The sequence below is a fragment of the Lithobates pipiens genome, unplaced genomic scaffold (assembly GCF_037356315.1).
Source record: "Lithobates pipiens isolate NorthernLeopardFrog02 unplaced genomic scaffold, aLitPip1_a1.2 Scaffold_22, whole genome shotgun sequence".
Lineage (NCBI taxonomy): Eukaryota > Metazoa > Chordata > Amphibia > Anura > Ranidae > Lithobates > Lithobates pipiens.
This window is the reverse complement of record NW_027507784.1, coordinates 64,674,223-64,746,311: the sequence shown is the minus strand read 5'-3', so window position 1 is coordinate 64,746,311 and position 72,089 is coordinate 64,674,223. Positions and strand designations below refer to the sequence as shown.

Sequence of the window (72,089 nt, the reverse complement as noted above, 5' to 3'; positions counted from 1 at the left end):
CTCTCAAGGCCCCCTTTATCCAGACAGTGTTCCTGCTGTGCCACCCATCACACAGGAAGAGGATGAGGAGGAGGAAGAGGAGGAGGAGGATGATTGTGTCAGCATGTAGGTGGAGGCTGGCACTCAGCATCAGCAGCAGCAGTCTTGTAGGGATGATTTACAGTCCCAAGAAACACGTGGACTTGTACGTGGCTGGGAGGAGGTAGCTGCGGATCATGTTGTCCTTAGTGACCCAGAGGACTCCGGACCGAATGCCTCAGCTAACCTACGCTGCATGGCCTCCCTGATCCTGCAAAGCCTGCGGAAGGATCCTCGTATTCTTCGGATCAAGGAGAGGGACCATTACTGGCTGGCCACTCTCCTTGATCCACGGTACAAGGGTAAGGTTGCCGACCTTATCTTGCCATCGCAGAGGGAGCAGAGGATGAGACATCTCCGGGAGGCCTTGCAGAAAGGTCTGTGCAATGCGTTCCCAGAGACTGGGAGGTTACAAACTCCTGGTCCTGGACAACGTGTTGCTGAGGCATCGGTCAGAAGGAGCGGTGGAGAAGGTGGCCGTCTGACTGATGCTTTCAGACAATTTTTTAGCCCGCAGCCCCAAGGTATGATCGGTTCCAGCAACCATCGCCAGCGTCTGATTTACATGGTGCAGGAATACCTAGGGGCAAGGTCAGACTTGGACACCTTTCCCACCGAAAATCCTCTGGCTTACTGGGTCTTGAGGATGGATCACTGGCCAGAGCTTGCACAGTATGCAATTGAGCTACTGGCCTGTCCTGCATCCAGCGTTCTTTCGGAACGCACCTTCAGTGCTGCTGGTGGCTTTGTTACCGATCACAGGGTGCGCCTGTCCACCGAATCAGTTGATCGACTGACCTTCATCAAGATGAATCCGTCTTGGATCACCCACAGCTACCAAGTACCTGAAGCTGATGTAACCGAATAATTTTTTTTAAAATATCACATCCCTTCAAGACTGCCTATGCTGATGCTGAGTGACTGTCCTGTTATGTTGATTGTCTATCCTCTTCCTCCTCCGCTGATATGTTGGAAGAACATTTCTGGTTCTGGGTGATGCCATCAGCACAATTTTTCTGCCCCTGTTTAACAGGGGCGTTTAAGTACAATTTTCGATGCAATGCTTTGCAGCAGGGCTAATTCCTGCAATAAAACTAGAGTATATGGGAGAGGTTGCAGTGTCATGGCACCAGCACCAGTGCCTAAGGCCCAATTTTTCTGCCCCTGTTTAACAGGGACATGTAATTACAATTCTTGATATAATATTTCACAGAAGGGCCCGTTCCTGTGCCCACCCAGAGTAACTGTGAGGACTTGTAGTGTTGTGGCACCAGCACCACAACCACCAAAGGTCAATTTTTCTACCACTGTTCAACAATGGCATGTAATTACAATTCTTGATATAATCGTTCACAGCAGGGCGCTCCAGCGCCCCCCAAGAGTCACTTTGAGGGCTTACAATGTTGTGGCAAAACCAACACCTTGTTCCGCCATTTCTGCAGAGCATATAGGGCAGGCCCCTACTTTCAAACATCCAACTTACAAACATCTCCTACTTGCAAACGGAAGGAGACAACAGCAAGTGAGATGAAAAAAGATGGACGACAAAACTAATTATACAGGGGTGATAACCCTTCCCTATGTTTTCCAAAAAGCTTAAAAATAGTTTTTTTGACTGGAGCTACACTTTAAAAATGTACCAGTTGAAAATTACAAACAGATTCAACTTAACACAACAAACCTACACAGTCCCTGTCTTGTTTGCACCGCCTGTATACTGCTGTTCTGAGTATATAGGCCCTGGGGGCCACACGCATTTCCTTTTTTTAATATGGGTACTGGGTTCCCCTTAATATGCGTACAAGACCCAAAGGGGCTGGTAATGGGCAGGGAGGGCTACCCATGCCATTGTTCTCAATGATTATCAACCAATGATATTGCAGGAACCAGATATAACATTAAAACCGCAAGCAGTTATAAATGATGTTATTTCCGTTTAATGTCATTTTGTGCAGGGACTGTTCTAAACACATGAAACACGTGGCACTTCACAGGCATACTACAGACACCCCCCAGGCACCATATTTAAAGGAATATTTCACTTTTTTTTCACTTTAATCGTCATTAAAATCAGTGCTCCCGCCAAAACGGACATTTTTAAAAACATTTTAGGCATTGACCCATGTCCCCTGGGGCAGGAGCCAGGTCCCCAAACCCTTTTTAGGACACTATCTTGCATATTAGCCGTTAAAATTAGCACTTTTAATTTCGAACGTTCGAGTCCCATAGACTTCAATGGGGTTCTAAAGTTCGTACGAATTTGGGGTCTGTTCGAAAGTTCTGGTGCGAACCGAACCGGGGGGTGTTCGGCTCATCCCTAGTGGGCACATATTCATTATAGACTGTCCATATACTTGTGACTGGTGTATCATTAACCTCGCATCTCAGCCATTGTCTGGGGAAAAGCTGAGTCAACATTGGGTTCTTACTAGGGAGGCGATTTCACCCTTTGAAACAATGGGGTTATTTACCCTAGCATTTCCTTTAATCAAAGGCTTTGTTATCTGGATCTTAAAACACAAATCTGACCATTGTCAGCTGGTTTTGTGTAAAGCCGCGTACACACGACCAGACTTTCCAGCAGAAAAGGTCAGACGGTCTTCTCGACGGAGTTCCAATAGACTTCCGACCGAACGGACTTGCCCACACACGAACGGGTCAAAGTCTGTTTGTTTTAAACGTGATGACATACAACGGGACTAGAAAGGGAAGTTCAATAGCCAGTAGCCAATAGCTGCCCTTGCGTCGTATTTGGTCCGTTGGACCAGCATATAGACAAACGGTTTTCCCGATAGAAATTGATTCCAGACAGATTTGAAACGTTCTATTTCTAAGTCCATTGAATTTTTGAAGGAAAAAGTCAGATGAAGCCCACACGCGATCGTAATATTCGACGGAATGATTCCATCTGACCTTTTCTGCCTGAAAGTTCGGTCGTGTGTACGCAGCATAAGGTGGCACCATTGTTCTGGTTACTCGGTTTCAAACATGAGTTTTGGATCTTGACCTTAGCTTTTCTCTGGATAGGATAATTTAATCAGCCTTTTCTGTTTGGGGGGGGGGGGGGGGTAATGCTCTCCTGGAGTGACGACTCCTTAACAGAAAAGGCTACATGAATTATGAAAGTTTTGATGTATCTCAGCCATGACAATGTGTTACTAAGAATACTGTCATGGTCAATACAAAAAAAGTACAGTTGCCTTCTCTGCGTCATCTGTAACCATCCTCCCTTCATTGTATTTTATGTGGGCAATGTGCTCTGATTTTGTTTTTTTACCATTAATAAATCTAAAGAATTCCTTGGGATTTTTTTTTTTATTCTCCTCTGGTATGTGTCTCTCAGTCTTTTTTTTAGCTGCTTTTTTGTTGTTACACCTCTTATTGCATTCCTTGTAGTGTTGGAATGCTGATAATGTCCCCTCCACTATATATTTTTTAAAGGCCATTTTTTTTTCTCTCCAACAAGAAATTTTATGTTACGGTTTAGCCATCCAGGTTTAACCTTCGCTCTTCTAAATTTATTTCCCATTGGAATGCACTGTGTGATACCTTTGTTTTGTATGCTCCTAAAACATTCACATTTTTCCTCCGTATTTAATATTTCTAGGATTAGGACCCAACTGATGTCTTGTAGTATTGAGCACAGTTCAGAAAAGTTGTCTCTTTTGAAATTTAGAGTTATTGTGCTATCCTCAAGCCTCCTTTTTCTATAATTTACGCTAAATATGATCATCCTGTTTACACTAGGCAATATACCCATTTTGGACACATGACCTATACCGGGGAACCCATCAGTTCACAAATCTACTCCTCAATTACAGTATCGCTAAAGGCAAAACTTTTTTTTTTAGTTTTGACTAGAGTATAAAAGGATTAGAACATCTGGTAGGTTTTTATTGCTGTCTATGCCCTTGTTAGGGAGATTCACACTCTGACAGATTTACAGATATCACGAAAAGTGAAAGAAAATCCCAAATGATGTCCCCACTCCCCAGAACAGGAAAACAGGGGAAATCTTCCAACATTAGCTGGACACTAGGGATTTACTCACTTGGGGGGGGGGGGGGGACTCCCCCCCTTCCTGTTTTGGCTATGGGACAGCAAGTGAAGGAATCTTTACAATGGTATACAGATGGCAACAAAAAAAAAACCTGACGGAGTTAGTTTTGTCTTTAGTTCTACTTTAAAATGCATGTACACTAGGGCCCATAGGTGTGCGCAGCCTATTGCATTAGGGCGTGCACCCCAAAGCTCAACCACACATGCATATTTTATATAGACACACACTCTTCTAAATAAATGTAAACATTTTAAAATGTATTAAAACATGGACAGTGTCTCAGGGTGTTAGAAGGGCAGTGGACAGGGTCAGTAGAGCAGTAGATGTGTCAGTAAGGCAGAGATTGGTGTCAGTCAGTAGAGCAGTGGATGGTGTCAGTAGTTTGTTTTATTTTATATATATATATATATATATATATATATTAATTCAATCTTATTTTTATTGAGATATAGAAGCAAGATAGGAGGGGAAAAAAAAAAATACAGAATATTCCAACATATTCATTTTACATTGTTACATAAACATAAAAAAAGAAACCACAGAGAAATCCACTCTTCTACAGTGGTGTCGAACTGTCACAAGGTTAAAGTGTTTGTTTTGAGCTTCGATTTAGGTAGTATGGTAAGAGAGCCTGTAGTCCTACCATGATTAGTCTAAGTTAAAGTGGGTGTGTGTGCACCACTATCCTCTCAGCGGGTGTTGCCCACTCATTACAGGTAGACTAGGGCTATTGTGTTCATTCTGGCAACGTTCACTCTGGGGGGGAAGCTCTGTATGTGCCACCATGCTGGTCTAATGAGACTAGAGGTCATAACTTAACCACTTGCCGACCGCCGCACGACGATATACGTCGGCAGAATGGCACGGGCAGGCATATGGGCGTATATATAAGTCCCTGCCTGCCCGCGGGTGGGGGGCCCGATCGCCCCCCCCCCCGGTGCCTGCGGCGGTCGGCATTCCTTCGAGAGCGATCCGGGATGAGGGGGCGGCCATTCATTCATGGCCACCCCCTCGCGATCGCTCTCGACGAATGGAAATCCTTCATGACATCACTTCCTCTCCTGTAATGTAAACACAGGAGAGGAAGTGATGTATTCTCTCCTCCGTGTCGGTATTTTTCGTTCCGGCACCGAGGAGAGAGGTTCGGTGAGTTGCACCAACACACCACACATACAGTAGAACATGCCAGGCACACTCACACCCCCCCTTTACCCCCCGATCACCCCCCCAATTACCCCTGCCCCCCCAGTCACAGTGACACCAATTGCTTTTATTTTTTATTTTTTTTGCATTGGTGTCATTTGTGACTGTAATAACTGTTAGGGCAGTTAGGGTTAGCCCCCTTTAGTTCTAAGGTACCCCCCTAACCCCCCAATAAAGGTTTAACCCCGTCGCCAGTGTCACTAAGGCTGGGTTCACATTGCAGCGGTTTGAGAACGGATGTGATTCGCACCGCACTGCAGTGCAAATCACATCCGATCTCTGTGCGATTCGAGTTCAGCCATACAGATAGTATGGCTGAATTCGTGTCGCACCCGCCGCACCCGCCGCAAACTCGCACGGGACCCTTTTTTTGGTCCGCAGCAGAATCGGATCGCATGGGTGTTCACATCATGCGATCCGAGTTTGCAGATCGCACTGCGATATGCGAACTGATCTGGGGGTGTCATTAACATTTCACTGACACTCCCAGCAGTTCGCATAGGGCAGTGTGAACTGCCGCCGGGAGGCATGCGATGCGGGAACCCGCCGCGGATTCGTGGCGTTCCCGCATCGCTCCAGTGTGAACCCAGCCTAATAAGCGATCATTTTTCTGATCGCTGTATTAGTGTCACAGGTGACGCTAGTTAGGCAGGTAGGTATTTAGGTTCGCCGCAACTTTTTATAGCGCCAGGGACCCCCATATACTACCGCATAAAGCCCCCTGATTGCCCCCTAGTTAACCCTTTCACCAGTGATCACCATATAACTGTTACAGGTGACGCTGGTTGGTTAGTTATTTTTTTATAGTTTCAGGGCACCCGCCATTTATTACCTAGTCTCACTAGTGTACCCCTAAATTTAGGGGTGTCTACTTTCCAAAATGGGGTCATTTGGGGGGGTTTGTGCCATCTTGGCATTTTATGGCCTTCAAAACTGTAACGCCCTTAGAAAGCCTGAAGGCGGTGCTTGGTTTTCGGGGCCCCGTACGCGGCTAGGCTCCCAAAAAGTCCCACATATGTGGTATCCCCGTACTCAGGAGAAGCAGCAGAATTTATTTTGGGGTGTCATTTCACATATGCCCATGGCATGCGTGAGCAATATATCATTTAGTGACAACTTTGTGAAAAAAAAAAAAAAAAAAAAGTTTGTAATTTTCCCGCAACTTGTGGCAAAATATAAAATATTCCATGGACTCAACATGCCTCTCAGCAAATAGCTTGGGGTGTCTACTTTCTAAAATGGGGTCATTTGTGGGGGTTTTGTGCCATCTTGGCATTTTATGGCCTTCAAAACTGTAATAGGTAGTGAGGAGTGAAGTCAAATATTTACGCCCTTAGAAAACCTGAAGGCGGTTCTTGGCTTTCGGGGCCCCGTACGCGGCTAGGCTCCCAAAAAATCCCACACATGTGGTATCTCCGTACTCAGGAGAAGCAGCAGAATTTATTTTGGGGTGTCATTTCACATATGCCCATAGCATGTGTGAGCAATATATCATTTAGTGACAACTTTGTGTAAAAAAAAAAAAAAAATTATTTTTTTGTCATTATTCAATCGCTTGAGGCAAAAAAATAAAATATTCGATGGGCTCAACATGCCACTTATCAATTTCCTTAGGGGGTCTACTTTCCAAAATGGGGTCATTTGGGGGGGGTTTTGTACTGCCCTGCCATTTTAGCACCTCAAGAACTGGGATAGGCAGTCGTAAACTAAAAGCTGCGTAAATTCCAGAAAACGTACCTTAGTTTGTAGATGTGACAACTTTTGCGCAAACCAATAAATATACAGTTATTGACTTTTTTTTTACCAAAGACATGTGGCTGAATACATTTTGGCCTAAATGTATGACTAAAATTGAATTTATTGGATTTTTCTAATAACAAAAAGTAGAAAATATCATTTTTTTTCAAAATTTGCGGTCTTTTTCCATTTATATCGCAAAAAATAAAAATCGCAGAGGCAATCAAATACCATCAAAAGAAAGCTCTATTTGTGGGAAGAAAAGGACGCAAATTTTGTTTGGGTACAACATTGCATGACCGCGCAATTACCAGTTAAAGCAGCGCAGTGCCAAATTGTAAAAAGACCTCTGGTCATTTACCAGCAAAATGGTCCGGTCTGAAAGTGGTTAAGTAATCGGGTATTACTGCAACTTGTATAGGGGAGGGAAGAAAGGGGGAAGAGAGTGAGGAAAGAGGGGTCAGGACAGTAAAGAGCTTAGGGATCAAAAGATATACATTCCACCCTGATCACACAGGTGTATTGGTAGAGTCCTCTGTGGCCCATGAGATAAACTCTGAGGAATATCGAAACATCGACCATGAGGTCCAGGTCTTAGAGAATTGTTCCTCCCTACCCGTTTCCTGCGACAACATTCTTTCCAAACTATTAATTCAGTCCACTTCAATTGCCCAATCCCCCAGGGAAGGCATGCTCGTTGACTTCCAATGTCTGGGCAACACCGTTCTAGCAGCCGCCAAAAAGTGACGCAGAACGTCTTTCTTGACTGACTTAAGCGGTCCCGGGAGCAGAGATAGCAGAGCCATCTCAGGAGAGGGTGCGATGGAGGTCGCCATGAGTTTGCAGTACAAGTCAAGGATCTTTTGCCAGAACTTCCTCACAGGGGGGCATGCCCACCAAATGTGAAGTAAGGTTCCCTTAGATGACAAGCAACGCCAGCAAATATCCGGAAGTGTCGGGTTGATTCGGTGCAAAGTCGAAGGGCATCTGTACCAGCGGGTCAACAGCTTGAACCCCTTTTCTTGAGAATTGGAGGCTATGGACATTTTGTGGGTCAGTATGAAGCACTTTTGCCAGTCTACAGTCGAGATGGAGTGGCCCAGGTCTTCCTCCCATGCCTGTGTGTATGGGGGAAGGTCAGGATTGTAAGCCACATGTAAGAGGGAATATAATTGAGAGACTACATGTGTAGGAGGGGTGGCCTGGAGCAGCATGCCCTCCAAGTCTGTTAAGTCAGCGAGTACATTAGGTAACGATGGGAAAGTGCGAATGAAGGAAATCACCTGTTGTCTCTGCAGCCAGTGCGTAGAGGCATGAGAAGATGGGTCAGAGGGAATGTCATGAGTCAGAGAGGGGTCTGAACGTAGGACTTGGGCAAATATATATATACATATTTTTACAAATTATTTAAAATTACTTTTTATATTTTTTTTTTACAATTTTAAGAGCCACGTTGGCAGGCTTTGGTAAAATATGAGGGGTCTAAACAGACCCCTAATGTCTCACTTTTGGCTCGGGCAGCATGGGGAATCTGCGCTGCACGGGGTGATTAGGGTGTGCCCAGACACATATGGCACACCCTGCACACACGCATATGCTAGGGCCAATCAGGGAGGATACCAACTGATCTCTCAGTATTTGTGATGAAGCTGAATTGCTTAAAGGAAACACAAACACATGAAAATTATAGAAACTCCAAGCAGATAGGGTTCCTGGTGGGAAAAGAACCTTTTCCTCTCAATGGTAGATTTGATTGGGAAATAAACCTTTATGGTGCCAGTGACTAATTTCTACTGCAGTGAAATCTCCTGTACATTTACTTTTTTTTCTATGGTTTTCTAAGTTTGTGTTACTGGGGATTGTTCTTCATGGCCTTTGTATCCATTCATATTATCTTGTCATATTGTGTTATTTTGATGCATTAAATAAATAAATATTTAAATAAAACATTTGACTTCATTGTTGAAGGTCACTGTACTGTCTGGAAATTGTAGATTTAGAAGACACATTAAATTGTTGCATCTAATTTTGGCATCTGCAGAACAGACCCTCTGATTTTGTATGGGTAAGTCCGAGTTCACACTATTACGATGCTGGAACCAGCGCAATCCCAGTGCCAGTTCCCACATTGCATCTCCCTCGCAGACAGTTCAGTGCCTTTAGCAAACCATATTTGTCAATACAAAGTTAATGACACCCCCAGATGGGATCGCAGTGCAAACTGTGAATTCAGACAGGAATGGGATCGCATGGGTGTGAACATCCATGCAATCCGATTCCAGTACGGGAAAAAAAAGGTTCCTGCACCTTTTCCGTGCAAATCCAATGAGCGTTCAGCCATACAATCTGTATGGCCGAATTCGCATTGCACAGACATCGCATGTGATCTGCACAGCAATGTGGTGAGAATCACATGCAATGTCTGTGTTCACAATACTGTGAACCCAAGCTACATGTAACATTTTCTGCACAGCTGGTATGGTACAAACTCAAACATTTTTCATCTAGAAAATAATGCAAACGTTTCCATTGTAGTTATTGGACACATTTTTATTAATCAAGGTTTTAAATGTTTCCATTCAAGCCAAAGAAAGACACACCACACATGCATTTACAAGATTTTTTGTTTATTATAGAAAAAATGTTAATGCAGTTAAATTTTTTTTTGATTTTTTTTTTACACTTCTAAATTCCATAAAACAAGTCCAGAGGAATTAGGATGCTGAAAGCATGCAGTCTGCATTTGCTTTGTTAAATGTTCCTTTTTTCACAAAAATAACACCAATGTTTTTTTTTTTTAAATCTCTGTAAGCCACTAAAGCAAGGGAGAGCAGAGCATGCAACACTGTACGTCTTTGCATAGTCATTTTTTGTTACCCAGCATGCCTTGTCAAATGCTACACATATCCATAGATAAAAGTAGAAAGGGTTAGTCAGCAAAACAAAAAGAAAAAAAAAGAAAAAAAAAATATACAAATTTTTTTTGACTGTTTTGGTTTCGTAAAGGCAAAATTAATTTCCACAGTCTAGCTTCAAATGGTCAGCTTTGGGTAAACATGTTTTACAACAAAGGTGTAAATACTTCAAACGTGTATTTGCTTTATACGTTACTTGCTACCACTTCAAGAATTATTTAAGATTATTTAGAGAATGTCAGTGTTATAATTGCTCAGCCATTCTTGAAATTCCTTTATCATAAACTCTTTTTAAAATACACATAAACCACTGTTCAAACACAATCTACATATGTGCTCTTACTAAAGTGTTCCCATCCCCAACACACAGTAAAGAAAGCCATTTTGTAAGCAAGACCACGGTTCTATATAGTGCAACTTTTTTGAGGAGCTAGTGATATCAGTGAGACTTGACATACAAATTAAAATGTATATTTTATATCTGAAAGCATTCATTTTATTGCTAAATTACACGTGTAACCTTTTTTAAAAAGGACTATTTGATTCAAATTAGGATTAAAATTTCCTTAGTCTTCCGTTAAAATTTGAGTTTTTCTTCTTTATGTCAATTTGGGGAACAGTTTGAAAATGCATGCACTATGGTTACAAATTCTCAAAAAAACTGTTAAATTGCTTATTTTTTCAAATCGAAAAAAACTAAAATAAGAAGCAGCTGACAAAATGGTCCATTTATTTACAGCTCCGATTAGATATTTTTTTTTTAATCTGGTTATTGAAAATTTGCACCAAAATGTGTTTGTTAGGTATGATGGGGGAGAGATTTCATGTCAAAAGTACTTATTTCATCAAAATGAAGACTCTGCATTTTAGTTGTTGAACTGCTTAATTTTTGCTTGAAAAGACAAAAAAAAAAAAATAAATAAATACTCCGCCATGCTTTTCCTTTATTATTTAGAGCATGGGTGTCCAAACTTTGGTTTATGAGCCACATTCAGCCCAAGATGGCTATGAATGTGGCCCAACACAAAATCATAAATTTACTTAAACATTTTGATTTTTTTTTTGTAAAAATACATTTGCACATGGCTGAAGAAAAAAAATTTACAGCATCTCTTTACTGGACTTTTAGAAGTTTTATCTTCCAAAAAGAAAAATCTCCCTCTCTTCAAAATCACGTCTTATTTATGTCATCAGTTTTCGTCAGCACCTATACTATTTTCAAGAATGAAGCACACAAAGGGCAAAATTAGAACCAAAATATCTCATGAGCACCTTGAGAATTCATTGAGAATTACTACTACATCCATCCAATCCGATATGGATGCATTAGTTTAGCAAAAACTGTGTGATAGCACATTCATTTTATGTTGTCCTCTTAAGTTTATCCAAAAAAATAAATAAATTACAGAAAAAATAAAAGTTTTATTACTCAGATAGGTACATTAATATCAGTGATCATTAATTTGTGGTCCGCCTGACTTTCAGCTCATCAGCTATCCTTATTGTTAGTGTATTTTACGTGTGGCCCAAGACAATTCCTCTTCTTCCAATGTGGCCCAAGAAGATCAAAAAGTTAGACACTCCCGATTTAGAGTTTGTTTTGGCTCTATTTAGGTTAATTTCGTTTATTTCATTTAGGCAAAAAAAGGGCACCATTTTTTTAGGTTAGTTTCTTTTTTATTTAATTTAGTGTTCTTTGTGTCATTTTCCTTTTTTTGTGTATATTTGATCATTATTTGAAAAAATTTCACTATATTTATGTAATTAACCTTATTTTCACTGTCTTTTTTTTTCCCCATGAAATTAAAATAATGAGGCTTCTAAGGGACCATATTTTGGCACCACAACAGATCCAGAAAAAATAGAAAAAACTTTAACTTATACCATAACCTTCAGATACAATTTAAAGCCCAATCCACTCCTACAAATCACCCAAAATAGCATCATTTTGACTTTAACCACTTCTGCCCCAGAAGGATTTACTCCCTTCCTGACCAAGCCCTTTTTTGCGATACAGCACTGCGTCGCTTTAACTGACAATTGCGCGGTCGTGCGACGTTGTACCCAAAGTTGACATCCTATTTTTCCCCACAAGTAGAGTTTTCTTTTGGTGATATTTGATCACCTCTGCAGTTTTTATTTTTTGGGTTAAAAAAAAACACACAAAGAAAAGAGCGACAATTTTGAAAAAAAAAGCAATATTTCTTAGTTTTTCCTATAATAAATATGCCCAAAAAAATATATAGGAAAAAAAACGAATTTCTTCCACAGTTTAGGCCAATATGTATACATATTTTTGGTAAAAATCACAATAAGCGATTTTAGTTATTTTAGTTTACTATATTTGCGCAAAAGTTATCGCATCTACAAAATAGGGGATATATTTATGGCATTTTTATTAATCATTTTTTTTTATTATTAATGGCGGCGACGATCTGCAATTTTTATCGTGACTGACATTGTGGCGGACAGATCGGACACTTTTGACACTATTTTGGGACCATTGACATTTATACAGCGATCAGTGTTATAAAAATGCACTGATTACTGTATAAATGACACTGGCAGGCAAGGTGTTTAACACTAGGGGGCGATTCAAGGGGTTAAACGTGTTCTAGGGAGTGATTCTAACTGTGGGGGGGGGCTCACTAGAACATGACAGATCACTGTGAGCAGTAGATGCCTGTCATGTTGCTAGGCAGAACAGGGAAATGCCTTGTTTACTTAGGCATCGCCCCATTCTGCCTCTGTGCCACCGGACATCGAGCCCACGGGAGCCACGGAGCACACTCCTGCAGCGTGCCCGCTAGCCACGGATGATGCAGCGAAGTACGGTTACAATGTTTTGTGCACCCGTGCCACTTTGCCGACATATCGGCGTGAGCCGGGCGGCAATGTTTCACCAAAATCTCCAGATATTAATTGAAATTTCTGGGGAATGAAGACTAAATTTCACTTCTAGTTTGCAGGTACCAGTAGTCACAGGAGTTCTCAATGATGTCACTAGTCCAGCCGATTCTGACTTATTACACAGAGTAAGACAGAGAGCAGTAAGGAGGACATGTAGTGCTGGGACCCAGAGCAACCAGTCAGATTTTAGTTTAAAATATTCAGATCAATAAAATATTAACTATGATTGCTAGAGGTAAATCTGCACATCATTTTTGACCTCATTGAATATATTTCATGCACATTCTGAGGAATTTAAACCTTCAAAATGACGTATTTGCCACAAAATGGAGACTTTTTATGTGTGTAGGTGACCAGTCCCCTATATTACAACCTTCATTTTTATTTTATTTTTTTACATCGAACTGCAATCCATATGCATGTTTCTTTGTATATGAAGAACTGCATGTTTCAGAAGCGACAAATGAAATGTACGCATCTATAAAATAAAAAAATTCACAAACTGCCATTAACTGTCACAAATGATCATTGCATGAAACGCTTAATGAAGACATCTTTAACCGGCTCTAACAATTTACAGATTTGATTTTTCAACTATTTTTCATTATTAAAAACACAGCTGCCATACCGGACAATCATAATATTTGATTTTGTAAACTAATCACCTTGTGCTAATTAATACAAATGTGCTTTATTCATTCTCTTTCAAATATTTCTTAGGATTTGTCAAAATATATATATATACTGTATATATTTATATATATTTATATTCTAGCTCTATACATTACATTATTTGGTCTATTCACCAGAAAAACAAATTCAGGTTTACATGTGCCCAAAGGATACTATTGCATGTGGTAAGTGCACGGTTAGAGATGGAGTCAGAAGTCAGCCAATCAGCAATCAGCTGTGCGAATGGTAGGCACTGCGGGCGGAGAAGAATGTAAGCTGGAAATCATAGAAAGCATCAATAGTCCCTCAACAACAAGAGGGCTCCAACGCTAAACCGGAGCATGCTGAGACTTGTAGTTTATCATTTACTGGAAGTTACATAGTTGGTGAGGTTGAAAAAAAAGACACAAGTCCATCAAGCCCAACCTAGGTCTGGATGATGCTCACTGCTTTAAATATTGTACAGAACCAACACATTAACCTTCAACCAAATGCATCCTTTCTGAAATACTCACACCCACCAGCCATGCATTTTTCTGCACAAAAATGTATTTCAAGTTGAAATGCCAAACAGCTCAGTGTGCATTTAAAAAAAAGGAGATGTAGCATCCTTGTGTGCTATGGTGCATTAAAGGGAACCCACTCAGGGCAAGGCAACAGGATGTATTTAATGCCCACCCTCCTCTAGCACCTCACCTTCTCCTCCCCCAAAAGTTCTGTCCATCCATCATGGGCAAAGAAAATACCCGGCATTACTGGGTATGGAGGAGCATGTGCCTCACTACCTTTCCCATCATGTTGAACAACTCAAGCTTTGCGATTGGCTCATTGCTGTCACATGGGGGTAGGGACAGAGCCATTAGTCTGTGTAAGCTCTGAATACAGTGACTCAATGATAACACAGGGTTGTCCATAGATCAGATCGGCAGGGGGAGGAAGAAAACAAATATGCGCTGCTGGGGAGTAGGACATTAAAATTAAAGCAGGTCCATTTAAGCTCTAGTCCGCTTAAAAAATTTAATTTAGCTATCAACTACCCCCTTCCCCCCTACAAACACACAAATATGTAGGCCAAGTTCCTCATGTTTACTAGGTGGGGTGTAATATGGCGTTATGCTTACCTTACACCTTGGTCCAAAAGTAACTGGTTCTCCACTCTTAGCTCCTGGAAAGTGGACAGGGCCCTCAAATCATGGGGTACAATGCAGGACCAGTAGTGGCTGCTGGTCTTGTAAGTATATGAAGACTGGGGTGAGATGGTAGAAGTGACCAGAGAAGAAGAGTGGCTTTGTGGGATCAGTCATCACCACTGCAATTGGCAAAACTGGAGAGTGCAAACTCTGGTCCAGCTCTGCATGGTAGCCAACCAGCTTCTAACTTCAGCTTGTCCAATTAAGCTTTGAAAAAGAAACCTGGAAGCCGATTGGTTTCTATGCAGAGCTGCACCAGATTTTGCACTCTCCAGTTTTAGTAAATCAACCCCAATGTGTTTTAAAAGGGACATACCCACTCCCCCTTAGAAATGTTGATGGTGCTTAAATGGACTCAGGTGAGCAGATATCAAAAAACGCTGTGATTTACAGCTTGGAACCCTTTCAGGAGGGCAAGTTGTGCAGTAAAAAAACAAAACATTTTTTTGGCCAACTTAAATTAGGCTTTAATAGTAAAAGCACAAAATCCAAGAAATTAAAAGAGAAGTATGGGAATACATTTTTAAAAATCATACTTACCTACCTGGATGCTGCATCTGTCCTCTGCCGGCTCTCACACTGAGAACAGAGCGATCAAAACACACTCGGTTCTCAGTGCTCCCCAAGCAGAGAGCCGGTGACCATCAGTCACCAGCTCTCTGCTCTGCCCCCCACCCGCCACACTCACTTGAGCACTGGGCTGTGGGAGTGGCCGGCTCATTCTCTCAGTATCTTGCTGACCAGATGAGCAGGGTCCCGGTCCAGGCATGTGAACAGATCCCGACCATTATGGTCATGATCTTGCCTGAGCCTGGACCAGCTCTATGATGTCAGCAGGCTTCAGCCCACTGTCTGGTGAAAAACGGGACACAGGAGAACAAACTGCACTCTTGCAGAACGAACTGCACTCCTGTGATCCATAGGAGAAGTACAGCCAAACAAGCTTTGGCTGTACTTCCTTTTTTAAGTATTTCTGTGCACTTGAGCAAATTAGGATCTGGATAGCCACACTCCAAAAAAAAATCCCTTTACTGAAGATTCAGTCCATACAAAAAAGGATAAAATGCAAGCTGCTAATGCATGTCACACAGCGTTCACTAGGAACCACGATCTGTCACGGTCTGTAGTTAGTCCCCTTCTCCTTCAGTTAGGATCACCTCCCTAGGGAACACTTAACCCCTTCACCGCCCCTAGTGTTAACCCCTTCACTGCCAGTGACATTTTTACAGTAATCAATGCATTTTTAAATCGCACGGATCACGGTATTAATGCCAATGGTTCCAAAAATGTCTTAAAATTGTCCAATGTGTCTGGAATAATGTCGCAGTCACAATAAAGAAAAAAAAAAAAATTGCAGATCGCCGCCATTACTAGTAAAAAAAACAAAAAAAAACAAAAATAAATAATAAAAATGCCATAAAACTATCCCCTATAACTTTTGGCGCAAGCAAATATACGCTTATTGCGATTTTTTTTACCAAAAATATGTAGAAGAATACAGATCGGCCTAAACTGAGAAAAAAAAATATTTTTATATATTTTTGGGGGATATTTATTATAGCAAAAAGTAAAAGACTATGCTTTTTTTCCCAAATTCTTGCTCTTTTTTTTTTATAGCGCAAAAAATAAAAACCGCAGGGGAGATCAAATACCACCAACAGATAGCCTATTTGTGGGAAATAAGGAAGTAAATTTTGTTTGGGTACGACGACGCGTGACTGCGCAATTGCCAGTTAAAGTGACAGTGCCGAATCGCAAAAAGTGCTCTGGTCAGGAAGGGGGTAAATTCTTCTGGGGCTGATACGGTTAAATGCACAAAAACATGAGAAAGCACATTCAAAGTACACCTGAATGCACAAAAACACGAATCAACATGAGCCATAATTGCGTGCTACCACATGCATCTAGGTCATTAATAAATGTTTTAAGTGTATACAGGTATGACAAGGCTCTTTGTGTTTGGGCAGATGTGGATGGGGCTTGCTGAGAATCGCAGTGATTTAACAGAATAAAGGGGAAGGCATTAGGGGTATGGGTGGATCAGGAACCATTTTTTCAAATTGAGCCAATTTGAGGTTTCAAAATAAACCCCTGCAAAAAAGTAAGAAGAGTTTCCTGCCCAATCAGCTTCTCCTTTTCATTCCCCCATACTGCACTGGTAACAGAATAATCCAATTGGATGGTATCCACTCAAAACCTGACATTTGATGTGTGCGTGAATTTGCGCATCACATGGTTTTCAATAAAAAGTAGAAAGGTTGACGTGACAAATAGATCACACGGCACAGAATTTCACAGTAACCAATAAAATCCCTTCTATAATCCTGACAAAACAAAAAACAAATATCTGATTGGCTGCTACAATCTACAGCACGTTTTCTTTGTGCAGTCACTGTAATACTTAAAAAAAACAAAACAAAAAAACAAAGCTTTGGCCCCATGTTGCAAAAAAAAAAAAACAACAAATAATAATACATTTATTGCTTCAAATCTGGGATTTTGCTCTACATCTAGAGCTTTCTAGACTGACAACAGATTTTGTTATCAAAATTATACAGATGCAAAGAACATTGAGGAAGCACAAAGAGGAGTCATCGACAGCAACCAATCCAATTCCATCTCTTAAGTTTGTAGTATGTTGTAATTTGATTAACGCTCTCTGCGCTTTGCACATCCTCATCCTTCCCTGCACTACTTTACTGAATAAACCCCATATTGTGTTGGTTTATAGCTGTTTCTTTATTGTAAGGTATACCTGTCATCAAGACATAGTACAAGAACCCATCCTGCAGACTGAAGAATGTACAGCCTATGAATTCATTGGGGACTAGAGGCCTGTATTATTATTAGTATTCAGGATTTATATAGCGACAACAATTTGCGCAGTGCTTTACAACATAAATTATGATTGAAATCGTTTACAAAAATCCATCTTCCTGCCTAAAGTAGATTTTACATTTTTTTGGTGTTTCAGGTTACCTTTCAAGGAGATTGAAAGGCAATAGTCAAAGAACAGAACGCAATGCAGGATACCTGCTTTCCATGCGTGTTTCCCAACAAAATTTGGGATCAGCAGCAGGTGTCAATATTAAAGGAGTTCCACCCAAAAATGGAACTTCCGCTTTAAGGGAAGGTGACACCTGACATGCCACATTTGGCATGCCATTTTTTTTGGGGGGGGGGGCGGAAGCCTTATTTTTATAGGGTTCCAGCTCCCACTTCCTCCCGGGGGGGTCAGCGGTGCCGGAAGTTCCCTCTCGGCAATCATCTGGGACACACCACTGGTCCGAGATGATTGCCCGGCTAGACACAGTTCGGCTCGCGCATGTGCAGTGCATGCCCAGCTGTGAAGCCAGAGCCAGGCACTCACAGTGACAATGCCCGCGCCGCAGAGAGGGGGAGACTAGCGGGGCTTCGTTCCCCCGAATCACTGGACCCTGGGACAGACACATGTGATTATTAAAAGTCAGCAGCTGCAGTATTAGTAGCTGCTGACTTAATTTGTTTTAGTCGCAACGCCGCTTTAACTTAACACCCCAAATTCAGTTTGTAAGCAATGTGCGTTTGCCTGCACTGGATCGCATGGCACAGAAGTACCAAGTGATGCTGATGCAGTGAGTTTCCAAAAGTGGTGCATGCACTAGTTTGGTGCGGTGTGATTTTAGCCTATTCAACATGAACAGGCCGAAATCACACTGCACAGAACTGCATGTGAATCGCGCTCTGCGTTTCCCGGTGTAAGTCTCTGTTCACATCTTTCAATTATTGGCAGAATTGTCACGATTTGCACATGATTCCAAGACCCTGCAGAATGAGCAATCCGCTTTTGGGTGCCATTTTATCTTTAATGGCACACCAAAATGCAATGCGATTCTGCTGCAATAGTCGTGTGGCGATGGCAGCATGTCAGACAAAGGAGGAGAATGAGCTGCTGTCAGGAGACAAATGCACATAGGACGTGCCATGAATTAAGCTGCCCTATGTGCAACACGTGAAATCGCATGCAAGCTACTCTTGTTCCCGCTACGCAAAAGTGTGAATGCATTGAACTAGCCCTAGCAGAAAAACAAAAAAGTGCATGCTGCAAAAAGGGTTTGATCTTGAGAACCATTGTGACATTACTGAAGCACAGAGCATGCATTGGTTGACTGCAGTCTCCAAAATATTGGTCCAGCGCACAAAATTATTTTTTTGCATAAAGAGAGTGGCATTTTGAGGCATACTCCACCTTTAGGACCACGTTTATACCCATATTTAGGGTGTAACATGAAACATGGGTGCATTCCCCACCCCCCATCCCTAAACTGACCCCCACTCACTTGAAACATGGGGTGCTTTTCCCTGCATCCCGTATTTTGTTAAATTTAGCATCATTCATATACAAGGAATGGGAAGACTTCAAGTCCCATCTGCCACTGCTGTTCACAGATCCCCAGGCACAAGTGTTCTTTGTTGACTTCCTCTAGCCACATGCTAGAAGGTCTGTACTCCCATATGGACCTGGGGTTAAACAATGCAGGAGCCTGAGCATTGCACTCACAAAGTACTGATTGCAGATGCAATGCTCTTAACAAATGCATTTTTTTTAAATTCCTTGTCTTTATTTTTATGCCTTTGAAATAGGATTTATTTTATTTCAAATATGTTACATTCTTATCATAAAAAAATTGCTTTTACATTTTTTATTTATTTTTTGCTTCGGTTTTTAAACCCCCAGTAAATATTAGTTTTATTATATGTAAGTGATGCTCACAAATGTGACCCTTTCCACTCTTGAACTAAACTTAAATAATATTGTATGTAGGATGCAACAAAATAGAAATTTGTAGTGTTCTATCAATTATAGCAGTCTGCCAAAAGGCTGATTGTTCTGTAAAATTACAAATAGACATGTGCAATTCGTTTAGTTCTGAATTTGTTTAACAAAATTCAGATAAATTCATAAATTCGGAAATAGCCAAATTAATGAAAACGCGTTTAACAAATGTTTTTGAATATTTGAAAATTCGTAAATTCCAAAATTCGTAAATCTGAAATGACTAATAACTTAATTACTACTAACTATTAAATTATAGGTATTGGAAATTCCTTTCAAATTTGGCTGTTAGTGAACGTAACATATACAAATTTATTGAAAGTTACGAATTATCCAAAATAACGAATGCCATATCTAAATAAATGGAACGTAACAAATAATAAAAACTTTTTTTTAGATGCGGCATTCGTTAAATCGGTCAATCTAGTGGCCATAATGCGGTATTTTACTACTGCCCATAATAAAAGAACATTTGTTCAAAAGAGAAAATAGCCACAACATTTGTTTTTTTCAATTAGCACAGAACAAATGTGCATGCAGATTTGCGAATGGCTATACAAATGTTTTCTAAAAAAAACACTGTTTTGTTGCGTTACGCATTCTGCTGTTTACAAATATTCAGCCCCATGCGATGAGTCAGCCTTTTTAAAATGAGTAATGCACTTATGAATGTCATCAATGCTAAGCTTACTCATACAATTGTAACTTTAAAGAGTAACTCCACTTTTTTGAGAAAAAATAAATCCCTTCTGAGTGATTTTTGTACATTGCAAGGATTTTAAAAACATTTGTTGCAGATTTAAGTGGGCACTAGGGTCGCCGGTTCGAATCCTAGCTAAGACACTAGAGGCCTGGAGTTTGCATGTTCCTTGTACCTGCGTGGGTTTTCTCCAGGTGATCCGGTTTCCTTATGTACTTCAAAGACACACTGGTAGGTTAATTGGCTCCTGTCTAAATATGCCATAGTGTGTGTATGTATGAATGTGAGTTAAGGACCTTAGATTGTAAGCTCCTTGAGGGCAGGGATTGATGTGAAAGTATAATATATATACAGCGCTATACAAGTACCTGTAATAAATAAATTCCTACCTTTTGGTATTCTGAAGAAATAGGTGAATAGGAGTAATTTTATAATTATCAATCAGCTGCTGTACCTGCAGGGCTCTAATGAGGAAAGTGGCAGGATCTGCATCCCTCAAGATGTGCTTTCCCTTTAGGAGTATCTCATAAAAAATTACAATTTTATTGCAGGGGATCTGACTTGTATCTTAGTATAGGACTTCTGAAAAAAATCAGTAAGTCAATCACACAAACAGGAAATGACATATTTTCTTTGTAAAGAACGCCTCCAAGTAGCCATATTGCATTTTACAGAAAATTACAGTGCTGCAGATTGAAAAGGAAAGGTCATTTTTAATAATATGCAATTACAATATGACTTATGTATGCTAAATTTTTTTTGTGTTTTTGCTGTTATTTGTTATTGAAAGTGGAGTTAACCTTTAAAAGCCAATTAAACCCTCTGTTTAAATCAGCTAAACACAACCTGCTTATTACTCATGTCTCGATTGCATATGATTTTGTAGTAATTATATTATCTGATATGTATAACTCTGGAAACAAATTTGATTCCTCGTTCTCTTGCTCTGCATTTTTGAAAATTTTCAATAAAAATAATCTGATTAAAAAAAAAAAAATAAATCAGCTGATTTACATATCAGTGGCACCAAACATGGATTCCAATGTGGCACCTGATTAGAGCCAGAGGCACTAATAGGCTTCAAAAAAAAAAAAAAAAAAAGGCTGAGCTCACCCAGTTGTGTTACCATAGCGAATTCATTTTCACTAGTAGCACACAAAAATTCCTCCCCGCCAAGCAGGACAAAGCGCCAGGCGATCCTATTGCATGCCTAGTGCTTTGGCGGAAGACACACTGCAGAGGAAGCTGGAAGAGGGGACACCGGAGAGGACACCACTGGGTAAGGGCTGGGTGGCAGGGGGTGAGGGATTGCTGTGCAATGTTGCCGGGGGGGGGGGGGGTTGTTTTTGTCTGCCATCACTGCTTTGTACACCCTTTGCTTTAATCAAATATATTTAGAAAATTAAACTGAAGGCTCGATTGGGCTTTAGGCCCCATGCACACTTGCAAGTGGAACTGTTAGCAATTACATGTGGAAGACCCAGCAGGGGCATTTGCAATTAGCTGTGAGATAAAGCCCCATTGAAAGCAAAATAGAAGACTGACAGCCCCTGCAGCTATTTGTGGCCACTCACATGCTCATGCAAAGAACATCTGCGATTGATCACCTGTCTGCGTCCAGGGCTAATAGTTCACATGTAATCGCCGATTAAGCGATTACATGTGAGCGCCCGCAAGTAGCTGTGGGAGCTGTCACACTGTTTTTCAATAGGGCTTCCACCTACAGTTATTTTTCAGGAACCCCTGCTGGGTCTTCCAAATCTAATCATGTGTGTGAATGGGACCTTAGGGCTCGTTCGCACAATGTCTACTAAACTGCATTGATCTGCATAGATCAAAGCAGAATCAAGGCAAGGGCACATAGAAAACGATTGTGTGTTCAGTTTACACCATAACGCAATCCTAAGCTGAGTTGCAAGTCTGCATTTTTACACAACAGAACGCAGCACTGCACCGCAGTGTGCCACAATGGTGCAATGATGCAACAGAGTTGAATAAAATTAATTTTGGAATATTTCAATGAAGGAAAAAAAAAAAAAAAAAGAAAAACTAAACAGAGCACACTAGTGCATTACCGGTATACATTCGCGCATGCTGGTGTGAACGAGCCCTTAAGCATGTTAACAAGTACAAGGTCAGCAGTAAAATAAAAATAAAATAAATAAATAAAAATCACATAATCTGCTCATCATAGAGAATACTGGTTATAATTTTCTACCTATAAACATCTGAAACCATCGTCACATTTGTGCATGGTGCAATATCCAGCAGCAGTTATCAATCTGATTTAAAGTGAACCTGTCATTAGGAGAAATATGGACTTGCTGACTTTGGAAAATGCAAGTGGGCCTGTTTTTATGCTGATCCAATCACTTCAATACGTTGTACGTCACTGACCAGGAACAATTTTGCAACAAATAAAGCCACTTGCCCTGGCTCAGAAAGTACCAAAGCCATTAAATGTGCATGCCAGTCAGGCAATTAGAATTTTCTGATGAAACAGACATATATGCCACCTCTCTATATTTCTGTCAACACAGGTTCCCTTTAATTTTCCAAGACATAAAAGGTGACTGTTGACTGGCTGCTATGGGTTGCCACAATTTGCCAACTGCCCTTTGCACCAAAAGTACAAAAGGGTAGTATTGTGTAGATACCAAAACAATGAATCGCCCTTATTGAGTCTGTGTGATACTAAGGGGGTTATTTACGAAAAGCAAATCCACTTTGCACTGCAAGTGCACTTGAAAGTGCAGTTGCGCTAATTCTAAGGGGTAGATCTGAAATGAGGAGAAGCTCTACTGATTTTATCATCCAATCATGTGCAAGCTAAAATGCTGTTTTTTATTTTCCATGCATGCCCCCCTCGGATCTACAGTAACTGCACTTCCAAGTGTACTTGCAGTGCAAGGTGGATTTTCCTTTAGTAAATAACCCCCTATGTCAGAGAAGTGCATTCTCATTGGGGCTAATGGTTAGTGCATGTCTTTTTTTTTTTTGCACTTGAGTGTTAAAGGACACCCCTGAAATCAGCTCCAGGATAATATCCAGTTTAGCCAGGCAGTTAAAATGACACATACCCCAAAATGCAGAAATGATTAAAGAGTAACTCCACTTTTGTTGAGAGAAAAAAAAAAAACATCCCCTCTGGGTGATCTCTGTACATTGTAATTCCTACCTTTTGTTATTCTGAAGCAATCCCTGTGTGTTCCTCTGTGCCCTTGTGTTTAGTAAACCTAATGGGAGTGGTTTCAGAATTATTAGTCAGCTGCAGGGCTCCGATGAGGAAAGCTGCTGGGCCTGCAACCCTTTAGACAGGTTCCTATTGGGAATATCTCACCAAAAATTACATGTTTGTTGCAGGGGATGCCTGAAATCTGACTTGTATCTTAGTGCAGACTTCTGAGAAAATCAGTGAGCCAATCAAAGGCAGGAAATTATGTTTCTGGGGGGCGCTCTGTATACATTCTGTGTACAGAACAACTCCAGGTAGCCATATTGCATTACATTTTCAGAAAATTACAGCGGCTGCAGATTGGAAAGGAAATGTATTTTTTAATAACATTCAATTACAATATGATTTGTGTCGCAATTGTCTACGCAATATTATTTTTTCTTCATTTGCCAATTTTTTCCCCCCATGAAAGTGGAGTTACCCTTTAAAGGTTTGTTTGAAAAAGTTCTCGTCTCCTAATTCAATTCTGTACATAAAGGCCTCTTTAAAAATTAGTGGACACAGTATATACTAACTATGGGGTTGATTTACTAAAGGCAAATAAGACTGTGCAGTTTGCAAAGTGCAGTTGCTCCAGAGCTTAGTAAATGAGGTAAAGCTACGCTTTGCAAAGAATATCCAATCACGTGCAAGGAAAAAAAAAAAAAAAAAAAAAACAGCATTTTTGCTTGCACCTGATTTGATGGTAGTCAGCAGAGCTTTTACTCATTTACTAAGCTCTGGAGCAACTGCATTTACAGAGTCTATTTGCCTTTAGTAAATCAACCCCTATATGTCCAACAGCCCATAGAAGCCAAGATGTCTATAGGCCTTTCACTATTGCTATAGGTAACAACTGTTGTCAACACCACAAAACAGGCTATCCAACACAGCACAGTGCTAATGGTTACTGCACTTTGAACAGTGAGTTCAGCCATACTGAATAAGCCAACTCTAAAGCAATCCTTTAGGGCACATTTAAAACTCGTGCGTGCATTTTCCACCACATTGTGCTGAACAGTCCCATTCTTTTTCTATGGGCTCTCAGCATGCATACAAAGACCTAAGGAATGCCTCAGAATTATTTTTTTCAGCGCACCTCAAGGCAATCTTTTACTGCATGTGTTGGTGTGCACTGAGGGTCAGGTGCTTTTATTTTAAATGTCTATACACACTGGGATGCCATAAAAGTGAATGCACACACATCCTATAGCGCATTAACCACACGCTGTACTTCCTATGTTTATGGGCATTAAAACACACATGCATAAGTGTGCTACTTCCTAGGAAATTTATAGTCTGCTTTCTACCAAACATCTGGCTGCCGAGTTGTATATAGGACCCAGGTGTAATTTAATGTGGAGCTCCTATCCTTCAAGCCAACTGGGATTGGCAATCACTGAGAAACAAAACTAAAGTTAATTATTTGGGATCCCTGAATACCTGGCTAATTATAGCCTTGTTGCTCTCCTGATTTTTTTATTCTTCCAGATGATAAAATACAGATCAGTGAAAAAATTTTTTTTTTTGCACTTAGGAATAGTAAACATACATTTTCTGAATCAGCAAATACGGTTTTGTTTGTCTGTCTTGGTTCTTTTACCCAAAATGTTTTAGTCTAAAGCGAGGTTGAGTTGTCGATAGCAGCCAGTATCCTTTAAATTGGTGGTCTCCAATCCATGTCACTGGAGACTCATGGTTCTCAGCTTCCTGTGATGTTATATGTGGAAACCTTCTACCCTGTCTTTCTATATACAAAATAAACCATGAGTATAAAGTCAAACCGAAGTCTAACATAATAATGTCACCAAGACGTTCACCATTGTTATAAAAAGGCTTTCCTGGGGCTTCAGACAACCTAATTTTGGAAAGCTGCAAGAAAACTGAACTACTCTCCATCTTCTTTTATCTCTTGGACAAGATTTCTGCACCTGTGTCCACAATCCTCTTAGGCTGGGTTCACATCTATGTGAATTGGATGCAGGTTTCCTCCGCATCCAATTTGCATAGCAGGAGAATATGACCGTCTCTCTATGGAGCCGGCTCACACGTCTCCGGGGCGGCTGCGGAGAGCACTGTCTTTGCCTCTGTTTCAGGGCCGAATTTGGGCAAAGATTCTGCCCCAATTCATCCCTGAAAGGGAAAACAGGGACCGACAGCGTTGCTGTGTGATCCGCGGCCGGTTTAGGTGTGAACCGAGCCTTAATGAGGCCTTTGCTTGCCAGAAGAATTAGGGAGGATTCAGCAGGAATGAGACTCTATGCAAAGAAGGTACCAAGACAGAACATCTAGCTCAGAATGTGGCTGTTGGAATCTCAGAGATATAAGAAGCCAGTGCATGACTCAGCAGTTCAATGTTCACCCCAACTTAAAAAAAAAAAATCAGTTTTGATTGCAATTCCCCTGTAATCTGTAAAGCAGTGCAAAGAGGCGTGGCATCCAATCAGATTTCAGATTCTTGTCATATTAATGACTGATTTATTCTCACTGGCTACTATGAGTTATTGCACTACCTAACTTTATAAAATACCAAAGGACTACTCCAAAGCTACAGAGGTATGGGCCCTCATTGAAACACACAAAGAAACATCCAACATCTGAGCATTTGTGTAACGGATTTTGTAAATTTTAAATGACATCCTCTTGTGTGTTGTAAAAGTTTTTTGTTTTTTTTTCAGATTGTGACACTATCTTTCTAGCATAGAATTATGAAATCTGCATTTATACTCTATAGTAAAAATAAATGTATAGTTTTTTTTGTATTAAACAATTAAACATCCTCTTTTCTATAACCCCCCCCACCCATATTCCTGTCCAGGTTATTATTTTAAAGTGAATGCAACATGCTCAAGTAGACTTTCCAGTCAATTTACCCAAATTCCAACAGGAATTGGCTTATATATTGGTTCCAACTGGAACTGTTCATTTGGAATTTCCCAGTGTAGGAAATTGTACCTATACGTGCCTTGACCTGTAGCCTAAAGCACAAGTTCCCCATTCAGATTATCAAGACATCAAGGCAGTTTGAGCTTACGAAGTGTCCTGACATGGATACTGTTAGGCTGCATTGGTACTTAATGAAAACTTGTCATTGTGGCAGTATCTAGCTAGTGCAGGTCCACCTGCAACTCCAGACATACTTTATTGAAGCCTATAGGAACCATTACAAGCTGGGATATTGTGAATGGACTACTCTGATAGGCCTACTTATCTGACTTGTCTTATATCATTATACAGAAGCAGCCATATGAATGGAAACCAATATCAGTGATGTCAGTTGGCTGATGGGACACGGATATTGTTAGTGAAACAAGATCTGGCCTATTGATTTTCTAGTAATCGGAAACATCACTGTGGCATCACAATTTCCCAGTGCATTCACAGTTTTGACTGCTTTTAAATCGAATAAGGCTTTGCCATTTTCAGGCCTGTATTTAACCTATGGCAACTTAGGCTGCAACTAAGTATAGTAAGATTTAGGGCCTAGGTCAGTGATGGCAAACCTTGGCACCCCAGATGTTTTGGAACTACATTTCCCATGATGCTCATGCACTCTGCAGTGTAGTTGAGCATCATGCGAAATGTAGTTCCAAAACATCTGGGGTGCCAAGGTTCACCGTCACTGCCCTAGGTAAACAGGCTTTGGGCTTGTATCCGTGACATCAGTTTGACACTAGTTTCGAATGCTTTGGAGATTTAGAATACATTGACAGGTGCACTTGATCTTCAGTCAACCTCCTTCTGACTGGTTTCTACATTCACATAGACTTGTATGAAAATGCAAAATCTATTTGAAGTGAAAAAACAGCCTGCCAACACAAGCCCCTAAGGAACTAATGATAACTTGCTACTTACGTCATCAAGTTTCATATCTGTTTTTAAGTGGGTCTACAGGGAGAATAAAAGAAAGTTAAGGTTTCACTACAGATGGCCACTTTTTATACTGTATATGTATGATTTGCATTCTACAGAATGTTATGGAAATACTCCGTAGTCAATTAGGTGGCACAGTAAAATTGCCCTACTGCTACTGGGCACATAATGTAATTTATACTATTGGTAGACCCTGTTTCTAGTCATGACGGCATGCCTTCTGTTAGGCCTAGAGGGAACTTGTTAAATGTGGCTTTTAAGGTACACAACTGAACTTTGGTCTTGCCCATTGTTTTAGTAGGCTTTTCTTTGCTTACACAAAGTGACCTAGTAATAAGGGCAAACCTGGTAAGTGGGCTGTGGTGCCACCACATGGAAAATGGTTAGGACAGTCTGCTACATTTTTGAAGTTTACCGTAGGTCCTATAGTTGTGATTTGGTCACTCTGACAGACTTTCTAGTACTACAAGGCCGGCTTTGTCTGCTCATGTGAGGAGACCCAACAAGCATCCAACTGCCCTGAGCTTTGAGAATTAAGGCAGAGAACTGTTGCCCTAGGTTACAAATGGATGTGTGCAATACTCCATGTAAACACATACTGCTCTAATAGTAACGTCAAAGTAAAAGACCTATGGATAGGGCACAATAAATCTCTACCTACACGTATATACTTCTTATATAAATATGGTATTTTGCCTGTGATACAGCATCAAGTGACACTCCACAGCTGGCAAAATAAAGTGGTCTGTAATTTCTATCTACTTCATGTTTCTGCAAGTCACATGACCTTTTTGTTGCCCGTCAGGCCTGCTAAACCACAGCAAAACAATGCAATTGTTTGATTGTTAGGCAGCAAATTGGTCAGCGACCAACTACATTTTGTCAAGTTCCAAATGAAAAAAAAAAAAAAAAAAAGAAAAAAGAAAAATTTTGTAAAGAAATAAAAGGGAAGAAAAATCTCAAAGCCTGTGCCTGGAATCATGGCTATATCCTCCAGGAGAGCCGCGGTTCCGGTGAGGTTTATAAGTGTCCTGGTAGGAGTCAGAGTATTCTTCTTCCACAAGAGGGTAATGGTCACGACTATGCTGGGAACTGGAAGACAATCGGTTTCTGCTTTTCCGAGCTCTTTCGCTGTGGTAGTTTTCGTCTGAAGTCATTAAACTACGTCTTTCGATTGGGGAATTTTCAGTTGAATGGTTCGTGTTCCTCATGCGCTGACTCTACAATACCCCAAAGAACAAGCAAAGTGTTAGGTTGCATTTTAAAATTCCCAAGGACGCATTATAGCAGAATTTCTAGTTCACCCCCCCCCGATATGAGCTTTTCTGCAATTCATATCTGTGTTTACATATTTTGGTTGAAATGTTACATTTACTGCAATTTATTTAAAGCGGTAGTAAACCCGCACATTTTTTATTTTTATTTTTTAAACCTGCAAAGCAAAAGGCATAATGAGCTAGTATGCACCGCATACTAGCTCATTATGAAATACTTACCTTAGAACGAGGCCCCGACATCTGGCCCGATCCACGCCGAGGGAGCTGACATGCTCCCTCTGCGTTTCTTCCGGGTATCGCGGCTCCAGCGCTGTGAGTGGCCGGAGCCGCCATATCGTCACTCCCGCATACCGAGGGGAATATCTCCTAAACTGTACAGGTTTAGGAGATATTTTTTTTACCTACAGGTAAGCCTTATTATAGGCTTTCCTGTAGGTAAAAGTTAAAAAATTGAGTATACAACCACTTTAAGGTCATGCTACACTAAAAAAAAAATAAGAAACTACTAAACTCCAAAGTAAATGAGCTACTGTCAAACATTGGCCTAAGTCCATATACAAAAAACTAATGAATTCAAAGATCTTCATGTGATCCTTTATTTCTTGGATGTAAAAGTCATTCACAATGGGATAAAACAAAATAGTGGCAACAAGGAGGAAGCGTGCAGCACAGTAGCCAAAATGATGCATTTGTCTTTGACAAAGGAGTCCATGCCACCGAAACACACCGTGATGCCCTTTTCCTCCTAGTTGCCTGACTCCTGGTGTTGCTGAATAACAGAGCCCAGTGCCAGCTGTTCCTGGGGTACCCTAGTAAGGTTCACTTGATGCCATCTGCCATTCAATCCTACAGCAGCCATTGTGGTGAAATGGCTCTTATGATGCATGCCCCATCCTTGGTATCATTTGAGTGCAACGGGTTCTGTTTACTCTTAGCAAAGTTTAATAAATGGTATTACACTAGGGCGGCTTACGCTGTTTTCTTTGTGTTATTTCATACATTGCCCTTGACTGGAAACCTGGCAATTCACAGAAGAACTGATTTGTAGGAAGGTTTTTGTATGCTGCTGTGAGTTATGCAGTATTAGGGGATTTGAACAATTTCATTTTATTTTATTTAAACATGATGTCTTGTACCATTTTATTAAAATGAAAGCTACTTCCGCTAATCAAAGTAAAGCCGCGTACACACGGGCGGATTGTATGGCCTACTTAGTCCGTCATACAATCCGACGGACAGTCCGTCCTACTTTCGAATGAACGGACTTGACCACACACGGATGCACAAACAGTCCGTCGAAAGCTTGCGCGATGACATGAACAGCACGTACGACGGGACTAGAAATAGGAAGTCCAATACACAGTAATGCAACCTTTCACCGTGTAAATCCTTTCTGAGCATGCGCCATTCTTAGTCCGTCGAACTAGCCTACTCACGAGCGGATTGTCCGCTGAAACCAAAGTATGACGGACAGTATTTCGAAAAATCCGAAATACTTAGTACACCAGACTGCACGCTGAAAAAGTCTGCTGAAGCCCACACACGAGCGGACTGTCCGCTGAAATGCCTTTCGACGGACTAAGTAGGCCATACAGTCCGCCCGTGTGTACGCGGCCTAAGAAGATAGAGGAAGAATGCTAAAACATGCAGAGAGCACTGCGTGATTTCGGATGAGGATGCGCCTATTCTTAGTACAAGAAAATCAGTCCTTGCAGGCCAAATTCAGGGTGAAGTTCTCCTTGAAGTATAGGCAAAGCTTTTTTGGCTATACTTCCCCTAGGGATCACAGGAATGCAGTTAGTCCTACACTTCTGTGAACTGTTTTCAGCCAATAGCAGGCTGAAGCTTACTTGTCAGCTGATGTTACAGAGCTGGTTCTAGCTCTGAAAAGATCCCAACAATATGGTCAGGATCCACCCAGTACCCTGGACCAGCACATGGCTCACACAGCCAAGCGCTCCAGTGAGTGCTGGAGGGGTAGAGCAGAGAGCCAATGACTGAGAGTTACGGCTTTCTGCTCAGAATGGAGGGGGAGAACTGAGCAATCAGCAGCGTTTGATCACTCAGTTCTCCCTACAGAGCCGGCGGGGCAGATGTAGCATAGGAGAGTATAAATATATATTTTTTCAGAAACCCATACTTCTCTTGTAAAGGATAAGTTCACTTTTAAAAACATAAATCAATAAATAAACAAAGTAAAAAGTCCTGCACAAATTGTGCCACTAAAAAAATGAATATATATAAAAAAATATATATATGCATAAAAAAATATATAAAAAGTCAATATATCAAAGTGAACACACCGATGTGTGAAAACAGTGAAAAGCAGGAGAAAAGACGGGACCAGCTGTTCCAAAATTGGTACATCCAGGCTCTCAGAACTCTCACCTCAATGATGGAATAATCAGGCAAAGTGAAATAGCCCCAGAAGCTTCTCCTTAATTTTTCTCTATATAACAACCAAGGAATTGTAGATGAAGCCTGTAGTATATCCTTCTGACACTAGAGGGCCATTTCCAATACTTGAATATAACACTGCAGCTTGTAATTCCGTGGTATAGAGCTTAAAAAGAACACAGAGGAGAGGGGGAGAGGGAGAAAGAGAGGGGACTCCGATCGTGTAGTGGTTTAATGAATGGACAAATTTATTAAGCATAAAAATGGACTCTCACATTAGAAAAAAAAGTTCACACAGAGAAGATAAAATGAAGACCTGGCGTTTTCGGCCAGTCTTACGCTGTTTCCGGTTTGTCCTACGGCCACTCCCTACGCGTTACGTCACGTCATGTGACTTCTTCAATGGGGATCCCCATTGAAGAAGTCACATGACGTGACGTAACGCATAGGGAGTGGCCGTAGGACAAACCGGAAACAGCGTAAGACTGGCCGAAAACGCCAGGTCTTCATTTTATCTTCTCTGTGTGAACTTTTTTTTCTAATGTGAGAGTCCATTTTTATGCTTAATAAATTTGTCCATTCATTAAACCACCACACGATCGGAGTCCCCTCTCTTTCTCCCTCTCCCCCTCTCCTCTGTGTTCTTTTTAAGCTCTATACCACGGAATTACAAGCTGCAGTGTTATATTCAAGTATTGGAAATGGCCCTCTAGTGTCAGAAGGATATACTACAGGCTTCATCTACAATTCCTTGGTTGTTATATAGAGAAAAATTAAGGAGAAGCTTCTGGGGCTATTTCACTTTGCCTGATTATTCCATCATTGAGGTGAGAGTTCTGAGAGCCTGGATGTACCAATTTTGGAACAGCTGGTCCCGTCTTTTCTCCTGCTTTTCACTGTTTTCACACATCGGTGTGTTCACTTTGATATATTGACTTTTTATATATTTTTTATGCATATATATTTTTTTATATATATTCATTTTTTTAGTGGCACAATTTGCGCAGGACTTTTTACTTTGTTTATTCTTATGTGATAGTTGGTGTTAACTATTTTGTCCCGCTGCATTTTTTAGCAACACTTGCACTTTTGCATCACTTTCATTGTGGATTATACATTGTTATAATTTCTACTTTTCCATTTTTATACGTACTTAGTTATTTCTTCACATTTAAGCACTTAATAGCGCGAGGGTCCATTTTTCACATAAATAAATAAATGCACATCTTTTTGCAGGCAAAAAAAATGTGCATTTATTTTTTTTACTAGGAGTCTGGAAAGCCTGCAAACTTGTCAGTGTATCGGTCTGCTCATACCTCATTCGGGCAGGCAGTTAAACACTGACATCTACAAGGTGACAGCCGCAAAGGGTTTTGGCACTTGTAATTTCCCGTTCACAGAACTCTTAATGTATCACACGGCCAGGCAGGCAGAGCAAAGATCCCTGGCTTGCTGTCACTAGATCTGGGGATTGGGGAGACGCTGCAGGCATGGGCGTAGTGTGAAGGGGTGCAGGGGTTGCCATAGCAACCCTGCAGCTCCTTGCTACAAGCAGTCATCTTACTTGCTGAATTTTACAATAATAAAATCCTGGAAACAGAATCTAGGTCTGATCTGCCTTGTGTCTCCCAGGGTCCCAGCTGAGCTCTGGAATCGAGTCCGGGGCTTCTAGTTTGCTTTCTCCCCAGACCACACCCCTCCCCTGCTCCTATTGGCTGGAGGAGAGAAGTCTAAAGTTCTGAGAAGATTGTGCATTAGCAAGCTCAGGACAGGGACGTGTGATGCTTCCCTCTGTTAGCCTGGAAGTATACTCAGTGCTGACAATGGCAGGAGGACAGTGAGCTGCTTCTCTCTGCCACAAAGACACAGAGCGAGGAGGGAGCCGGATTAGGACTTCAGTAAGAAACATGCTGCTGTGCGAGGAGGAGTGTTCTCTCATGTGGGGACAGGTACAGCAAACACACACACTGCCCTCCACAGCACTTGTCCCGCCAACACTCACAGAGACACAGACAGAAAAGTTATGAAAAACACCTCCTTGTGGGGATGTCATTACTTAAAGCACCCACTGATTTACAAAGGACAAAAAAGAGAGCAGAACACACAGACTCAACTACCAACCCTTGCCTGCAGTGTACAGACCCCCAACTACTAAACCCTGCCTGTGAGAGTAAAGGTGCCTGGCCATTGAAGGGTTAACTGATCCTCCCACTCAGCTCCCTCCCCAGCAGCTGTGGGGTTAAATCTGCATCTGTCTATGACACCATCCACACCACTGCTCCACTGACACCATCCACTGCCCCACCCACACCGTCCTCTGCCCTACTGACACCATCCACTGCTCTACTGACACCATCCACTTTTAAGGTTAGCTAAGTTTATATTTTTACAGTGAAATTTGTTTTATTAGATTTTTCTAAGTTTTCCTTACTATTTAGTAAGGCCCTGCTTTTTAGTTTGTTTAAAAAAAATAAAAAAGGTTGTTGTTCAGGCAGATCTCCTCCTCTCTACCCATGCTTTACACTGTGTTGCTAGGGAAAAGCGATTACCGTGCCAACCTGCATAGGTAATTCAGTAAACTCAGAGGGCCCTGGAAAAGCACAGTGGAAATGGCGGGTGCTAGTGGGGGGGGCCCGAAGTCAACTTTTGCATCGGGCCCACAAGCTTCAAGCTACGCCTCTGGTTGTAGGAGTGGGATCATTGTCAGGATATTTATACTGAAATGTTAAACAGTGTTATATTTATGGAAATAAGAAAGAATATTTAATTTAGGAGATTTCCCCAAATCAACCAATAACTAAATTTTTTTTATCTGCGCTAATTTGAAGACAAAGGAATACAACAATATGCAAAAAAAAAAAAATATATATATATATATATATATTACAAAAAATCAGTGCCAAATAATATCAAAACATAACTGGTAATAAACACAGGATATAAATCCAAATATCATGAGATAATAACCACAAGCTCTAGTTTTAAAATACCAAGGTCTTAAAACTTAGTAACTGCTTTGTAAATAGTTCACAGATTCTCAGTGACTCTGCAGATTATGAAAACAAACAAGTGATGTTTTTAACTCGTGGCTTCTCTCAAACAAACAGATCTTGCAAGCTCAAACTTAAAAAGCACACAGACCACATTTTATACCGTGCACAGAACTTGGTGGCTTAACGTAGACGTATTTTTCAGGTAAAGATTGAGCTCTAATGCATTTTCTGTTTAAGCATACCACATAACTAAGCCATTCACTAAAACTGAAATTAGTTTTGTGAGATTATATATAATACATTTTTTTTCTCTTTAATAGAACCAGAAAAATCTCTCAAATCCAATCAATTCTACCGACCAATACTAAGATAAAATGGCCCAGTCAGGTATATGCTGAACTAATTCCCACCCGGCCTATAGCAAAAATGACAGCTGGGCGTTGGTTCAGTTATCCTGACTGGGCATCATATGACGTCCAGCAGGATAACTTCTGGCGTGCGCCCGTGGGGGTGCGCATCGCGGTGATCGGTGGCACGGTGTGTCAGTTTGACACGTCGCTACACTGATCTCAGAGGCTCTTTACCACGTGATCAGCCATGTCCAATCGGTATGCTGTATCAATGTAACCATATATAAAAATATCAATACCTGCAATTTTTCTTTAAAATTCAGCTACTGCAGAAAAGTGGATATCACTATGATACACTGACACTTATAGCTGAACTCTGGGCATACAAACTTTCATTTAAATAAATTACTCAAAAGCAGCAAATAATATCATCCCCTGATTTTGAGGGACTGTCCCTGATTTGGAACCAAGTCCTTCTGTCCCTCATTTTGGTCTGATCTACAAAGTTGTATATAAAATGCACTATTTATCTTTCAAAGCGTGCATTTGTGCATTTGTAAATTTAAAAAGCAAGTATAAAAGGAAATAGTAGTGGTAAAAAGCACCTGTGGGTTTAATTTTTTTGGTTTATTTTTTTTTGTATAATTCAGTAGCAGGGGTGTGTGTCCTATGCCTACATACTTTTGCTAATAGGTGTCCCTCATTCCCACCTCAAAACGTTGGGTTGTATGTAATATAAACCCACTTTGTGCACACAAAATTACTTTGTAAACCCAAGTAACACTTGTAAAACTAGCAGTGACATCATCACTGGACTGTACATAGCCTGTGCAGATAGAGCCATGGGAGGGCCCCAGAAGGCCCCATACACTATAGATTTACTGCTGCTCAGGAGCTCTGGGCTTCAGCAAAATGGCAGCCACCAGCAAGAAGAAACGGGTGCTGGAGGCAATTTACATCATACACTAATTTTGTTGGCATAAATAATGTGGAATGTATATTCCTTGCTAAAGAATAGTGATGGCCGAACGGTTCGCCCGGCGGTCGTTTCGCGGCGAATTTCCGACTTTCGCCGTCCGCGGGTTCGAACGCCTTTTTCCGTCGTTCGCCCCGGCGGACTTACGTGTTTAATGTATACAAGAACTTTAACCTTTCGTGACACGTTTATCATGTGTTACAGGACAACCAATTGAGACATGACAGCTCATGGACACTTGGACATTCCCCCTAACCTATAAATACACCCGATCCGGTGGCCATTTTACATTCTTTCTTCTGTCACTGTAGGGAAAGGATCCTGTGTGGAGTAGGGACAGAGAAAACGCTAGCTATTTGGTACACAAAAGTTCTTTTCAGGACTGGTATAGGTGTTAGGTCAGCAGCCTGAGTTTCTTTTGTCAGTTTAGATAAAGGGACAGAGCGCTGTATGCTGCTATTTTAGGGACAGCTCAGCCAGATTAGTCTTTCTTCATCATCATCATCATCATCATCATTAGCTGTTACTATCAGGTCCACAAAAGAGCTGTTCCAGCTAATCGTTCCAGCCTACTCTTTTTTGCCAATTTGTATAGGGACAGGCAGGAAGCAGTGTGTCAGGCAGTGAGGATAATTTTAAAGACTTGCTGTTACTATTAGTTCCACAAAGGTTCTTTTCAGGACTGGTATCAGTGGTACGGTAATAGGCTTGTACACGTATAATATTCTTTCTTCCAAATATAGAAAGAATATTATACTTGACTGCTGCCCTTCTGCTGCAGTCTGCTAATCATTCACAACTCACTTGTTCCACAAAGCTCTTTATCAGGACTGGTAACTTGGTCTGTCTAGGGTGCTACGGTACATAGGCTTGGGTGCGGTACAGTCTGCTGTTCTGTAAGGACCGCTATCGGTCCACAATACATAGGGTTGCCGTGCACTACTGCTGACCGCTGCCCTATACTGCAGCAGTCCTTCATTGGTATAGGGACTGACGTACAGTCTGCTAATCACTAACACACAACCTGCTTGGTCCACAAAAGTTCTTATAAGGACTGGTAACTTGGTATAGGGTGCTACGGTACATAGGCCTGAGTGCGTTACAGTCTGCTGTTCTGTAAGGACCGCTATCGGTCCACAATACATAGGGTTGCCGTGCACTACTGCTGACCGCTGCCCTATACTGCAGCAGTCCTTCAGCGGTATAGGGACTGACGCACAGTCTGCTAAACACTAACACACAACCTGCTTGGTCCACAAAAGTTTTTATAAGGACTGGTAACTTGGTATAGGGTGCTACGGTACATAGGCCTGAGTGCAGTACAGTCTGCTGTTCTGTAAGGACCGCTATCGGTCCACAATACATAGGGTTGCCGTGCACTACTGCTGACCGCTGCCCTATACTGCAGCAGTCCTTCAGCGGTATAGGGACTGACGTACAGTCTGCTAAACACTAATACACAACCTGCTTGGTCCACAAAAGTTCTTATAAGGACTGGTAACTTGGTATAGGGTGCTACGGTACATAGGCTTGAGTGCGGTACAGTCTGCTGTTCTGTAAGGACCGCTATCGGTCCACAATAGATAGGGTTGACGTGCACCACTGCTGACCGCTGCCCTATACTGCAGCAGTCCTTCAGCGGTATAGGGACTGACGCACAGTCTGCTAAACACTAACACACAACCTGCTTGGTCCACAAAAGTTTTTATAAGGACTGGTAACTTGGTATAGGGTGCTACGGTACATAGGCCTGAGTGCGTTACAGTCTGCTGTTCTGTAAGGACCGCTATCGGTCCACAATACATAGGGTTGCCGTGCACTACTGCTGACCGCTGCCCTATACTGCAGCAGTCCTTCATTGGTATAGGGACTGACGTACAGTCTGCTAATCACTAACACACAACCTGCTTGGTCCACAAAAGTTCTTATAAGGACTGGTAACTTGGTATAGGGTGCTACGGTACATAGGCCTGAGTGCGTTACAGTCTGCTGTTCTGTAAGGACCGCTATCGGTCCACAATACATAGGGTTGCCGTGCACTACTGCTGACCGCTGCCCTATACTGCAGCAGTCCTTCAGCGGTATAGGGACTGACGCACAGTCTGCTAAACACTAACACACAACCTGCTTGGTCCACAAAAGTTCTTATAAGGACTGGTAACTTGGTATAGGGTGCTACGGTACATAGGCTTGAGTGCGGTACAGTCTGCTGTTCTGTAAGGACCGCTATCGGTCCACAATAGATAGGGTTGACGTGCACCACTGCTGACCGCTGCCCTATACTGCAGCAGTCCTTCAGCGGTATAGGGACTGACGTACAGTCTGCTAAACACTAATACACAACCTGCTTGGTCCACAAAAGTTCTTATAAGGACTGGTAACTTGGTATAGGGTGCTACGGTACATAGGCTTGAGTGCGGTACAGTCTGCTGTTCTGTAAGGACCGCTATAGGTCCACAATAGATAGGGTTGACGTGCACCACTGCTGACCGCTCACCTATACTGCAGCAGTCCTTCAGCGGTATAGGGACTAAGAGTTTTGTCACAGGGTCATTTAAAAAATGACATGCAGAGGAAGAGGCAGGCCCTTCCGCAGGGGTGGTAGGGGTAGGGCAGGAGCAACAGGCTTGAGCCAAAGTGGGAAGTTGCAGAAGGTGCGTTCAATTACTTTAAAGGATGCACCAGACTTGGTTGAGTGGCTCGCTCAGCCTTACTCTTCTGCACCCTCCTCATCCTCTCGATCTGCACCCTCTTCTTCACTCTCTGCTATGTGCACCCCCAAAGACACTACCACCAACAACACGACCACCACCACCACCACCACATACCTTCCGCTTGAGTCACTGGAATTATTTTCCGATCCATATCAAGAGGACATTTCTGATGCGCAGCCACTCTTGGTATTGGATCAGGAAGAGGAGGTAGCAACAAGCGCTACTCAGCAGTCTGACGCCAGTACCCAGATCAGCCCAAGGAGGAGGTTGGTCCCCGGTGTTGCTGCCTACTCTACTTATAGCGGTGGGGAAGGTGACGTTGATGATGACGTGTCTAGTGATGTCACGTGGGTGCCCACAAGAGAGGAAGAGGAGGGGAGTTCAGAGGGAGATATGGACCAGCAGATAGGGAGGAGAAGCAGCAATGACTTACATTGCACAGCAGGGACAAAGCAGACTGCAAATGTATCAGGAGCGAGTCATCGACCATGTACGGTCACATCTGGCGCTCCCAGGACACCGGCACATGGCTCCGCAGTGTGGGCTTTTTTTAACGTGTCCGCTGCTGACAATAGCGTTGCCATCTGCAATCTTTGCAGTCAACGCGTTAGTCGCGGTAAGCCCAATACTCACCTAGGGACGACCGCCTTAAGAAGGCACATGAGCAGCCATCACCGAGCCCAGTGGGAGCAACGGAACACACAAAGCCACACTGCAGGCTCTCACCGTCCAGCCTCGTCTTCTACTTCTCCTTCTCCTCTCTCCTCACAATTGTCCTCCACTCCACCTTCCATCACGCCAAGCTCACATTTTTCTGCAAAAAGGCAGGCTTCCGTGGGCCTAATGTTTGAGCGTAAAAAAATGATGACGCCGGATAACCCTCTTGCCCAACGGTTGGCGGCTGGCTTGTCAGAACTCATAGCCCGCCAACTACTGCCATATAAACTGGTGGACTCGGAGGCCTTTCGCAAATTTGTGGCCATTGGAACACCACAATGGAAGGTCCCAGGAAGGAAGTATTTCTCAGAGAAGGGCATCCCAGAGCTATATGGCCATGTTCAGCGGCAAGTGAATGTATCTCTGGCACACAGTGTCGGTGCCAAGATACATCTGACCACAGACACGTGGTCTAGCAAACACGGGCAGGGAAGGTATATCAGTTTTACTGCCCACTGGGTGAACCTTCTGACGGCCGTCAAGCATGTAACCCGTGGCACCCGTGTAGATTTGGTTTTACCGCCACGGATTGCATGCAGGCCTGACTCTTCTTCTCCTCCTCCTACTCCATCCTCCTCCCTCTCCTCCTCAGCTGCCTCCTCCTTTTCCGCTGCTAGCGTCTCTTCCACTGCACCGCCCAAGCTCCCCAGAACCTATTCCACATGCCAGGTGAGACGTTGCCATGCCGTGCTGCGTCTGTTGTGCCTGGAAGCAAAGAGCCACACTGGCCCGGCACTCCTTTCAGCTTTGCGTTCACAGGCAGATGAGTGGCTAACACCGCTCAATTTGACAGTTGGTAAAGTGGTGTGTGACAACGGTGCCAATCTGCTTAGCGCATTGAAACAGGGCAAAATCACGCACGTGCCGTGCATGGCACACGTCTTAAACTTGGTCGTGCAGCGATTCCTTGTCAAATACCCTGGGGTCCAGGACATCTTGCGGCAGGCAAGGAAAATCTCGGCCCATTTCAGAAGATCTTACACGGCCATGGCTCGCCTTGCTGACATTCAGCGGCGACACCATCTGCCGGTCAGACGTCTTATTTGCGATTGCCCGACGCGATGGAACTCAACCTTCTATATGCTTGATAGGCTGCTCCAGCAGAAACGTGCAGTTAACGTCTACCTGTATGAACTCTGCGAAAGAAACGGTTCTGGGGAGCTGGGTTTTTTTTCACCGCGCCAGTGGCTGCTCATGCGCGACACATGCAGACTTCTGCGGCCATTTGAGGAGATCACCAAACTGGTCAGTCGCAGCCATGGCGCCATCAGTGACATGGTACCTTATGCCTTCTTTCTGGAGCGTGCATTGCGTCGTGTCATTGATCAGGCTGTGGAGGAGCAGGAGCGGGAAGATGAGGAAGTCGCAATGCTGGATGAATTCCCAGGGGGGGCTACTCTATCTGAGACAAGTCAACAACAGGAGTCTGATGAGGAGTCAGAGGAGGATGGTGCCGGGGCGGATGAGCAGGAGCAAGAAGAGCATGCTTTAAACCTTTCTGGGATCCCTGTTGTGCGAGGATGGGGAGAGGAGAATGAAGAGGACGACATTATCCTGGATGATGAGCAGGAGCCAGGCCACCACACCGCTTCCACTTTAGTGCAAATGGGGGCCTTCATGCTCCAGTGTTTTAATAGGGACCCCCGTATAAAAAGCATGAGGGTCAAGGACCAGTACTGGGTGGCAACGTACTTAGACCCCCGGTACAAACACAAAATGGCGGAAATGTTACCGCCGTCGCAGAGGGCTGTCAGAATGCAGCACTTCCAGGCCTTGCTTCGAGAAATGCTGCATTCTGCTTTTGCGTGCGCTGGCAGAGGAGCAATTCCCACTCCCAGAGAAGGATTTGCGGGTACCAATCCAACAGCGCCTGCAAGAAGAGGCCGGTTTGAAGATGTGTTGGTGACTTCGGATATGAGGTCATTCTTTCAGCCGACCCATCGACAGGTGTCATCCGGATCCAGCATCAGGGAACGCCTAGACCGTCAGGTGTCCGACTACATTGGGTTAACGGCCGATGTGGACGCTCTGAGGAGTGATGAACCCCTAGACTACTGGGTGGGCAGGCTTGACCTCTGGCCAGAGCTTGCCCAATTTGCAATCGAACTGTTGGCTTGCCCCTCATCCAGTGTCCTGTCCGAAAGGACGTTCAGCGCAGCAGGGGGGATTGTGACCGATAAGCGTACTCGCCTAGCTCACCACAGTGTTAACTACCTCACATTTCTAAAAATGAATGAGGCATGGATCTCGGAGGAATTCAACACATGTGATCAGTAGACCATGTATATGTCTATAAACAATTTTTGGAATCAAGCACACAGACCTTCTTAATTCATTTGGCTCACTTCCCTGACCCAAAAAAGCACACCGTACTATATGCCCCTACCCTCCTCTTTGAAGAGGTTGAGCGGTGTCATATTTCTACTGGGGCTGCTTATTATGAGGGGTTCCCACCATCCCTGTGCTGTGCTGACTTCCTCCTGGGTGTTCTTATTATGAGGGGCTCCCACCATCCCTGTGCTGTGCTGACTTCCTCCTGGGGGTTCTTATTATGAGGGGATCACACCATCCCTGTGCTGTGCTGACTTCCTCCTGGGGCTGCTTACGGTGCTGCTGTCAGCGCTGTATGTCACGGAGCTGCTGTCAGCGCTGTATGTCACGGAGCTGCTGTCAGCGCTGTATGTCACGGAGCTGCTGTCAGCGCTGTATGTCACGGAGCTGCTGTCAGCGCTGTATGTCACGGAGCTGCTGTCAGCGCTGTATGTCACGGAGCTGCTGTCAGCGCTGTATGTCACGGAGCTGCTGTCAGCGCTGTATGTCACGGAGCTGCTGTCAGCGCTGTATGTCACGGAGCTGCTGTCAGCGCTGTATGTCACGGAGCTGCTGTCAGCGCTGTATGTCACGGTGCTGCTGTCAGCGCTGTATGTCACGGAGCTGCTGTCAGCGCTGTATGTCACGGAGCTGCTGTCAGTGCTGTATGTCACGGAGCTGCTGTCAGCGCTGTATGTCACGGAGCTGCTGTCAGCGCTGTATGTCACGGAGCTGCTGTCAGCGCTGTATGTCACGGTGCTGCTGTCAGCGCTGTATGTCACGGAGCTGCTGTCAGCGCTGTATGTCACGGAGCTGCTGTCAGCGCTGTATGTCACGGAGCTGCTGTCAGCGCTGTATGTCACGGAGCTGCTGTCAGCGCTGTATGTCACGGAGCTGCTGTCAGCGCTGTATGTCACGGAGCTGCTGTCAGCGCTGTATGTCACGGAGCTGCTGTCAGCGCTGTATGTCACGGAGCTGCTGTCAGCGCTGTATGTCACGGAGCTGCTGTCAGCGCTGTATGTCACGGAGCTGCTGTCAGCGCTGTATGTCACGGAGCTGCTGTCAGCGCTGTATGTCACGGAGCTGCTGTCAGCGCTGTATGTCACGGTGCTGCTGTCAGCGCTGTATGTCACGGAGCTGCTGTCAGCGCTGTATGTCACGGAGCTGCTGTCAGTGCTGTATGTCATGGAGCTGCTGTCAGCGCTGTATGTCACGGAGCTGCTGTCAGCGCTGTATGTCACGGAGCTGCTGTCAGCGCTGTATGTCACGGTGCTGCTGTCAGCGCTGTATGTCACGGAGCTGCTGTCAGCGCTGTATGTCACGGAGCTGCTGTCAGCGCTGTATGTCACGGAGCTGCTGTCAGCGCTGTATGTCACGGAGCTGCTGTCAGCGCTGTATGTCACGGAGCTGCTGTCAGCGCTGTATGTCACGGTGCTGATGTCAGTGCTCTGTATTACGGTGCTGCTGTCAGTGCTCTGTATCTCCTGCACCCTCTTGTTTGCCTACCCTGGTCCCTGACCTTCCCTCTCCTCCATTGCCTTCATTAGCTCCATAGTCCTGAATTGTCAGAACAATTTCCCAAATAAAAAAAAAATGCTTGTAGTTATCGATCCCAAATTCACCTCATACATGTATTATGCTATTGTCCAGGTGGTGGGACTACGTGCTACCCCCTAATAATTACCCCGTGGCCGCAAATTCGACCTAAAGGTTTGCGAAATTCGCCTCCCATTGAAGTCAATGGAGCCCGCGGCGAACGGTCGTTTTCGCGAACGTTTGTGTCCGTTCGCGTTTCGCGTTCGCGAAACGTCCCGTCGGAAGTTCGTCCATCACTACTAAAGAACATTATTTTTTATCAAGTAGTCATTTGTAATGTTCCACTTTATACTTGGTACCTGTATTGATGTAAGTGCAGTCGATCCTAGATTTCTTCCCAGAAGGGGTGTCATGGGAGTACTGCTCGTGGTATGAGTAGCTCGCCAGTATGCTTCTAGATACTCTGCTAAATGCTCACAGGCATCTTCCAGCTGATTCTCATCCAAGATCACGTCAAACATTTCCTATTAAACAAAGGAAATACAAAGGGTATACATGACTTCCACTAGATACAAGCACCTTGAAATAGATAAAAGGATGCACTGATATCTTCCTGACTTCTGGGTTAAGCCCTGCCCAACTGTTATTTCTCTGTCCATTGAGATTACTGGGTACAGGCAAGTGAAGTGGCTGGGTCTTACCCAAGAAGTCAGGGAAGTCAGGCACTTGGAAACAAATAGCTGCCTGCTCTTATGAAGGACCTTTCTTTTTTTTACATTTAAAAAACACAGAGCAAGCCAGGAATGGACATTTGGGAGAATCAGAATCTTCATTCCTGAGTTGTTATATCAAAGCAACCTCACCTTTAATGTAATGTGTGCAATTATTCAGTTATATTGTCTTCTTGTCAGAGCCAAGTTGTCAGCCCCATGTCAGGCTGCAAGGTTTCCATAGGGGTTGACCTATCTTGAGTTTATTCTGGATAACCGACACTCTACTTGGGCAGCTGGAGATAAGCCGAGTTTATTGCCCGCATTCAACCGAAAGCTGGGTACACACTACAGTTTGACCATGGTCGGCTCTGGATGGAGCCGCTGTTCTAATCATGTGAAATTAGTCCAGCGATCTTCACCGCAGAGCTGTTATGTTTTGACAGGAGGAAGGCCGACCGGCTTCTGCCGTACAGAGCAACATACACATGGGCAGAATGTCGGACGCTTAGTTTTTAACCGCCAATGTCTCCTGACATTCTTCCTGTGCGTACGGGACTTAACACTTCTCTCCCTGTCAGAGCAGAATAAAAGTAATAATACTTTCTCTCTGAAAGATCAGGCTGCTTTATAAAAACAACAATTCATGAATGTGGATTTGGAGAATTACAACTGGCGCTTGTTTCTCTTTAAAATGGTTGCAAACCTCATGAAATACAGTATGAACAAAGCATATCTGTCTATACTGTGTACATGCCTCTGTCCAAAGCACTGCATGTCATTTCTGTTTGCCGCTTTATTCCTCTGCTATCAGCATGAGTCACTTCTTCCTTTTGGGAAGCATCGCCTTCTTTGTTGCACACTTGGACTTTTTATTCATTTTTAGTTCACTTATATAAACACCTTTTTTATATGGGCTGTTTTTGAGGACTGTTTTTTACCACTGTTTGTCATCACATATTCTTTGGACTATTTTGTATTTATTTCTTACTTATGATAAGCGCTGCACTTTGTATTATATTGATTAGGTTGGTATCTGGTGACCTTCAAACTTTTTAGCAATTTTTTTTTGTCTAACGCGGACTTACACTGGTTTTCTAATCAATAAAATTGCATATATACATTACCATATGTACATTTATTATACTGTAGGTTTTCATGCAAGGAATGCTGTGCATAAAATACATGAACTAACCTTGCACCTCGGAAAATGCAAACAGAAGATGCATGTCAAATTACATGTAATAATGCATGATTTCATCAAAAATGTATTGCAATGCAACAGAAAAGCAACCAAAACACATAATAAAACACATGGATAGCTCTATTTTAAAAATAAAAAAGGACAGTGAAATCCAGCATAACTGGTAGGCCGCGTACACATGCGGGGACTGTTCGCTCAACTTTGTCCGTCAAACAGTTTCAGCGGACAGTCCGCTCAAAATTAGCATGGACGGACTTGGCCACACACGACGAACGAACAGTCCGCTGAAACCGTGCGCGATGACGTGAACGGCACGTACGACGGGACTAGAAAACGACGTCCTATACACTGCAATGCAAACTTCGGCGTGTAAATCCTTTCTGAGCATGCGCGGAACTTAGTTTGACGAACAAGCCTACACACGAGGGGACTGTTCGCTGAAACAAAGTTTCAGCGGACAGTTTTTCGGAATTTCCGAAAAACTTTGTTCAGCAGACTGTCCGCTGAAACTGTCCGCTGAAAGCCCACACACGAGCGGACTGTCCGCCGAAACACTGTTCAGCGGACAAAGTTGAGCGAACAGTCCCCGCGTGTGTACGCGGCCGTACAGGCGGTACATACCCATAAGTTAATTATTATTATTGGACAGACGGATTATAAATTTCATGGATCCAAATATGAATAACTGCTTTAAAGAGGTCGACCCCAAGCAAGACCGATCTTTTAAAATTGCATGGTTGCTGGCAATTGAATTTTTACATTGGCTTGATGAACATGACAGCCTTGTTATGGTACCAGGAAAGGGGGAACACAAACTACAGCAGGAAAGTATTGCCACTGGACATTCTGATATGGTAACTGGTGATTTAACCCACTGTGGTTCGCCCCAAAACTGGAGAAAAAAATCTGGATAAAAAAAATTGCCTTTAGAAGAAAGTGGAAAACACTGATGTAATGATGAAAAGATATACCAAATATTCAACAGGAAAGGCAAAACTCATTATTGTGTCTCTAAAAGTGGATAGCTTGCTTTTCTAGGAATATTGATTGAAAGACACAAACTCATGCCCTTTGATTAGGAATGGAACAGGACATTGGCAATAACGTATAATCAGATCAATACTTACTGGTGGGCACTGTGCAAGTTTGTCAGCAGCTACTAACTGTACATTTAGGTGTTTGCTTTGGGATTTTCCTCTAGACTTAATAAGCCGCTGCAAAACCTGCAAGGAGAGCAACAGATTTTAATTCAGAATTTTCACAGATTAAAAACACAAGAATTGTATAACGTCAGAATGGTTGATTTAGCACTGGGGGGTGAGACAAGTGTCCTACCCTAAGGCAATGCTGTATCCGGGCCTAAGCCAACAAGGCCCAGGCCTAGGGCAGCACTTTGCAGGGGGGGGGCAGCATGGAAAGAGTCCCCGCCGGCTTGCACTGTTAGTGTAGCGCCAGTCTTATGGGGTAGGCTGGGCTGAGAGGCAAATAAGTCTAGCACCCCATAAAACGACCACACTGCCTACGGTATGCGGGTGGCCGGCATTCCGCAACTGCGGGGAGAGCACTACTAATTTTGACTGTCCTATCATCCTGGACCAAAAACCTTCCTCACTGTGCTATATGTTTTCTGCTGCACCATTGGCATGGTTATATATTCTTAGTCCTCTCCATAAAATTATCAGAAATTTGTGCTTAAAGTAGAACTATAGGCAACACTTTTTTTTTTTTTTGGAAAGAGTAAGGGAGGGTTATAGCCCCTGTCAGTTTATTTTTTACCATCCCTGTCCCATTGCAGAGATTTCCCTTCACTTCCTGCCCCATAGCCAAGCAGGAAGTGAGAGGAAATCTATGCCCCTCCCCCCCAGGCCTCAGATCTAGTGTCCCCACTCGAAAATTTCAGGGCGGGTCTTAAACAGCAAGGGGTGTGGCCTTGGCAGGAAGGGGTGGGTCATATTTAAATTAGGGGGTGCAGGAGTTCAGTCAGGCCTAGGGCAGCACAAAACCTAAATACACTACTGCCCTAAGGTCCTCCTCACATGAACTGTCCTGTAACCCTAACACTAACTGTTCGTTAAGTACAACTATTTTAAAGCTGAAAACTCTGGATTAGTCCCAAGTGTTTGCTTTTTCTATACAATTACCTTTTCAAAATGTCTTTAGGCTGGTCATTCGACATACAGTTGACTTTCAATCTTATCTGGTTGTTGGCAGTCACCGATGATACAGAGAGCAGCATTGATGTTCTATTTATGATTGCAATGTGAGGGCTGGCTATCATCCAACCCAGAAGACATCTTGTGGGCAAATTGAAGTACTGTAAGGTGCTTCTCTGGATTGAAGGTAAGTATTGCAGGCTTTGCTGCCTTTTTAAAGTGGATGTAAAGGCTTAAGGCTTGTTACTTATGCATTCTCTACATTAAGGTATAAAGACTTTTAGGTGCCACTCCCCCGTCCCCCCAAAATACTTACTTGAGCCCGATCTCCATCCAGTGCTGTGCACCAGAGCAGCATCGCTGCTCTGTCCCCTCCTCACTGGACTCAGTGAGAGCATTGGCTCTTGTTGCTGCCAATCAAATCAAGTTAAAAGGGAGTGGAGCGGTGGGGTTGAGCCGCACTGTGTGTGTCAATAGAAGTGCACAGTGCTCGGGATCGAGCACAGCAAGCCCAGGAGCACCAGCAAGGGACCTCAGAAGAGGAGGATCAGGGTTATAAGCACGTAAGTATAACATGTTTGTTATTTAAAAATTAGCTGTGTTGCCAACCGCTGCACACCAATATACGTCGGCACAATGGCAGCGGTAGGCAAATGGGCATACTTGTATGTCCCCTTTAATTGGTGGGGCTAGCACGCGTGCCCGCCACATACGGCGTGACCGGCAGATATCTCCCGGCAATCGTGTTGTGGAGCCGCAGAACAGAGAAGTGTAAACAAGGCATTTCCCCTTTCTGCCTTGTGACATGACAGATCACTGCTCCCTGTCATCGGGAGCAGTGATCGCTGTCATGCGAGTTGAAGCACTCTTAACCCCTTGATCACCCCCTAGTGGATAACCTCTTCCCTGCCAGTGTCATTTACACAGTAATCAGTGCGTTTTTATAGCACTGACCACGGTATAAATGGCAATGGTCCCAAAATAGTGTAAAAAATGTCCGATGTGTCCCCTATAATGTCGCAGTCACAATACAAAATTGCAGATCACCGCCATTAATAATAAAAAAATAAATAATAAAAATGCCATAAAACTATCCCCTAATTTGTAGACTCTATAACTTTTGCCCAAACCAAACAATATACGCTTATTGTGATTTTTTTTACCAAAAATATGTATAAGAATACATATCGGCCTAAACTGAGGAGAAACATTTTTTCTTTTTTTTTACATATTTTGGGGGATATTTATTATAGCAAAAAGTAAAAAATATTGCTTTTTTTTTCAAAATTGTCGCTTTTTTCGTTTATAGCGCAAAAAATAAAAAACGCAGAGGCAAAGAGATCAAAGAACACCAAAAGAATCGTCGGCTCTTTAAGACGTTATTGCAGGCGCGCGTGATGTCCACCGGGCACCTGCAATTGCTTGTGACAGAACGAGGATGTGTGCGTGTGTGTGTGTAAACACACCAATCTTGGTTCTATCAGGGGAGAGGAGACAGATCTGTCTCCTCCTCTAGTGACCCCCCCCCCCCCACAGTTAGAGCACACAGTGAGGGAACACATTTAACCCCTTGATCGGCCCCTGGTGTTAACCCCTTCCCTGCCAGTGACATTTATACAGTAATCAGTGGCTATTTTTACCTCAGAACGCTGTATTAATGTCAATGGTCCCAAAAAAGCATCAAAAGTGTCTGATCTGTCTGCTGCAATGTCACAGTACCGATAAAAATCGAAGATCACCACCATTACTAGTAAAAAAAATACTAATAAAAATTACATAAATCTATCTCCTATTTTGTAGACGTTATAACTTTTGCGCAAATCAATCAATATATACAATTATTGCGGGTTTTTAAAAAAAAATAAAAAATATGTAGAAGAATACATATCGGCCTAAACTGATAAAGAATTTTTTTATTTTTTTCCCGGGATATTTATTAAAGCAAAAAGTACAACATATTGTGTTTTTTTCAAAATTGTCAAAATTGTCTTTTTTTGTTTATAGCGAAAAAAATAAAAGCTGCGGAGGTGATCAAATACCACCGAAAAAAAAGGTCTATTAGTAGGGAAAAAAAAGGACAAATTTTGTTTCGGTACAATGTCGCACGGCCGCGCAATTGTCAGGTAAAGTGACGCAGTACCGTATCGCAAAAAATGGCCTGGTCAAGAAAGGGGTAAATCCTTACGGGCTGAGGTTGTTAAATATTCTAGGTACACCAAATTTCTTTTTTTTTTTTCCTTTATGATCATTTCTACAACTCCCTGGTCACATTAATTGTACTATGAGCTGTAGAAATAGGGATTTACAGAAAATATTTTCACGGGTTCCTCCATAGTAAGGAGGTTGAGCAATGCTGCAAATATACAGGGTTTGCAAATATAATAATAACAATAATAAAATAAGAAAGCACACAAAGATGGATATATCCTTTAGAAACGACGAGAGGTTCCATACTAATTTACCTTTGGCGAAGACACTTTGACATGAACAATTATCGGCGCTAATGAAGTCTTGATTAGTTGTGCCGGATGATTAATGGTGTCCGCATCTAGAATAACGAGCTGTAATGAACGAGCCAACTCAAATATTCTTTCTATTTCACTCTGCACTTCAGCTAGGAAGAAAGAAGGATGGGCGACAGTTATTAGTGTAAATATAATTTGCATGAAAAGTAAATGTATACCTAAAAAGTACAGGAATAAAAAAAAAAAAAAATTATATTTACCTAGGTGGATGTAGCATCAGTCCCCTGCTTGCTCTACACTGAGAGCTGAGCGATCAATTCTGATTGCTCAGTTCTCGGTCTTCTGCTCTGCCCCTCAATTGCTCACCTGGAGTGCTGGGCTGTGCAGGAGGTGGGAGCAACTGGCGCAGGGTCTCAGTGGAGTGCTGAGAGGCTGGGCACTTGAGCAGATACTTTAAATGGACCTTCACCAAAGGGCAATTTCCCCTTATTACATTGTAAATCAGTGCCAGTGCCAACCCCCCCCCCCCCTCCACACACACACACACACACACTTTGCTCCCAGCATCAGCAGACAACCAATTCTACCAGCAATCTTCCAATAAAATTATTTACCAGTAAATGTCGCCCATTGTGTAGACATCCAAAAGCCAGGAGACTGCTGCCGGGTGCCGCCAACACAAAGGTGGGATGCAAGCACTGACCCCTGAAGGAGCGGCTGGTTATTTTTGGGCTTACTGTTACCTTCTCCACCTTGAGTGCGTCTAGGGGTTTCCCGAGGTTGAGGCAGAGACCGACACTTGAATCCACTTTAGGGATTTTTATTTGCAAAATGTTGAGCAGAACACCATCTCTCAGTAGGGAATAGAGGGTATGGGTAGTAAAGCTCAGGTACTCTTGGAACTGCTGACACTTGAATGTCTCTCTCTATAGAATCCAGGGAATAGCCAATCGCAACTGGATGTTACAGCTATCGGATAAATCCCCTTTTTGTGGATTTAGCAAGCGACAGGTGATTCAAATAAGCATAGTCTCTGCCACAGACTTGGTTGTAGAACTTTAGAATGAGAAAATTCTCTGCCACAGACTTGGCTGCAGAACCCTAGAATGAGAAAAGTCTCTGCCACAGACTTGGTTGTAACTGAAGGATGAAATTAGGAACTTTCATACGGTACCAGTATCTTGCAGCCAGTCCGGAGATACCGTAAGAATGTGGATTCACCTTGGTGTCCTTTCCAGCTTAGCTTCCAGCCCCGTGCGTGGCCCTCTTCCGAAGAGTCCTCCCCTGGTTGCGCTTTCAGTTGCTGGGCTTCTCCAAAACAGAGACGGCACTGGACCACCTTGGAACCCTCCTTCCAGTTACTGTGTCTCAGGCTAGCCAGCCATGATACATGGAAACGGATGAATCCACACCCCAGGCCACGAGGGCCTCTGAGGGCTGGTAAGGAGGACCAGGAAGTCAGAACATATTTCTGGACTGGAACCCAGAATCATGTGACCTCAGCACCTTAAAGTGGAAGTAAACCCATCGATTTAAACAGGTAAAAAAAAAGGCATGCCGGGAATGCTAACTGCACATGGGCTGTGCTCTCAGCCAAACTATCAAACCATCCAATGGCTGGTGTCATAACGAATCACATGTGCAGCACCATAGCAGTTGAATATTAAACAGAGGCAAAAGATGGCAGATTCCTTGACTGAAAACGATAGGGGAGTTTACTTCCACTTTAAGTACCCTTTCCCGGAATACACAGCGAGACAACGCACCCACTGATTGGCTCAGAGAGAGAGAGAGTGGTACCCAAAGTGTCCAGACTACGTTCCAATGCCTGGCATAGGTGACACCCACACACCCATGACCAGGCAGAACATAATACATTCCAGCCAAACTGATACTGAGACCATAATTTACCACAATTAACCCCAAAACCAAACTATGGTCTTGGGTACCTTTAAAATGACAAAAACATCCTGCTCTTCAGGAGCCCGGCGCTACATAATTACATAGCTGTACCAATTTCTTTTAATAGAAATAGTGAACTCCAGTTACATTAACAAAGGCAGCAGAGTACTATGTACAAAATGTAGACATACAGTACATTTTTCATGTTACCTACCCATTTTTGATGTAGCGATCACATGATGTGTCCACTTTTAGTGTAGTCAGTCTTTGATTTGAAGGTGGGGCCATATAGCAACACTACGTCACAGTCACAGGTACATATGGAGAGCTCCTCTGCTTTGACTACATAGAGAGCTGGCAGCACTGTTACTCATTGCACTGAATAATTCATACCCTCTCCCACTCTCACACTAATCTCAGGTGCTTAGAAGCCCTGTGATGACACCATGATGACTCGATCACAACGTCAGCATGCATATATGGTGGGGTGGGGGGACTCGATATCAGCACCGATTTCTTTTTAAAGTGACCCTGTCCTATGGTTGAGATATATAATAAAAATAGGATTTTTAAAACCGCTTACCTGTAAAATCCTTTTCTTGGAGTACATCATATGACACAGAGTCTCAAGTAATTACTTGGTGGGTTATAGGCCTACCTTCAGGTGTTGATACTGGTATAACCAATACAGGAAGTTGACTCCCCTATATAACCCCGCCTCCTTCCAGGAGCACTCAGTTTTTGTAGCCAAGCAATACAAGTTATATACTCTCACCCCATAAAACAGAGGGGCGGGAGCTCTGTGTCCCATGATGTACTCCAAGAAAAGGATTTTACAGGTAAGCTGTTTTAAAAATCCTATTTTCTTTATCGTACATCATAGGACACAGGGTCTCAAGTAATTACTTGGTGGGAAGTCCCATAGCAATGCTACTTGAGGGGAGGGAGACACAACCCGTAGGGTAACCCCCAGACCTGAGGACTTATACTGCTGCCTGCAGCACACTGCGCTTGAAGGCGATATCCTCATTCCATCTTACATGCACTTGATAAAATTTTGCAAATGAATGTACTGAAGGCCAAGTCGTGGCCTTGCAGATTTGAGACCTGGAGACCTGGTGACGCACTGCCCAAGAAGCACCAACCGCTCTGGTAGAGTGCGCCTTAACTTGAAAAGGGGGAATCTTTCCCTTTAAAGCATAAGTTTGAATTATAACTTGCCAAATGCACTTAGCGACAGTGGATTTTGACGCTGCCTGTCCCTTCTTAGGACCCTCTGGCAGAAGAAATAAGACATCAGTCTTACGAATCGGAGCAGTTTTCTTAAATACATTTTCACTGCTCTCACTACATCAAGACAATGTAGTGACCTTTCTTCCCCGGAACAAGGTCTTGGGAAAAAACCCTGTCAGGACAATATCTTCATTCAGATGAAAGCCTGAAACCACTTTTGGCAAAAAACCTGGACGAGGGCGTAACACCACTCTGTCCTCATGAATAATCAAATATGACTCTTTACAAGAAAGAGCAGCCAATCCTGAAATCCTCCTTGCTGAGGATATAGCAAATGAAAATATCAGCTTCCTAGTCAGAAGGACTAAGGGAACATGCTCCAACGGTTTGAATGGCTGTTTTTGTAACACTGACAAAACTAAATTTAAGTCCCAAGGGCTTAAGAGTGATTTAACTGGCGGATTAATCCGCAGCACTCCTTGCATGAAACCCTTGACTAAAGAATGCATAGCAAGCAGTCTTTGAAATAAAAATTGATAAAGCTGAGACTTGGCCCTTAATAGTACTCAGGGCCAACTTCATCTCTACGCTTAATTGTAGAAAGGTAAGAATTCTGCCTATGATATATCTCTGAGCGTACCAACCCTTGGACTCACACCAGGAAACATAAGCTTTCCAGGCTCTATAATATATAGCTCTAGAAGCTGGCTTCCTAGCATTAATCAAAGTAGAGATAACTGACCTGGAAAGCCGACATTTATTCAGAATGTGGGTCTCAATAGCCAAGCCGTTAAATTTAGCGTTCGTAAAGTAGGATGGAATATCGGCCCCTGAGATAGCAGTTCTGTCCTTAGTGGGAAGAGCCCTGGAACCTCCACTGCCATCCTTACGATCTCTGCGTACCATGACCTTCTGGGCCATGCTGGTGCTACCAGTATTACCGATTTTCTTTCCAGCTTGATCCTGCAAAGAACTTGAGGTAGCAACTGAATTGTGGAAAAGTGCATAGATCAGTAAAAACTGATCCCACGGGGTCGCCAACGCATCTGTTCCGTATGCGAGTGGGTCCCCTGTCCTGGATGCAAAGTTAACTAGCTTAGTGTTGAATCTGGACTCTAGAAGGTCTACGTCCGGAGTCCCCCATCTTTGGCAAACAGCCTGAAACACCTTGGGGTGAAGAGACCATTCTCCTGGGAATAACTGCCGGCGACTTTGGGCCTTGTATAGTACCCCTCAGGACAACTTTAGGAAATGTAGCAAGACCAAAAAGCATCCTGGTTCCTAGGGTCCAGCTCTCAAAGAGAAGCATTACAGGCAAAACCTCGTTCTTGCATCGAGGTCCAGGTACCATCCTATGGCCTCACTGGCGAGGATGGATCTGATTGTGGAGGTTTCTTTAAATCCAGCATGGATCCCTCCTGGAGCTCCGCAGAGCACATCTTCACTCGTGACCAACACCACAAAAATGAGTGCTCCTGGAAGGAGGAGGGGTTATATAGGGGAGTCAACTTCCTATATTGGTTATACCAGTGTCAAACACCTGAAGGTAGGCCTATAACCCACCAAGTAATTACTTGAGACTCTGTGTCCTATGATGTACGATAAAGAAAGCATAAGACTCGGTTCACACAGGGGCAACCTGACTTACAGCGTGACTTTGCAAGGCGATTTGGAGGAGACTTGAGCGTGACTTTAAGCAACTTACAACGCAACTTAAAGTTGCCTCTAGGACAGGAGACTTTGGCTGTGGCCAATCCCAGAATCAGATCTCTGGGAGGGAGGGATTTGCCTAAACTAATTTATTTTCCTGTAAAGTCTCTTCAATATAGATGGAGATTCGTCCTGGAGGGACTTCCATTGAATTCTATGGGTACAAGTCACCTAGAAGTCACCTTGAAGTAGTACAGGAACCTTTTCTGAAGTCGGAGCGACTTCAGTAGTGTACATTAAGATGGCTCTCATTGACTATAATGTAATTCCCAATGTCAAGCGACTTGGGGCGACTTGAGGGCTGACAAGCCAGATCAAGTCGTTGTAGTGTGAACAACACAAGTATTCCAGTAAAAGTTCCCTGTTGGGGTGGACGTATGGCGATAGGACATGCTCTAGGACCCTGGCCCTGTCTGACCACCTACACACCCTCCCCATGACTTGGAGTACTTTGATTTGGAAACTAATTGCATATTGCATGTTGCTGTATTTAGCGGTAATTTCTCTACCAATACTATACAAAATCTATCACTTTTAGTTGGTTTGTTCCAGTGTTACCTATTGTTTGACAATTGATGGCAGCTATAGGACTTTCTTCCATGATAGTTTTATGCCACAAACGTTGCAAATGTTACGAAATATACTCTATGTGCCTCATTGTAACTGTTCTGTGTTATATAAAATTCCATAAAAAATTTTGGGAAAACAAAAAAAAAAAAGTTTGTAAATAGTAACCTTTCCTGCTGCCCTCCTTGTCAGTGTCTGCTCCAATGCTGAGAAATCATCAGCCGAAGTCTGCACTAAAACCAACATTTCCAGGAGTGCCACTATCCTGGGTTCTCCAAGGATTCAACTTGTATCACTGGTTCCTTTTGTTGACCTCCACCCTTACAACAGTAATATTACAAGTTCATATTACTGAGGACTTGAAAGAGTTTGAAACTTTTATTGGTTAAGAGCATCAAATACAGCCAATGTGTTTTGGGGGAAAGGCCTCCAGGTGGATCCAATCACATTAGAACAGGGGTCTCCAAACTTTTCAAACAGGGCCAATTTAGACTTTGGGGGTGGGGGGGGGGTCAGATTGTGGCCAGTGGGGGGCAGAAAATGTTCCATGCCCAGTGAGAATAAAATGTTACTTCCAGGTTTGTAGTCAGTTACATAGCGCATGTGGTCAGTAGAAGGAGGAATAATGGCCCATGAATGGTATTACTGGGAGGAATGGTACCCCATCCTTGGTATCAGTGGAAGAAATTGCGCCATATCTTTGGTGTCAGTGGGAGGAATAGTTCTCCATCTCTGGTGTTAGTGGAAGAAATAGTGCCCCATCACTAGTATCAGCGATAGTGTCAGTGGGAGGAATAGTGCCCCAAAGGCCATATAATAACTAGCAAAGGGCAGCATCTACTGCATTAGAATTCCTTTTTATCAATTTTCGTATTTTTATTTTTTCATATTCCCGGCATTATAATGCATCAACTGTTCTCAAGATCCACAGATCCTTCTGTACATCTGAACTCCATCCCTACATCTTCCCTTACACCCCACACGTTGCATTTTTTGTACATGTGTTTCACCAACAGTGAAGGGCAGCCCTTTCACTGTAACACATTTTGGGTGCCATTAGAAATGAATTAAAAAAAAAAATAGAGACCAACATTGGGCCCATGTATTTGGCAGCCAGTCCGACAGAAAGGTTGAAAAATTGAACTATGTCCTGCTTTACGACATTCGGTTGCTAAGTGCAGCAGCCTACTTTTACTTCTATTACTCCAGTTTTCATACATTTGCTTACATTTCATACATTTGCTTAAAAATAAGTATTTATATTTTTATGTTTGATTTTTTCCATATATTACAAATAGTGGGAGACACAATACACTGAATATGGCTGTATACATCTTCAATTATATGCAGCAATGAATTATCAAGCTGAGTAAATTATCAAGTTGACAAAAATCTGCCATTCACATGTAATTATCACTTTCCCCAGTCATAGCTGTAAATAGCTACACAGCTTGCCTGGTACTATCAGGCTTAAAATATAGCGCAAATGTTCACAACTTCACATCACAGAGGTATAAATGTACCAATGCATTTAATATACTAACTTTAAAGGCAAGCCAATGAATACATGCATATGCATGCAAGTAATGGCTGAATGTACTTCTAATATAACAAACACAATTTATAGAAAGGGAGGAGTGTTAGAACCTTTGTCATTTTTTTTCTTTTGCTGTGTGAAAAGACATTCAAAGTGAAAAGTATGTCACCAGCACACCAAGGATCTCCAGAATGAGCCCTAAACTTTATTCGGCGATCACATCATAAATACAAAAGCAACGTTTCGGAGCCTCACATTACCCCTTTATCAGGCATGTGACCTGATGTACTATATTATTTATGTATTTGTTCCGACCCGGGTAACCACATAGCATCCGAAGAGGGTTTGGGGGGGGATTATAAAGGTGCCAATATATAATAATAGAAACAGGAAGTTGTTGTCCCATATGCAGGTGCCATCTAATGTTCACTTTGTATATTGCTCTCTAACCTGGTGGTTCTGTGTCCTGTATGGCCGCATGGTGCATCCTCTCTTCAGTGCTGCTGTTCCTTGGGGGCTTTCCGGGTTTCACATGTTTCCCGGTGGTTCTTAAATCCCCTGATGAAGCCAACACTGGCGAAACATGTCGGGATAACATATGAACCTATAGCCACCATATAGCCGGAATTGCACTTGTTCCACCACCAAAATGGAGATGTACAATGAGTGATTTTATTTGATCATATTTCAGTTATGTCTCCAATAAATGTGATGTTGATTAATTACTTCCTTTTTCTATTAATATATATTGGCACCGTTATAATCCCACCCAAACCCTTTTCCAATATACCTGATGTATTATATATTCACATAGGACACTGCGATATCTCTACATTGTAAATTAAGCATCCTCCAAGGCCTGATTCACATGTGTGTGTGCACATTGCAGGTAGAGCAGTACATTCATTTCAATGGACTGCCTTACCCACGAGAAATGCAAGGAAAGAAGTCCCTACGTTTTTTTTTATTTTATTGTGCCATGCCAAACTGCACCATGCAGTATGTCACCTGCAGAAATGCACCACGGGTGCTGATGTATGGGGGTGCCATTAGGAATTAGTGGCATACCCACATGCCTGCTAAAGTGCAGTGCATTTCTCTGCAATAGAAACTAAGGTTAGGTTCACACCATACAGGGGCAACCAAGCACATGCATTGCATGTAGAGCAGACCATTCATTTGAAAGGCCTGCTCTACACGCAAGAATTGCCCAAAAGAAGTCCCTGATCATTTTTCAATATTGCATCATGCTGCGGATAGCAAACACACGGTGTGACCCTATTCTCAGAGGTTTTAAACCATGCCTGCTCTATCCAAAAATCTGGAGTGGGAAAGTGGATTGTCATATAGTAGCCCCATTGGCAGGTTTCTTTGGTGGCGAGTCCTTGCAGAACACCAACCCAGGGTTCCTTAAGGTGTGGCGTCTAAGCCCTAGCCTGCTTCTTCACCAGATAGTGGGGATGGACTTGTAGCAAGCTGGAACCAGGTCATGCCCCCCAGGTATGCCCAGCTGATGATATGGAAACCACTTGGTAAGCAGAGTACAGAAGAAGATCCAGGAAACCTGCTGAGGTCAGAGCAGGTGAAATCAATGGTGGGTAACCTAGAGCCCAGGGCGAACATGGCAAACTGCGCCACCCCCCCCCCAAGATGTATGAGCATTATACATCAGGGGGGGGGGGGGGGGGGACAGGCAAAAAATGGAAGATGAAGCCGGGGTTGGTACACGAGGAGTGAGAGAACTAGGCAGATGCTTAGGCAACATGGGCTGTATGTCTTATATTAAGCTGGCCATAAACCTATAGATTATCTGCAGATTTTCTATGGTTAGATGGAAAAAGTGCAACAGATGTCTCCACAGGGGCGGATCCAGGGGGGGGGCAACGGGTCAATTGCCCCCTCCGAGAATACCGGCAAAGCCGGTTCCGCGGGTCCAATCGCGGCCGGTTTCCGCGGGTACCCGCGGGCCGGTTCCGCGGGTCCAATCGCGGCCGGTTCCGCGGGTACTAGCGGGCCGGTTCCGCGGGTCCAATCGCGGCCGGTTCCGCGGGTACCAGCGGGCCGGTTCCGCGGGTCCAATCGCGGCCGGTTCCGCGGGTCCCCGCGCGGCCGGTTCCGCGGGTACCCGCGCTGAGTGGATGGGTGAGGGGGGGGCAGCTGCCAGCTGGGCAGCTTAGGAGGGCTGCTGGCCAATCAGGCAGCCAGCAGGCAGGGGAGCAGGGAGATGACATCATCTCTCACTGCCCTGCATCCCTCCAGTCCTGCCCTCACTGTGTAGGAAGCTGTGTGCAGCAGAGAGATTGCATCATCTCTCTGCTGCCTATCTTCACTCTGGGACCCAACAAAAGACCACCTTAGCAGAAAAGTGACACAGTAGGTGACAATCCGCAATGTGTGGCAGGCTTCGTGGCAAGTGGCAATCCGCAATGTGTGGCAGACTACGTGGCAAGTGGCAATCCACAATGTGTGGCAGGTGACGTGGCAAGTGGCAATCCGCAATGTGTGGCAGGCGACGTGGCAAGTGACAATCCGCAATGTGTGGCAGGCAACGTGGCAAGTGACAATCCGCAATGTGTGGCAGGTGACGGGGCAAGTGGCAATCCGCAATGTGTGGCAGGCAACGTGGCAAGTGACAATCCGCAATGTGTGTCAGGTGACGTGGCAAGTGGCAATCCGCAATGTGTGGCAGGCAACGTGGCAAGTGGCAATCCGCAATGTGTGGCAGGCAACGTGGCAAGTGACAATCCGCAATGTGTGGCAGGTGACGTGGCAAGTGACAATCCGCAATGTGTGGCAGGTGACGTGGCAAGTGACAATCCCCAATGTGTGGCAGGTGACGTGGCAAGTGGCAATCCACAATGTGTGTCAGGCAACGTGGCAAGTGACAATCCGCAATGTGTGGCAGGTGACGTGGCAATCCGCAATGTGTGGCAGGCTACGTGGCAATCCGCATCTGGTGGCAGGCGACGTGGCAAGTGACAATCCACAATGTGTGGCAGGTGATGTGGCAAGTGACAATCCGCAATGTGTGGCAGGCTACGTTGCAAGTGGCAATCCGCAATGTGTGGCAGGCTACGTGGCAAGTGACAATCCGCAATGTGTGGCAGGCTACGTGGCAAGTGACAATCCGCAATGTGTGGCAGGCTACGTTGCAAGTGGCAATCCGCAATGTGTGGCAGGTGACGTGGCAAGTGACAATCCACATTTGGTGGCAGGCGACATGGCAAGTGACATCCTCAGGGCTCCCACTGATTCTGCATTATGGTGAGATGAACCATTTAATTTTATATTACAATGTATTAATAGAAATAATGCGCTTCAATCATCCTGACACCATAACAACCATGGTGCCGTAATGATTGAAGCGCAAATACCAGCCATTTCCCATATAAATTGCCCCCAAAAAAACATATTTTATAGCAGTGCCCCTCCCGAGACTAGACTCTGGATCCGCCCCTGTGTCTCCATGTTCTCTAAACTGTGTGGATGGAGGAATCTCCCACTTTTTCCATCTCACCATAGATAATCTATAGGTGTATGGCCAGATTAAGAGAGCAAACTAGGAGGCGGGCCAGGAAGCGATGGAAGGGAAGGGAATAAAAAAATCTCAATGTATAGCAGGCGATGCCCATAGGTGAGCATAGAAACCAAATGTGAATAGAATCACAGGTCTAGCAGAATCACTGCAGCAAGGAGGTACGAATACACCGGCAGGATTCTCCAGGCTAAACTGACACCCTTCCTCCATGTGCTCTATTTGCCTGTATTGCAACTGATTTAGTGTTAGTACTAAGACTTTACTATTGTTATTCCTCGAGCATTAACTGCTTTGTGTTCTAATGATCAAGTACAAAATGCCTTATTTTTGTATACATTTTTTTTAATGACATCCCCCACCCTTATTGTTCATATGTCAAAAAAACATGATCGCCTTAATGTATATTGCAATATTCATTTGTCTCTTGTACTTGTACGCGTTCGCCTTAAGCCATCAAAAAAATCAAATATCAATGGAAATATTAAATGGAACAATGTACTTGGCGTTGGCTTTTAATTAAACGTGTAAGCCCCTGCTGGTTAACATTTGATTCAGCCTATTGATTTTTGTGCCTTATCCCTGCTTTTCACATCAACAACCTTGGCAAGGACCTCGGCATACATTTCGATGTAACCGAATTTGCTGTGTTAACCTACACGCTAATTCAGAGTGACACCCATTGTCAGTCATAGCTAGACTGGGATCGCCAGATATACGCCCGTGTCACTTGTCATTTAGAGAACTGCTTTCCGTGGTCAGCGCACTGTAATTTAAAAGCTGCTTTTTTTAAAAGGAACCTGAGGAAATGGGCACAGTCTGATGTGTGTAGCTGTGCTCCATGTAAAAAAAAAATCAGCTGCCATACCTGGCATACCACGTGGGAAATTTGCAAAGTGACAATGGCATTTTTTAGGGCTCAAGGCCCCCCCCCAAAAAAAAACGATAGGAAATACCCCTAATGGGACATAGTCAGAGGCTCTTTACCATGATCCAAGATGCGGCGCAGAGTGACACACCACACTACCGATCGCCGTGCTGAGCACCCCCGTGGGTGCACGATCGCGGCTTATCCTGCTGGACGTCATATGATGCCCAGTCAGGATAACTGAACCACCTCCCAGTCGTCATTCTGCTATAGGTCAGGTGGGAAATGGTAAAACTTTTCTGCAGGTATAAAACTGTGCATTTATTTACTTATTTTTTTAGGAGCCTGGAAAGCATTGCACCAGTGATCAGCAGATCTCGAATGCCATGCAGGTCTCCTGTAGAATGTCAGTGTAAGTGGTCCGCCTGCACATCATATGGGCAGGCAGGTTCACACTGACTGGAAGACTCAATGAAATACCAGAGTGCTCAACAGCGCCATGGTAGTTCATTGAGAACTACAAACCGACATCCGCAAAGGCTGTAGGTAGTTGTAGTCCATTCATTCACAAACCACTGTAAGACCCCTTTCACACTGGGGGTGCTTTACAGGTGCTACAGCGCTAAAAATAGTGCCTGCAAAGCTCCCTGAAAGTGCCGCTCCTCACACTCCAGTGTGAAAGCCCCGAGGGCTTTCAGACTGGAGTGGTGCGCTGGTAGGACAGTAAAAAAAAGTCCTGCTAGCAGCATCTTTGGAACGGTGAAGGAGTGGTGTATTCACCATGCCTTCACTGCTCCTGCCCATTGAAATGAATGGGGCAGCGCGGCTATACCGGTGGCAAAGCGCAGCCTTTCTCGGCCACTAGCAGCTGAATACCACCACTAAAATGACGGTAAAGCGACGCTAAAAATAGCAACGTTTTACCGCCGGTGGTGGCACCGCCCCAGTGTGAAAGGGGCCTTAATGACTGATGTGGCCAGGTGGGCAGAGCCCTGCATGGTCGCATTTCTTTCAGATTGCGGGAGGAGAAGATCTACTAGCTGTGAAAACGGAGTATCGGAAGGTGCAGAAGCCAGTACATCTGTAACATGTTACATCCCAATTATGGGTGTAACATGTTACAAAAGGTGAACTTATCCTTAAAGTGTCACTTTAAATTTGCCTCTATGCCCCATCATATAGTTTTCTCAGTAGGAATAATTTTAACTAACTGTCTACTTCTACTAATGAACTATAAAAATCAAATCACCGAGCATGTAAAAGTGAATGGGATATGATTAATGATATAATTACCTGTACATTATTTTATACATGTATAGATTTACAAGCCAATTAAAAAGTAATATTATATTCAGTGATATAAATATGAGTTTGCACGATAAATAATGTTACACTGCAAAAAAAAAAATATTAATTCAGATTTTCAAGTGAGATGGATATTTATTGTGCGCAATAATATTTCAGTGTGCAGCTGTAGATTATTGATCAGCAAAATAAGACTGATATAGATATTCTAGAGCAGAGTTTAACCATTCTTGTACCTTAGGCATGCTACGCACGTCCAAACAAGTCCCTCGCACGCCATGTCACTCCCCAACTGTCGCCACTCCCTCACCGCTTTTACTCGCAGTTCCGGGCTGTCAATATAAGAGCCGAGATTTGCTTTGTTTTTGAAGTGCAAAACCGGACCTTCTAATCAGTGTTTGTAAACACTGTTTTGTAGCGTAATTCAGAAATGTGAAGTAACATTATTGTAACTTTGTAATTACTCTTTTAATTCACCTGTAGAGCAAAGTTGTGAGCTTTGATCTTCATATGATGTCAGTTAAAGCAAGGCCCTTTGAACACGTGTGCGACTTTTCCTGCGACTTTGGACATCAGAGTTGCACGACGAGACGTACCCCTTGATTCCCAATGATAACCATTCATATCTGTGCGGCTTCAAGTCGCACCGACTACAAAGTAGTCCCTGTACTACTTTGGTCTAAATTTGATGCGGGTTGAGGACCATAGACCTCAAGTTTACACAGGCATTTCCTGAAATCTCATGACTCAAGTTGTGGCAGTGTGAAAGGGGCCTAAATGGTAATTATTGTTTCTTTTTTTATTTCTATTTTGTAACCTTAAATATTTTACCTTTTTTTGTTTTTTTATTGTTTAGAAAGGTTTTCAGTATCACAAAACAAATAAAAAAAAATTACAAACTTAAAAAATAAAATAAAAAAAAACGCATAAAAACCCACTATTCTTTAAATTGTAAATATCTTTGCAATGCTTTATACCAGAAACAAAATTCTAGTGTCATTATACACAGGACAAGTATAAAATAACATTTATATTTTAAAATTTCAATAATACGAAGGCTCCACTCACATCTGTGCGCTCTAGGAACACACACACACACACACACACACACACACACACACACAATATTACGCCTGTTCTTAAGCTATGAGTAAGCACTCTTAGTAGTGTGAAACGCGTTAGTTTGTATTGCTTTGCTGTGGCTTGTACAGTGTGATCCCATTTTTACAATAAAAGGCACAAGATATTTTCTTTTGGAGTGTGGCTGTCCAGTATTTTCTAATTATCGTCATGCACAATATTACGCCTGTTCTCACAATGCACAAAATTGCATTGAGTGCGCAGCTCATTCTAATGACCTGCTATGCCTGCGTTTCCGGCAGGAAAAAGATGCATGCCCCCATTTTAAAACGCAGCTGCAGGGAAACCACATGGTCTTTCCAACCATGCGATTTCCTTGCAGTTCAAACACATTGCAGGCTGACATGCGTGGGGGTGCCATGCATAATGAATTGCAGCCCCACGCGTCTCGTAAGAGCAGTGCGATTTAGCTGTGGCTGCGGGAAGAACAGGTGTGATTCCTGCTCCCGCAGGAGGATGCACATTTATTTGATAACATGGACAACACTGTTCGAGTTGAACATTTGCTACAAAGTTTTACTTATGAGACTGCATTTCTCTCAGCTACATTCACACCTTTGAATCACAGGTAGATTTGCCGCGATTCTGTGCACTATTTTAAAGCCCTGAGGTGTGAATGATAAATCGCACGCCTATGTTCTCAGTATATTTTATTTGTAAAGGGTCTTACCTAAACTGGATCTGGTGTTGGAGCGTTCAATTATAGCCCTCCTGCTTGGATTATTTAACACAGACCTCTTGGCAAGAGAAATATCAGCAGTCACCCTTGTGATGGATATCCTAAAAACGGAGACACAGAACCGTATTAAACATGTTCACTGAGGATTATTATATTTGTAATTTGCGCACAGCAAAGTGAAATCCTTTTAGCTTGGAAGGCAGCTTATATATAAATCATTTCTGTTAAAACGGCCGTGCCCACTTCTAAAATCATGTTTTATTTCTTCACAGGCAATTCTTTCAGTGTCTTACATTCTATATAACTCCTCTACTCCAAAGACAGAGGCTTCCATATTCTGAGCATGCAGGTATCAAAATCTACTCACTCAAGAAGAGGATTATGAACACTGCCAGACTTATGCCCTGTACACACGGTCGGACTTTCCGACGGAAAATGTGCGATGGGATCATGTTGTCGGAAAATCCGATCGTTTGTGGGCTCCATCTGACTTCTTCTGTCAGAATTTCCGACACACAAAAGTTTGAGAGCAGGATCTAAAATTTTCCGATAATAAAATCTGATCGTTTCAATTCCAATCGTGTGTAGACAATTCCGACGGACAAAGTGCCACGCATGCTCAGGATAAGTTACAGATGAAAGCTATTGGCTACTGGCCCATTTATAGTCCCGTCATATGTATTCTACGTCACCGTGTTCAGAACGATTGGATTTTCCGACAACTTTGTGCGACCGTGTGTATGCAAGACAAGTTTGGGCCAAAATCCGTCTGAAAAAAAAATCAGACGGCTTTTGACGGAAAGTCCAACCGTGCGTACAGCGCAAAAGATCTTAGCCCTGATGGCCATGAATTTTTGAAGGTGGTCAGATGTGTATACCTGGTTTGACAATCCCCAGGCACTACCACCCCTGCAATGACAAAGGTTTGAGTCAGGGGTCTCAAACTGGCGGCCCTCCAGCAAAACTACAAGTCCCATTGTGCCTCTACCTGCGTGCTTGTAACTGTCAGCCTTGCAATGCCTCATGGGACTTGTAGCTTTGCAACAGCTGGAGGGCTGCCAGTTTGAGACCCCTGCTTTGAGTATAAGGCCAGCCAAAAATGGGGCATCAGAACATTTTTTCCCCTCATACAATGCAAAAGAAGCAGGAAGAAGGTCAAAGAAGGTCAACAGCTGGTCAGGTGTACCCATCAATGAAATTCTGAATGATTTTTGAAGAATCGCAAGCTGATGACAAACGCATGCTGTATTTGCCAAAAGCTTGTTGCACAAGTCCTAACAATGTCAACATGAATATAGGGTTGGAGAGCACAGACATGACCTCAAGAGTGATCTGCTGCTCTTTCATTGCCCACTCAGAGGCTTGGGTGGATCCTGGACCAGACTGAATAGCTTAACTAGCCTGTAGACCAGTGGTCATCAACCCTGTCCTCAGGGCCCACTAACAAACCAGGTTTGCAAGATAACTGAAATACAGCATTTGCTACTCGGTGATCGCAGTATTCTAGTCTGCATCTCCCCAATGTAATACATAAAACCTGGCCTGTTAGTGGGCCCTGAGGACAGGGTTGATGGCCACTGCAGTAGACTAGACAGGTCTGTGATGTCCAGCAGACCTAGAAATCCTTTGGCAGGTAAAACAGCTTCCAGGTAGGACAATATCAACTTTCCATTTAGCTGCTTGCCTGGGGTTTAGTTGTAAATACGTAACCTTGAAATGCCATTTCATTGATTATTACAGCTCTGCTTTTACTTACCGTTACCTCATTATAATCCCTTGATGGCTTTGTTACATTACTACAAGCACTGCATTACATATACCATGTGCATGATGCAGGATGATGTGCATAGTGACTTCTATTGTCTCTTGGCACATGTGTGAACTTTGCCTGGCCATATGCTGTCTAAACACCTACCCCACCTAACACCAGAGCGTGAAATATAACACAATCAGAGCTACAGCTGGGAGAGAATGCAAATCTGAGTATGTGTTAATCACCCTCTGCTTTGCCCCTTCTGTCCCATTCAGCGCTGCTGCTACTTGATGTGACATTTCAGCTGGGATGTTAAGGATGACGAAAATTTCACATGAAGAACATCAGCTAATTCCACTTGGCACTATTTAAATATACCATCAGTAATTGTTTAGTGAATGTACAATAAGAAAAAATTATTTTTAAATACAAATACACAAGTACTGAAAAAAAGGGTCCATGTACGTGGCTTTTGCTTGCCCTCACCTCCCATCAAACCTGTGCTTCAGGAAGTCAAAAAGTGCTTTCTGCATCATGTCCGTCACCTTCCAAGATGAGAAGAGGTTGGAAATGAGATTGGAGAGGAGAGAAAAAGTGAACAGGTTGTGAAAGAAGGGACAGCGTTAAAAGAGAAGAGGTCCAGAATTCTGGCTTCAGACAACTAATGTAAAGTTCAGTAGAAGTTGTTGAATCATAAATTGCACTACAGACTAAGGCTTGATGCACACCTATGCATTTTTATTGCTTTTTACATTTTGTAGATTTGAACTACAGCCCATTTACCATGGTTTCCTATGGAACATGTTCTGTAGTGCAAATCTGCAAAATGCAAAAAGCACTAAAAAAATAAATAAAAAAATGCATAGGTGTGACTCAAGTCTAAGACCGCATGCACACTAGATATTTTTACAGCTGTTCCTAGGAGCGTCTGGCCTTTTTTCTTTGTCCCGTCTCTAAATGCCCCTCTATGTTAGCCTGTGTGTCCATGCACACATAGGCTTTTAGCAGCATTTAGTGGCAGGAGTTTTTAGAGGCTTCTAGGGGCAGGAAAAAAAACCTACTGCCAGTGTGTCCAGGAACAGCAGAGCTAGGACAGAGAAAAAAATTTACGCTACTAAAAGCTGCTAAAGGAGCCTAAGGCCTGAGTCACACCTATCCATTTTTAGTGCTTTTTGCAGATTTGCACTACAGAACGGGTTTCATAGGAAACCATGTTAAATGGACTGTAGTGCAAATCTGAAAAAAGCACTAAAAATGCATAGGTGTGAATCAAGCCTAAAAGGATAGTGCTTGAGCATATTCATTTCAATGGGCAGAATAAATTTATTCTGGGCAATGAAATGAATTGAGCTTGATGCCTACAATAGCTCCTAAAAGCTTTAGACATGGTAAAGCTGGATTAACGCCTATGCATTTTTAGTGCTTTTTGCATTTTGCAGATTTTCACTACAGTCCATTCAACATGGTTTCCTATGGAACACGTTCTGTAGTGCATATCTGCAAAATGCACTCAAATATGCTATATCTATTATAGAATTATATATGTTTTATAGGCATATACATACATACATACACATACATACAGGCGGCCCCCTGACTTACAAACGACTCCAACTTACAAACGGAGGGAGACAACAGGAAGTGAGAGGAAATCTACCCCTAGGAAGGGAAATTCACTCCTGTAAGAGTTATCATGGGGAAAAGAAAAAAAAAAAAAGAAGAAGAAGAAGAGCATCCTCTGAAGCTTTATCACCAATCCTAGTTTCACAACAACCCAAAATATTCCAAATCCAACTGTCACTGGGACAGAATGTAAGGTGAAATCTTCTGGACAGGGGCACAGACAGCAAAACAAACATTACAGGGGTGTTAACCCTTCTCCTATTCTAGCCAAATAGCTTAAAAATTTGTTATTTGGCTCGAGCTACACTTAAAAAATGTACCTGTTCCGACTTACAAACAAACAGATTCAAACTTAAAGCAGACCTCCACCTTAAAGTGGAAGGTCCAGTCATCGGAACCCTCCCCCCCTCCGGTGCCACAATTGGCACCTTTCAGGGGGGAGGGGGTGCAGATAGCTGTATAATCCAGGTTTCTGCACCCACTTCCGGGACAAGCTAGCCACAGTTCCCAGGACACAACGGGGACCAGTGGAGACGCGCAGCGCAACTCGCGCATGCGCAGTAGGGAACTGGGCAGTGAGGACGCAACGCTTCACTTCCTGATTCCCTGACAGAGGTTGGCGGTGGGGGCAGCTGAGAGACGAGTGATTGCTCGTCATCTGCTGCCTGCCGACATCACTGGGCCCTGGAACAGGTGAGTGTCCATTTATTAAAAGTCAGCAGCTGCAGTATTTGTAGCTGCTGACTTAATATTTTTTTTTAAAGGTGCAGCTCCTCTTTAAGAACAAACCTACAGACCCCATCTTGTTTGTAACCTGGGGACTGCCTATATATAATATAAGAGATATATATACACACACACAAACACACACACACACACACACACACACACACACTGTAGATAGATAGCATTACAATAACTTCAATTTTTTTGGAATGAGGACCACATTGTCATAATTTCGTTAATTTAGATAAGAAATTAAAACATTTCCACCCTTCTGGTTGAAAAAGATTGTAGATTTATCCCCATCAACTGTTAAAAAGCCAAACAGACAAACATTTTGAAAAAGATCACTTTTAAATGAAATTGTAACCATGTATGGCTAGTTTAACAATCCACATCTGTGTTTGCTGATCCTTCCTGGGGCTCTGAGAGCAATCCATTATCACCCACAAATGTATCTCACAGGCTTCTTGTATCTGTGTTGGAGGAGGTTGTCCAGAATTTCTTCATTTTTTCTGATAAACTACAATGCCGATAAACTGATCTATTTAGCTTTTAGAGGGAATCGATTTTATATTTTTGTAAAATACATTTTTGTGCTTGGTGGCTGTTCCAAATTTTGATTGTTGTCACAGCTGGATTAATATACAGCAATACTGTATAATAACATTGCATATTAAAAAGGACTGCTACCATGTCTGCCCAATAACCCGACTGAGTCCTCATTGTTGCAGAACAAATATTGCATTTACCCACTTTGTGGACATCGGTCCTGACTCATAAGGTCTGTTCGATAACAAAGAATTCAAAAAAATAATAATGGAATTATATTTAACTAACACTTTTTTTCTTTAACACTGTTCTTGTTCCTTTAATTTTTAGGTTTCAGTTTTGTTTACAAGCTTTATATCCAAAACAATATAATTTTTATATATATATATATATATATATATATATATATATATATATATATATATATATATATATATATATATATATATATATATATATATATATATACACACACACACACATATACACATATACACACACATAGAAATTATTTTTACCTTTAACGTTTTACATAGCAGTGGATATTTGATATAGTAGTTTAATAATGGGTATTTCGTTTTTTTATTTTTAAATATATTTACACAATGGGGGTTATTTGCTAAAGTAAAATCGCTGTAGATCCAAGGGTGACATGCAAGGAAAATAAACAGCATTTTAGCTTGCACATGATTGGATGATAAAAATCAGCAGAGTTTCCACTCATTTCAGATCTACCCCTTAGAGTCAGAGCAACTGCACTTCCAAGTGCACTTGCCTTTCGTAAATAAACCCCATTGTCCTTTGAAATAGCGCACTATTAACCACTTGCCGACCAGCTGCTGCAGTTATACTGCAGCAGATTGGCTCGGCTGCGCAAATCGCTGTAGGTGTACGTTGGGCTCGTACACGGCGATCTGTGGGATCTGCACATGCTCCTATTAACCAGCGGGGGATCCAATCAGCGTGGCCACCCGCGATCGTTCCCCGCAGTGACAGAACAGAGATCTGCCTGTGCAAACAAGGCAAATCTCCATTCTGACGGGGATCACACAGATCCTCTCTTTCTGCTATGCAGGAAGACTTATCTGTGTGTTGCCACAGTGAGCCCTTCCCCCATACAGTTAGAACACACAGTGAGGGAACACAGTAAACCCCTTGATCACCCCTGATGTTAACCCCTTCCCTGATAGTGTCATTAGTACAATAACAGTGCATATTTTTTGCACGAATTACTGTAGTAATGTCACTGGTTCCCAAAAAAGTGTCAGAAATGTCTGTTAGGTGTCCAATCTCTCCACCGCAACATCGCAGTCCCGCTAAAAATCACTGATCGCCGCCATTCCTAGTAAAAAAAATATAATAATAAAAATGCTATAAATTTATCCCCCATTTTGTAGACATTTTGCACAAACCAATAAATATATGCCTTGGGTTTTTTTTTTACCAAAAATATGTAGCAGAATACAAATTGGCCTAAATTGAGGAATACATGTGTATTTTTTAATTAATTTTTTTTGGAAAGGTTTTATAGCAGAAAGTGAGTTTTTTTCCAAAACTGTCGCTCTTTTTGTTTATCATGTAAAAAATAAAAAATGCAGAGGTGATCAAATACCACCAAAAGAAAGCTCTATTTGTGATTAAAAAAAAAAGGACATTCACTTTATTTGGGTACAGCATCGCACGACCGCGCTATTGTCAGTTAAAGCGGCGCAGTGCCGTATCGCAAAAAAATGGCCTGGTCATTAAGGGGGTAAATCCTTCCAGGGCTGAAGTGGTTAATATTTTTATATAAAGAAATGATTTGCATGGTTCCAGCCATTGTCTGAAAATGAGGAATAGTCCTCTTACGTTTGGAATATTTGGTAAAAAATTCATACTGTTTTCAGAAGACTTTACTGAGCTATGTACTGATTACATTGGGGGTCATTTTAATTCCTTTAGTTCCTTCTGACCATAACCTGTATGGATATACCATCTTGTTGGGTCCCAAACCCTACTTCACAACAGCTATGATTTTCATATACTGCACTGTTGATGGCCAAAAAAAAGCTGTATGTAGTTTGGAGTAAGTGGCTCTATAATATTAGACCATATTTGTATTACACATCAGAGGTTCTGAATGTGCATCTGGCATCTGGCTAATTGGGCATCAATGAATGATTTACATGGCTTTGCCCACTGTTCTGAAACTTATAATAATTTTCTTTTTTTCTGTTATATGTGATGGAATGACAGTTTTGAATACCTTCTGTTCTGAGAAGGCTTTACTGTGCTATTTACACATATTTGTTATAATGTATATTGTGCATCTTTTTTGGTAACTGCATTGTAGAAGGTGGATTCTGTTACCCCCAAAATGCGCTGGAATTTCCACACATAATAAATGATAATAATGCCAAACCATCTGCCCTTTTGGCACTTCTTGTTTCTTCATCTAAAAACTTTCACCCAAGGTCCCTCCTTGAGGGAAACCTTATGCCAACACTTCTACATCATTAGGACCAAGACATTCCTCAGATCCAGCACCATTACTGAGCAAACCGATCTTCAGACATAGGGCTCTCTACATACAGAATTATAATAAAATAAGCATCCCTGAGGTCTCATTACATCTCTAGTCTAGCTCACAACTGAGCGGCATGGAGAACCAAAAAGTCTTTTTCATTTTCTTCCCCTCTGCACTTTTCTTTCATTAAATGCTTCCACTTCATGTATGACTATGCAGTTCACAAGCACCTCATTATGATATAAAGGTATTTACACCTTCTCCCGACATACCAACATACCCAAAATAACATTTTGAATAATTCCAGTGAAAATTATAGTAATTAGAGGCCAATATTGGCAAAATTGCAGTTTACATACCTCATATCCTTTTAGCGATGGACCAACTAATACTACCGGTCTCATAGATGGCACAACATCATAAGGCGGTATATGCTCTGTCTAAAAATATAAAATTAGCCCATTAGTTGACCCATTCAGTTAAAATCCAGACATTACTACTCTGACATTTAGTAACAGAAACTTACCACTTTCTGCTTTTGTTTGGCTGTAAAAGAAAAACAGGACAGTTAGGTTCTGTTTAGTAGAGAGCTCAAATGGCCTTTTCCTCAAATGCTATGATGACTTTACTGTTAGCTATTTATGTTGAGTGTGTCTTTGCTAAGGGACTTAAAGCCCAAATAAACCTTTAGTTTAAATCAGCTAATTACAGTCTCTAGAAAGAAGCTACAGACTGAGTAGGAAAACATATCCCCTGCCAGAATGGTGTAGAGAAGAGCTCTTGCTCTCTGTGTGGTAGCAGAGGTCTCTCTGTAGCAGTGGCGTCTCCAGCTTTTATATTTAGCGGTGCACATGGGGGGACAGGGACAAACGTAAGGGGGCCAACCATAAAATGCAATTATATATATTTATTTTCCCCCCCCAAGAATGGAATGCACTCCAGAGGTCATCAATTTAGCCTCACCGGTTCCCATCAATTTAGCCTCACCGGTTCCCATCAATGAAGCCTCACTGGCCTGTAGGCCATAGCCAGCTCCCAGCAGGACCCATAGGCTATTGTCTGCTCCCAGCATGACCCACAGGCCAGCGGCCAGCTCCCAGCAGGACCCAAAGGCAAGCAGAACCCATAGGCTATTGTCTGCTCCCAGGACCCACAGGTCTGCGGCCAGCTTCAAGCAGGACCCACAGGCCATGGGCAGCACCCAGCAGGAGGGGACCCACAGTGTTGAGGGCTATTTAGTGGTTACTGGGTAGGCACTGGGGCAGGGTACATTAGGTGTATGGGGG

The 72,089-nt window shown here is 42.9% G+C and overlaps 1 protein-coding gene across 1 annotated transcript; it reads right to left on the bottom strand.

Annotated features, from left to right (window-relative positions):
- Positions 1-24,159: 24,159 nt before the first annotated feature.
- Positions 24,160-71,367, bottom strand: CACNB4 (calcium voltage-gated channel auxiliary subunit beta 4). Its single transcript, XM_077447685.1, has 8 exons — positions 71,330-71,367; positions 71,163-71,243; positions 65,886-65,944; positions 63,638-63,747; positions 49,168-49,319; positions 45,680-45,775; positions 42,998-43,162; positions 24,160-28,588 (listed from the first exon to the last, which is right to left on the bottom strand). Exons 2-8 carry the CDS (start codon positions 71,205-71,207, stop codon positions 28,328-28,330), a joined length of 888 nt encoding a protein of 295 aa, XP_077303811.1. The 5' UTR covers positions 71,208-71,243; positions 71,330-71,367; the 3' UTR covers positions 24,160-28,327.
- Between the last annotated feature and the right edge of the window lie 722 nt (positions 71,368-72,089).

What these genes read in the sequence shown, in the direction of transcription:
- CACNB4 (XM_077447685.1), bottom strand. Translation starts at nt 71,207, where the DNA reads ATGAGACCGGTAGTATTAGTTGGTCCATCGCTAAAAGGATATGAG. An exon ending in TCAAAGTGTCTTCGCCAAAG is followed by an intron (nt 45,776 to 49,167) that starts GTAAATTAGTAT and finishes CTCTCCTTGCAG; the next exon opens with GTTTTGCAGCGGCTTATTAA. An exon ending in CTGCACTTACATCAATACAG is followed by an intron (nt 28,589 to 42,997) that starts GTACCAAGTATA and finishes GGGGTATTGTAG; the next exon opens with AGTCAGCGCATGAGGAACAC.